Source organism: Centroberyx affinis, unplaced genomic scaffold, assembly GCF_046629955.1.
Source record: "Centroberyx affinis isolate AG114_WGS23_722 - 3 ecotype Tasmania unplaced genomic scaffold, CSIRO-AGI_Caff_v1 ptg000780l_1, whole genome shotgun sequence".
In the NCBI taxonomy this organism is placed as follows: domain Eukaryota; kingdom Metazoa; phylum Chordata; class Actinopteri; order Beryciformes; family Berycidae; genus Centroberyx; species Centroberyx affinis.
This window is the reverse complement of record NW_027279388.1, coordinates 96,246-168,334: the sequence shown is the minus strand read 5'-3', so window position 1 is coordinate 168,334 and position 72,089 is coordinate 96,246. Positions and strand designations below refer to the sequence as shown.

At 40.5% G+C, this 72,089-nt stretch overlaps 1 protein-coding gene across 2 annotated transcripts; it reads left to right on the top strand.

Annotated features, from left to right (window-relative positions):
- Window positions 1-38,300: 38,300 nt before the first annotated feature.
- Window positions 38,301-56,687, top strand: thbs2a (thrombospondin 2a). 2 transcript variants are annotated; one of them, XM_071520218.1, is made up of 23 exons: window positions 38,301-38,455; window positions 38,726-38,797; window positions 39,168-39,721; window positions 40,053-40,137; window positions 42,910-43,109; window positions 44,251-44,391; window positions 44,475-44,568; window positions 44,975-45,145; window positions 45,984-46,160; window positions 46,535-46,708; window positions 46,911-47,038; window positions 47,159-47,311; window positions 48,527-48,745; window positions 48,891-48,998; window positions 49,101-49,260; window positions 49,534-49,652; window positions 49,804-50,038; window positions 51,608-51,835; window positions 51,981-52,252; window positions 52,337-52,434; window positions 52,984-53,123; window positions 54,477-54,507; window positions 54,865-56,687. In XM_071520218.1, exons 2-23 carry the CDS (start codon window positions 38,731-38,733, stop codon window positions 54,866-54,868), a joined length of 3,558 nt encoding a protein of 1,185 aa, XP_071376319.1. In that variant the 5' UTR covers window positions 38,301-38,455; window positions 38,726-38,730; the 3' UTR covers window positions 54,869-56,687. The 2 variants fall into 2 exon arrangements, with proteins under 2 accessions (XP_071376319.1, XP_071376321.1); XM_071520220.1 differs by lacking the exon at window positions 38,301-38,455 and having other exon boundaries at window positions 38,719-38,797.
- The last annotated feature ends 15,402 nt before the right edge of the window (window positions 56,688-72,089 follow it).

The window sequence follows — 72,089 nt, the reverse complement described above, 5'->3', positions numbered from 1 at the left end:
ATCTCAGACAGTCAGGGTTTTTTTTTACATTATTTGACAAGATTACTTATGCATATGATAGTCAGTCAAGCTTTTAGGTAACAAGTAATAGGTAGTAAGTCTCTCATACCTTTTCTTAAAGCTGTTTAATGGTGAAGTGACATTCACCAGAATGCCCTGCCCATCATTTCTATCTCAGAGAATGTGATATGAAAGGAAAACTGGGATGGACCTCGTACGTTAATGTCATGTTCTTTTACAGTGTAGTGTAAGGCCCAGTAAGGCCCAGCAGTTTGATTCACACCTTTTCATAAGATATCCCACTGAGGGCACAGACAGAATACTGAAAATTCTCTGCAGACAGTGTTATAGACATACAATAGTGGAAAAATATATCCGTGTATCATTTATTCACTGGCATGCTGGCATCAATTTCAAGTCATGGCTCAGTTGAGTTATGGCATCTGTATCCTCGGTAACTTCTGAAAGCAACCTTAGTTTTGTAGCCTGTGTGGTGCGCCCGTGCCCGGTCACTGTAGTGTAGTGTCAGTGGAAGTCCAGCTACAGACTTACAAAGTTGTGGTGAGAAGGTCAGTACAAAGCTTGGTCTGAGTTTCACTTCTGCATGGCTGCACCTGCTCTGCGTGGCTCCTGTATACAATGTTAGGTGCTTTTCACACCAGTCCATTTGAAGCGGACCCCGGAGCGTTTACCCCCTTGGTTCGGATCATTTGGGGTGGTGGAACCCTGGTGTGGACCAAACAACCGCTCTCTGGTCCGCCTCGAAGAGCTGGTCTCAGGCTGCTTCCAAGTGAACTGTGGAGTGGTTCATTTCTGGTGAGAACAGCATTCGAACCAATCGCAGGAAGTGTACCATTTACTGTGCATTTTATTGGTTAAAAACAACATCTTAATATCCTGTTTTGGTGCATGATTGCAATCGCCAGCTCTATAGTTTGGACCAACTTACCTCACTGGTCCCGTATGGCAAATGCAAACAAGTCGTGGTAGGATCTCATCAGAGCCAGCCTTCTTCTGTGATAAGATTGTCTGATTGCAGAGCGTCTTCCTGGAAATGCCTGTATTATGAAATTATTTAATACCCGCATTCTTGACAGGCGTTCATATGTGTAATCCTCTAGAGTGTGCTGATCTGCCTCCAAATCAAGACCAACATGAACAGAACATATGATTTGCTCCATATGATGTAAGATTATAGTATAGGCAGAAGTTGCAAGGGTTTTGCTGTATTTTTATCTGCAAACTGACCAATAATCAAACAGCATTTTCAACCACATGGCTTTGTTTACAAGCTCTGGACCGTTTTATTTTTGGCTTTGTGAAAGTGAACCAGACCAACTGAAAAACGAAACAATGTATCATTCTCGCATCAGGTCCGAACCAAGGAAGCGGACTGTCAGGTGTGAAAGCACCCTTACTCTCTCTCTCTCTCTCTCTCTCTCTCACACACACACACACCAAGTCACACCAAAACAATTATATATTGGCACGCCAGTGAGCTTAAATTGAATTTCCAAGTTACAGCTCAATTTTGGTCACATTTGCATCTGCCCGCACATGAAGATTGAATTGGCAACATGCCCTTGGACATTCATTGGATAAAAACGTAATATACTTAACAAAATCTGAATGATTCTGAATGAAAGGCTATTCCACATTTTTACCCATAAGAAATCACAGAGAGACTTTTTTAAAATCCAAAATAAGTTTTATATGATGGATCCTGGATATTGTTGGGGTGGTTGTCTTTTCAGTATCTTGCGTATTTCGGGCACTTCTCATCTTTCAAAAAAGGGAGGGGACAGCAGCACGTGTTCCAACTGTCAGGGGATAATATTCGATCCCAAGGAACTGGAAAGGTTGATCCACTCCAGTTGATGGTCGAGCCTCAGATTCAGAAGGAACAATGTGGATTCTGTCCTAGTGGACCAGCTTTTTCCGTCTCACAGATAATCAAGGCATCATGGGAGTTTGTTGGTCCTGTCTACATGTGTTTTATGGCTTTGGAAAAGGTTTATGATTGTGTTGCCCAAGGTATCATGTGGGAGGTGCTGCGGGAGTATGTGATGCCGGGGCCACTGCAAAGCTATTCAATACTTATACACTTGGAGTGTTTGCATTCTTGGCATTAAGTCAAGCTCATTCATGGTTGATGTCGGACACGAACAAGGATGCACCTTGTCCCCTTTCCTGTTCATGGAGAGTGTCCAGTTTGGTGACATTATGGTGGCATCAGTGCTGTTTGCAGATGATGTCTTCCTTTTGGCCTCGTGCATTGGACTGGCTTGAGTGTGATGCAGTCAGAATGAGGGTCAGCATCTCCAAAGCTGAGGCCATGGTTCTCTCCAAGAAAAAGGTGGCCTGTCCCATTCAGTTGGGTAGTGAGCAGCTGACCCAACTGACCCTAATTGCATTGCTCATTGAATTGAAACCTTGTGTAAACTGTTGTAATAGCCACGTCTGCATCACATACCAGTTGAATGTTCGTGGAACATTTCTGTATCTTTGGTCTTGTGAGCTCAGTGCGCTGATGGTCACATGCGAGAAGTCGATGGCACCTATGTCATTTGGAAAGTCTGCAACATAACAGAATCTGTCCTTGATCATGCATCTTTGCGTGTCAGTGTCTGGCCAATATATTTATTCTTTGGTGAGTCTCCCTATTAAGAACTGCATCAGGCAGCACAACATAGAGGTCTACGATATTTCCACAGTATTCTCACAATTAAATCAAAGTCTCAGGCCCATAATGCATTTTGTGTGGTTTCTTTATATTCCACTTTTGTACTTCCAGGATGCAGTGGACAGTGAAATGAGATATATTCCACAAGGGAATAGTATGCTTTTCATTGCACTTTAAGGTGTTGCTCCTGATCCGAAGCAATAAATTGATATGTGGGTCATGCACGCTCATCTTTTCCTCAAATGGTGGTTTCATAGAAAGTGTATATTAACCCTGTTGCACATCTTAACCCGAGACACTCCATTAACTGAACTTTGATGGCTGTTGAGCTGAGAGAATGTGACCGTTTGTACCGTTATATGAAACCCAGTATCAATGTCTCAAACCTCATTCTCTGTTTGTAAATCTGAATTGTGGGTTAGTGCACAAGATTTCTCTCCTCATTTTTTTTATTCACAATATTTTTGTCTACTGTAACCATGCCTTTTGGTCAGCCAAATCATGGTGCAGATGAGTCCTGGATGAAATGGTGCATCTTAATGTTGCTTGTATCTGCTACCATTTATGTTACCTTGTAGTTCTTGTTTAACCTGAAGCATCTAAAGCAAGATTCTGACTTACTAGACCTAAATCTTTGTAAGGATGGAGGAAAGCAGGAAAACAGCAGTATAGCGCCATCACTTTCGCCTTCCATTTAAGGGGAAGACAGCGTTCGTGCTTGACTCAGAGTTTTTATTTGGACTCAAGCCTTTTTCCATAGAAGTCAAATTCAACATTCATGTTGAAGCAGAACTGTTTAATTGCTTTTCCAGACTGTGCCTTATACTTGCTTTCAAGAAGAAGAAGTTTTCAGAAGACTGCCTCCCTTTTCCCTATCCATCTCTCTCTTCTTCTGGTGTATGTGTTTGGTGAAAGCAGTGGAATAATATATGATTGCTGCTGGTTATTATTAATTGCGGGGACTCGGCAAAGTGCAGACATTTGAGAGCATCTCTGTCGAGATTGGACATTTCCAGCGTTTCTTGGAAGCTGACAGAGTGTACGGTAGTGAGCTACGCCGTACTTATTTGTAGCTGCCCTGAGACTTCCATAAGCCAGAGACATTTGTACTTGTCTCAATATTTCACAAAGCAATCATGGAAAAAAGAACCTGCATACTCTAAAAAGACTCCCTAGATCATATTACACATTTCCCACCAAAAATAAGGCCCAAAACAATCTAAGTGCAATATAATTGCAATGTGGTACATGCTTCAATATTACAATATTAGCTTATTGTACTATGTAATTTAAATAGAGTGATCTTGCACTGTGTGTGTGTGTGTGTGTGTGTGTGTGTGTGTGTGTGTGTGTGTGTGTGTGTATGTTGGTGGGTGCATTCAATCTGTTACAGTTGAATATGTAATGAACTTATCACCCTGAATTGCTTCCCCTCATATCTTGTAACATTAATTAATTATTTAGAGGGCTGCAGCTTTCTAATAAGAATTGTTAATGCAAGCTGTGTGCCTATTCATGAGTTGTCACACTTCAAGCTCTATTGCCCTTGCCCCCTGCTTCACTCGTTAATATAAATTGGTGCCTCTGGAGATCCATGTGATATTTAGGCACCCCAACTATCTAATGCCCTGTTAGGCACCACACACCTCAGATGCTTTAGACAGGAGACTCTCTACCCAAAGACCTTTCGAGGGAGCTCACATGAAGCCTTTTTTCGGTGAAGCATAATAAAAAACAGCTGCAGGAATCTGATGAGTCGCCGTCTGGTAACAAACATCCCCACATCTGGTTTTATCTGTGCTCATGGCACTACAGACAGAGAATGGTTTAAAATCCACTGATTGTGTTTAGAAAACCAAGAAAAGCAGTGTACCAAGCTGATAACTTGTTGGTTCACATATTTATTCTAAGGTTTCTAGACCAGCAATATATGTGGCGTGATTGGCTACGGTGCGGCATGTAACTGCGACATCCTGGGTTCGAATCCAGCCTGGGACCATTGTCGCATGTCATTCCCCTCTTTCTTTCCCAATCTATCCTGTTTATCCTGATAAATATTAAAAAATACCCCAAATATAGCCTTTCAAAACTCACTTTCTGCTTTGTACTGAAAAAAATATTCCCCACCCACTGGAATTTCAAGACACCCTTCTCATCTGTACTCCTCCCCACTACCGCTTTCAACTGCTCAACGATGGAAGATGGTCCTATGGGCGACCAGCTTCGCAAGACATTTCATTCTCAAGCCAAAAAAGCAAATGACAAAGCTGTATTATTATTACAGTATTTTGCATCATTGTATATTACCTCTTCGCTAGACGTTTCTGTTGATTTTCTGCTCTAACTAGCTAGCATACACATCTCTGTTGTGAAATGTTACTTTATTATTTGTGTCAATTACAGGCCACCCTAGGCCAGAGACAATTGCAATTCCTTGGTCACCGTAAGAGTATGATAAAAGTTATAGATTACATAATGCCCCTTTAGCCATAAATGAGACATTGGCATTTAATTGCTCATTCTGCTCATTCATACATTTTGCTTAGAAAATAGAATATAAAGAAGACAATAGAAAAGAAAAGCACATAATACTGCAGCTCTGCTGGATGTGAAGTTTCTCATTGTGGAAGTTCAAATATGTGCTTCTCATCCCGTTCTTTGAACTTGTGTCACACTTCAAGTCTAAGTGAATATTTACTGTTCGCTGATCACCTCAAAAGCTTGCTTCATATCTTGCTTAAGTCACTGAGTCACTGTGTTTGGGAAGTGCTTTCTAAGAATGTGAATTGCGAAACGTCTTACAAAATAGTGCAGACTGTAATATATTAGTGATTAGTAATTATCAAGAACTTGGTAACAATCAATTTCGTTATTGACCTGTGGTGACTAAACTATAAACTCTGTGGCAAGCGGGGAAGGAGTTGAGCATTGCTCCGGAGGCCAAGAGAGCCAGGAGCCGTCCATCCGAACAATGAGGCGCTCCTGTGCCTAATTAACCTCTGTCTATATCTGTGAAGTATATTTATGAATAAATTCTGGGGTTCGTGCGGAGCAACGCTGTTAAGACGTCCATCTTGTTTAGCGGTCCCACGTGACTCCTGTCTATATCTGTGTGTTTTATAGTAGGTGCTTGGAGATGAACTAGTAGACAGCGTGAAGAATTTGCCACGACAGCAGTGCGGCTGAATACTGCCTAAAAGCCTATTTCTTTACTGAGACTGTTGGACTTACCCAAAGTCATTTGGGGATCAGTCCAACAGTCGGGGATAAGTGATTCTGGCACAGGCAATACCTAATTTGTTGTGCTTGGTTTTATTGTTCATGCTGAATTAAAATACCAGCAAGAACCAATCCTCCCTCTCCAGTGGCCTTCACATCAAAATCTGAACATGGTCACAAACCTCTTGTGATCACCATGAAACAAACTTACAGTGTGATAATACTTACTGAAATGTAAACTATGAATTTAAGTCATGTGCATATATATATATATATATATATATATATATATACATATATATATTAGCTTCAAAAGAAAACTATTTCACACAAAATATGAATTTTGTGTGAAATAGTTACCTAAACCTGAGTTTAGGTAAGATTACCCTCTACCACATCCCAGCATCCAATGTAAAATCATGTTGTTTTTCTCATTTAGTTCATCTCATTCATTGCAGGCCTATGTGTATGACATCCGCAGCAGCAGCTACCTCCACAAGCTTCAAAAACACTCCGACACAGTGCTCAGCGTGACTTTCAACCCTGCCACACCTGAGGTGAGCATCAGTCTTTCTCTACCATTCTTCTTTGTAGACCTGTCAGTTCTGATGTCTACACATACACAAATACTCCCAGTGCTCCATCTCACAGAACTGGAAGTTCTCACTGTCATGTTAAAAGAAGCATCAATCTTTTTGCTCAACATCATGATAATGCATTGAGCAGAGTAATTATAAAGGCTCAGTGGATATTTTACCTTCCCCTGGGATATCTACTTGGATATCAGGAGGCCTCTAAGTATAAAAGCACACAATGCCACATTGATTCCTTGTATTCCTTGGACTCCATGATTTGCAAAGTGGTATTTCTAGAACTGAGAGAGTTCTAGTTCTCTCTCAGTTCTAGGAATATCCTCTGTGCCAGAGGGTGGCTGGATGTAAGAGTCTTCCCTGGAATCTGTTGTTTAAGGGGATCTGCTGATTTTCCACAAATTATATGCCAAATAGCATGGTAAGCTTTCTTGTCTGTCACTGAGCAACAGAGTCTACAGATGCTGTGATACACTTTGAGTCGTACTACTGTATACTCATGTCTTTGTTTGGGTATTCAGAAAGCTCTGCATTATCAGTCTTTCGTGTTTTAGTTTTTAGCTTAATCCAGTCAGTATCAGAAACTTCAGTGCTGCAACATAAGGCATCCAGTACTTATTTTTGCCCAACGTTGGACTAAGTTAGCAGGAGCCTGAGTGGTGAAGAAACAGGAACAATTGCTCCGCTGCTGTTCAATAAGCAAAAGCAAACCTGGGCTTTTGCACTGTGAAGTTTAATACTGCAAAAGCAAATAGAGAAAATGTTTGGAACCATTATCAAATAGTTCCAGTGACCTCTTTCATCATTACCCATGAATGTAAGTTGGCTACTGGGAAAGAGTTTCATATACTAGCCATGCTGAGTAATACATTTAAATGGTTTAATTATTTGAGTGGACAGTTTTTAAAGCTATAAACAGCAGAGTAGTCTAAATTTCACCATGTGAAGGGTTTTCCCAGGCGGGAAACTACGAGAAAATTTGGGGAGCTCAGTGATAGATTGAGAGAGAAAATTTACCCTAAAGTTGCAATCCGTGGTGTATAACTCTCAATCACCGTGAGCTTTAAAGTGAAAATGGAAAAGCTAACAAGGGGGTGCCTCTATCGTCTTTGTTTTGTGACCTGACAACCTTGGTTTGACCTAGTTTTATATGAGAGAAAGTGGAAGTGGATTTACTTATTTGGAAGTGGATTTACTTATTTTTTTACAGAATGGACTACTAATGATTTAGTAACACACTACATAGATAAAAGTAATAATTAAAAAAAAAATATATTTTTTATGTGTGTATGTCTATAAATATATATATTTATGTATATATTTATATATATATATACATGTGTATATATATATATTTTTTTCAATCCGATGTTAACTCCTTGTGGAAGAAACAATGTTGGAATCCCACTTTCTTTTGTTAGTCAATAAACATTAGATGTTCCTTATCATCCTTAGCATAAAAAAAGAAAAAAAAAAGAAGTAAAAACACCAGTTTCAGTCATGACAACAAAGTAGTGTTTTCTAGTTAGTGTTTTAGTAATAGAAATGTGACCCCACCCACACCAACCCCAACCCATTTCAGTTTTGTCCTAAATAGTCATCTATTCATCACGTAAATGTGTTCTTCTACTGAAGATATTTCGGCCCGTCCATATGACAAACTGTATAAGCCTTATTCTCATATTAAAGCCAAAACAGGGATTGCATTGTGGTTTCTGAACTGCTGAGTAAGCTTAAGTGCAGACACATGTAGGTTGCTGCTGAGAAAGGGTATAGAGAGCAGTGATTTGGAGATGCCATGTTTTGCTGCTGCGCCTTCTTTAAGTGTTGTGGGCCTAATTCAACAACATATGTGATAACTCCAATGTCATGTCTTTATCCCATTTACCCTTCTGTCCTCGAATATCCAAGCCAGGGTTCTACCAAGGTGCTCAGTCTAGTTCGACAGCACAAGGTAGAGTTACATCATGTGTTGTGAAGTGTGGTTTGTTTGTCATTTGGCCATTTAATAGTTAAGTTCTCTCTCCATCATTGCTTGGCGCTGTGATGTGGCCTGAGCACTCTACCTGGCCTGTGAAACAGCTGCAGAAACGATGCCTCACTCCTTAAAGACAGGACACTCAGATAGAAAGCCCCTGGATCCCTACAGAATTTGACATGCCAAGACCGTTTCACTGTAACTCATCTATCTGCGCAAAAGATTGCCTGTCCCACATTTTTTATCAGGACAAAAAATAACCCAATAATGCTACCCCCTACACCACCCACCACCGGTGCAGCTCTCTCTCTCTCTTTTTTCACCAGTGTGTTTGATGTAAGTGACTACAGTTGGAGACTAATTGTTTAAACCTGATCAAAACTATCTGAATATATTGGAGAGGGCTAACTGTTTTTCGACTGAGTGCATGCAGTGGAGTTTTTGTGGACGCATTTATTGCTGAATGCATTTAGTGGTCTAAATTGAATATACCCTCATGAAGGGCACTGAAGTGCAAACACTTAGGAGGCAAATGTGACCCAAACTGAAATTGGAAGCTGACTAACAGAAAATTAAATTTGGGTACACTGGTACCCACTGGTAATTGTCTTGGTCCAACTTTTTAAAATTTTTTAAGTGACTTCTTTAGCGCAATCATGGCAACCCCTCTCCTGTTATCTGTTCTTTTCTAGCCAAAAGTCAGCTTGACTTTGTTTACCTGAAAACTATTTTTTTTAGTTGGCTGAAATCAAATCCCCCCGTTCTTCTATTGGTTTCATTTCTGCCTGTGGGATGGGCCCCAAAGTGTGTCAGATAGTTATGTTCCATGGCACTGCCGTCAGGCCAACACTTTTTATTTATCACTCCTGCAAAGTTGACTCAATCTCCACCATTTAAAACACAGCGTATTTCAACTGTCTATATCATGGCTATTCCAGAGAATTTTTATACACGTAACCATTTGGTCAAGATACACAAATGAAGTCAACAGCGAAGATGCACAAACCTACATTTAACCAACATTTAATGCTAGAGCAATCCAACTTCACACACAGATTTGCAAAGGGGTCCCAAAATGTGCTAGATCATATTTGGTAGTGCTCCATAATGTGTCTGTGAGGACACATTATTGTGTGTGTATTTGGCCCATGGGTTGCTTGTGGCTATATTCAAAGATAATTGTTGTCTTTAATATGGGTAATGCCCCTAAATTCAATCAGCAGTATTAATGTTAAGAGATTTTTTTTTAGATTCACTGTGATTGAGTTGTATAACATTCTGAGACATCCAGCACATGGTTGCAGAGGCAGTTTTATAGCGTGTCAAGGCTATTTGGATTTTCGGGTTTTATTGGGCGATATAACTGGGTATCGTCGGTGTAGCAGTGAAATGAAACATTTTGCTTTCATTATGTTGCCTATACAGACTAGTAGGATTGGCAGTTTGTGTACTGTAATGCAACAGTTACTTTACATCCCGATAAAATCATGAGCAGAACATTATAATATCATTCCTCATACTGTTTTTCATTTCTCGCCAGACACCTAGCTCATAAACTGTGGATTTCATTCCTTTTCCAGGCATTGTTATTAATCTCAAGCATCCCAGACAGACATGATGGATGAAAGTAGAGATAAGAGGTCACAGTGAAGAGCAGTGTCATTCAGAGGTCATGTTGCCTTGTCAGGCCAGGAGATTGCTTCATCCTGAAGGCATATTTTAGGAGTTCTCATCAAGGTTGCGTAATTTGCTTAAATATCACTTTAGAAATAAGACACACTTAATTTATTGGATTTATTTTGTGTTGCTGTTCAGACAAGGTGAATGGAAGTATTCAGGATGCAGTAAAAAGGAATAACTCTTGTGATGTAATATGTACTAAGCAGGATTTAAAAATCATACATCACTCTCAAGTGTATTAAACATTAAATTAGAACATGTTAGGATTCATTTGCAAATAAAAAATAGTAATAGAAACTCTGGAAACTATTTAAGTGAGGAACTGTAGCTCTCTCATCTCAACATTCAGTCTCTCTTCCGTAGCTTCTTCCTCTTGGCAGCTGCACAGAGACACTACCTACAGTCAGTCAGTTGGTTACTCAGGTCTGCACAATCTCTGATTGCTCTGTACGACATGTGTTAGTAAAGCAGGAATGATATCCTCAGGCTGAGGTCATCAACCTCTTGTTGAAAACCCACCTTACCCTTAAGGTGGGTTTTCAACATTGGTTGCATGTCTTCAGATTGAAAGCTGTGTCATAGGGAACCATAAATTCTTCTGTGTGCCATAACAGATCCATTTTCTGTTTTCTCAGCCACTGTAAAATATTTTGGCTCATTGGAACTGATCAGACAATATATATTTCTGGGTTATGACAGGATGTAAAAACATTGCCTCTTTAGTGAATTTCACTGTTGTGGATTGTTGCTGATCATATAGATAAACCACATTTGACAATTTACTTTGCTGATCTGTTAAGAAAAGTAACCTTGTCAATGTCTGGATGATTGACTCAATCACAGTGACCACACAGGATTTGTGCCATAAGCCATAAAATAATTCCAGATATGACGATTTATAAGTGAAATATAAGCTATAACCAAGACTACTTGAAATCCCATTTTCCAACTGTTCTCTCAAAGTCTTTCTGACATTCCATGTGTGAAGGATGGGTGTGCTTATGTATGTGTGTTTGAGTGTGGGGGTGCATACCTTTGTGCTTCTGTGTGTCGACATGTATACCAAAATTGCTAACCAAACAATTAATGCAAAAATTCAAAACCTCAATTTGCCTAGCATTTCAGTCTGCCTATAAACCTACACCCTGCAAAAATGTTGCTTGTACCTACAAAACATACAGAGTTAGCATTTTACACCACTTTTTGGTTACATACATGATTGTATTGTGCTGTCTGATCAGCTAAATATATCTGGATTTACCTGAAAGGTGATGCAAACTGTTGCTCAGTTTTTTGCAGAGGTTTGCATTTATTTTATTATTTGGGCTAGCATTTGGGCTAGCATAAGTGCTAATACCCTGGATCAATACAATTTTCAATAAAAAAAAAAAAATCCCCAAAACCACTCTGGGATATATCTTATTGATGGATGTCTGTTATTATCAATGTCTCTGTTTTAATACATCCTGTGCATTTGTTTGAGCTTTTACTCCACAATGAGCTTTATTTTATAATAGTTCTAACAGTTCTGGCCCAGAAAATATACTCAATCCTCAGACATATTTCAAAATATAATGTATGTTAATTAGATTAAAAGCGCAAAAGGTCTGGCCCCAGTTCTCTGCATATTCTAGATGCACAAAATGCCTGTGTGCATGGGTGCTAAATCAGAATCTTCCATTTTGACAAGCGCAAAAGCATTAGCACCCTTATAAACATGTAGTAGATTTGGGCCTTCTTTCCCCTCCTGAAGCGGCTTCATTCATTACAGCCAGAGAGATCAGGCCCTTTGGAGAGGGATGCAATGCAGATGAAATTGCTCAATTTTGTGTTCACATCACACCTCAAATATGCTTCAAAGGCTTCAGATTGTTAAAGTGGTCACAGAATTTCTCTTGGCCCTAGCAGCTCATCTGTGACTGACATCTCCATGACAAACAAGTACAAAAATCTTACACTGGGAGGCAACCCTGCAAAACTGCTTTCTTTGCCAGGCTTACTACCTTTCTCTTAAACTGAATGGAGGTGGATATTTAGAAATACAATCATTCTGAAGGGTGTAGCCAAAAACATGAAAAACCTGAAATAAAGCTTAAAACTGGACAAGTACTTTTGTCTGTCTTGAATTGCCATTACAGGGCAGTGAAAGTTAAAATCTACAGTGCTATACCAGCATCCTTTCAATGTCTTATCCAGCAAATCCCTCATAGGGCTTCTTACTGAGGAACAATTCCTATGGGAAAGATTTTATTGTCTAGTTAAGATTCCCCTTAGAAGTGATCGAAGCGTCGCATATCTGAAAACAATTCCTTTAAAACAGTAACATCACAACCTCTGCTGGGTGTCTCATGGGACTTCTTGTTGACTGCCTTTTGGATTTGTGGCACATGTTTTGAATCTGCATGGACGACTGCGTTACTCCATTCAGTTAAACCTCACAGCCCTCCACAATGATACATTCAAATTTCCAAGGTTGAAAGTGGAAACTTTGATCCATGGCCATTTGCTGGCTCGATTACAGTGATCTGCAGAGTTTGAAGACACACTTCATCAGTCAGAGCAGGCTTTCTCCGCATCAGAACCTCTGCACACACTGTGTTGTTAGATAGGACATGTGGTCAAACATGACTTCTACAAACTCAAGAAAACTAGGCACTATAGATCGACAATCTATTGTATTTTTTTTAGTTTAAATTTCTAAAACTAATGTGATGCGTCATCTAAGATTATTTTTCATCAACAGCATGGAGGTATACATGGCTGCACCTAAGCAAAATCACACTTTTGATATAAGAAGCCAAAACTTTTGGCTGTGTTGTTTTCAGAAAGGAATCCCCCCTTGTCTAAAACATGTTAGCATATGCTGCTGCATAAAGTTTTAGTAATATCTTGAAATTGACTGGAACTATATTGAACCAACAGATGTAGCTGTGTCTATTGGCTGGCTTTCTCATTGAGTTGTTTGACAAAATCAGCAGAAAAGTCAGCCATGATGGGATGTTACAGGGATCTCAAATATGAGGTCTTCATTTCTGCTCTAAAATCTGATCGGGTGATTAAGATCAACTGTTGGCTTGTTTATATTTTGAGTTATTGGATTGGATTGAAGACACATTGATTAACTGAGCTCTTGATACAATGACTGATACAATGTGACAGCTAAACATGAGATTATTTTTTGTTGACATTTTGACTGTCATGACTGATGATACCAGGAGTTTGCATTATATGCCCATGTTGACATGTAAGTTATACATGAGATCGGCATTATTAGAGTTCAGGCTTATTTGGTGACGATTTTGTTTTTTGCTCAGCATCCCTGGTACCTGTAATCATTCCCAGCATTACCACTTTAATTTTATTTTATTTTATACTGATTTTGAAGTTGATAAAATGTTTTTGGTGTTGATGTTGAAGGTATTATTGACATTACAGCTATTGTTTGCCGTGGTGTTGAGGTTTGTGACTGTTTAGAATCCAGTCAGTGCTGAGAGTGTGTATGGGAGGGTCTGGCATGCTGGGCTCTAACACTGAGCCTTCTGGAGGTTTGGGGGCCTAATTTAATGAAACATCTGTCATGGGAGAGGTCAATTTGATAATACCATTGACATGTCTGCACTCACCCTTTCCCTTTGTGAGCAGCACCATTCTCCCATCATTTGATGTTTTGAAAATGGTTTCGGAAAACACTGTATCACTTCAGAATCTTGCAAATGTTTTTTTTTTTTTATTTACATAAGCCTCAGCATATGGCGTACTTCAACCTTCTGTCTTACAGAGTTCCTGAAAAAGGGGTAGGCAAAGAGGAAGAAAAAGTAAAAGAAAGAAAACAATCAACAGATCTTTTCAAAATTGTCTTTCTATCGTCAGAAAAGTGCAAACACTAGGCAATGAGGGAAAGTTATGGTATCAGATACTAAACAGTTCAAATCTGAGGAGATCCCTGACAGCCTCAAAACACGCAAAATGCCATTATCATGAGACAGTCAAAAACAGTGTATTAGGCTAATAATGACCTACATGAATATTTTCATAAACCAATCTATGTCTGCTTGTTGTGAATGCTACAGTAGTCTACACACCACTGTTATTATCATTCATCAAGTTTTATGCATTCTTTTTTCATGAACTCGACTCTCATTGGCTATTACTGGTCTCTATTCTCAGATTTGTGTCACTGGCCATCTCATACTACAGGAGCCTGTCAAGATTTGTCCAGATTGAAGTCGTAAAATTCACAAACGTGTGAAAGAATTGGTGGGCTCCAGTGGGTCTGCAGCTAAATCAGAGGCATGACAACTGGCGCGGACTGAGTCCAACCTTGAAAATCAGTTAGGATGGCCAAATCCTGATTCAAATCAGGCTAAAAGTTGTGTAGAATGTTCCCAGCATAAGTCATTTGTGTTGGCATGTAACATAGTTGTAGTAAGACCAATTCTTCAGTGCCTTCACAAAAAAACACACAACTACCCTACAGTCAGCAGTCTACAATTAAATTGAAAATAACACAAGTCAAATAGCCAATAGTCTTAACTAGATGTTAACTAAACCTAGGCTGGCTTACCTTTTTGCTGTTACTCTACCGCCATGAATTTGGACACATTTACAGTTGTACAAACTCAACACCTTGGCCAAATAGGATTTGTCAGATTCAGCCACCATTGCTAACTTGCTATCATGTCCATTCAGTTGTCTCATGTAAAAACTGGAAACAGGCTAAACGCTCACTGACCGATACACAGAATAGATTCATCAAGTGAACCGCTAACCCACTGAAGGAACAGATCACTCACATTTGTACTGTGTCTTTTGAGCAAAAGGTGGCGCTGCCTCTGGGGCAGTTTGTTCAGTCCGATACAGCATGTGAACTACTAACTCATAAACTAGCAACTTAACCGATGAACCAACTGAACGAGTCGATCACTCACATCTGTACTGTTTCTGTCACTCAGTCCGATAAAGCAACTGAACGGTGCCGTGGCATCAAACTGTTTAGTCACTACAGTACTTGGGCCTTGTGGGTGAAGGCATTTGTTTTTACCTTTTCTCTCAGTGGACTTAATGTCAGGAATATTCACCTTACCTGCTTTCATTATACTCGCTTCTCATTTTATCAGGCTTTATCTTTACTTTGGCAGTTATCTGTAAAACATAGTTGTCACTAAATTGAATTGAACTTCATAGTGTACATAGAAATGTATAATGCATAATTTCATCTTGAGCACAGAAATAGTTGCCGATGTAAGAAAGTTGCCTTTTCATACCAACCACTTGTCGGATTACGGCTACTTATTAGACAAGCAAGCCTGTAGTGGCAAACTGTCTGCTCCAGTGTTTGTCCAGCAATTTTCTGGATGCAATTAGCAGACAGCTGGGCCTGTTCCGTGCATTCCACCGCTGCACAACTACCTTTTTGTTAGAATGTCTGCCCACCCAGAGGGACAGACCTGTTCTTCATCAGTAACTGAAATCAACATTGGCCGTAGCCTATTTTTTCTTTCTCAGAACCTCTCAGAGGGAAGAAGACCTGGAACGTTCTTATCAAAATGAGAAAAAGCTGTATGAAATTTAAAGCTCCACTAGGCAATGTCTATGTAAAAATACACCCGTGTTATCAGTCTAAATCACAAATTGGGGCTGCAGCAGAAAAGAGCGTCCCATCCCGACTAATTGAGATCCTGTAGATTCGCCCGATTTCCCCAAATGAATTCCAGGTGTTTGGTATGGTCATTGTCTCACTCAACAGGAAATGACAAATCGAAACCTAAGAGTGAAATACAAAAATGCCTCCTAAATAGCAGCGAGTGGGTGCACCATCTAGAGAAAAGACTCACAAAAAAGAAATTATTCACCATCTCTACTCCTCCCTGTCCACTAAGAAGAAATTTTGGCTTGAGGAGTGTGCAGTTTATTGATGTCACATTATATGACTTCTGGGTAATGAAGTCATTCAAACACCTCCTGCTGCCACTTGGGGCCACCAAAGTGCAAAGTTGATAGTTAATAGTTAGTTAGTTAATTAATAGTTATACAATGGCTAGCTTCAAGTCCCACTGAAACAGAAGGTAGAGCGTCTTTAGCTTCTGTACTGTGACATATTTCCCAGTGAAACGGAATATTTGAGTGGTGTACAGTTACAAGAGGGATTTAAATCAAATCCTTCGCATTTGATTGGGCCGCTAACCAGTGGGCGAGGCTTAGAGTTTAGCGCGATACGGAGCTACAGAGAGAAACAGAGCTACAGAGGACTGTTGGCTCCACACACAGCAGGTTGAAGAATGATTGATGGGTGGATGTCATGATATTATTGGTTGAAATTGGTTGGTTCGTGCTTACGTAAGCACACGGCATATTTTGTTTTACAGGAAGAAAACATGATTGGATTTTGATATAAGAATACAAAGAAATGGATTTTTTGTATTTTTTTTGGCATATATTGTTAAATAGGTGCACAATATGACCGGGGATGTGATCTAAAAGGGTTAAAAATGCATTTTTCATTTCATCTCGACTTTCAATCAAGCAACCTAATTGGTCAAAGATGCATCAAACGTGCTGATTATTCTAATAAGGCACAGATAGCAACACTTTATTGGTTTCTGTGCAAACTGTTGCAGTAACCAGGGAGCTAGCTAGTGATCTTTCAGGTTTATCTCCTTTTTTATTCTTATGCATGTTATACTAATTTGAAGATGTCTTTTTTATGTATTTTTTTTCAGCTGGTCCAGGTTTCAACTGGTGGTAGTTTACTATTAATGATTTGGTTTCTCATGAAAGGGCAGATGTGCTTTTTGGTTCTCTCCTTTGGTTTATCTTCTGCCGTTAAGTAGAACACATGATTTAAGCCATGTGGCTTAAAGAACGGTTGGATGGGAATCTGGCAATTAAAAAGAACCGAGGAGAAGCTGCTGATTCATCCTCCTTGGCCCCATGTTTGCTTTACCACTGATAAGACCATGGCAGGGCCCTACTGTACATCCCTCATCTGTAGTACATTGATGGCTTGAAATACCTGTGGCCTCCATATGTAACACTTCGGTCTTACGGAAGAGGGTGGGTAGCCAGGGGAGACGAAGACAGTTCAATCTTTGCATCTGGGAAAACTTGGGGATTTGTAATTATTTCAAGACGTATAGGGATGGAGCTCTATAGAATCTAGGATCTTACTCCTTCAACTCTGACATCTGCCTCCTCATCATTAATATTAGCACCCTTCTTAATCTCGCTGATGGTGTAAAGGATACTCCAGTCATTTCAGTAATGTCAGAGACTTTTATGCTTCACTTTAGTCTCACATGTCAAATATAGATAGTTACAGCGAGCTGTAATTCTGTCTTCCCATTAGCTGAAAAGTGTTTTTCACTAATCTTCAGACCATTGATCTTGTGCTGATGTACTGAGTGTCTGGCTCAGCCGGGGGAGCCTGGTTCTGATTAACTTTGATTCTGTTGATCTAATGTCTGGCTGGAGTGGATACATATCCTTCTTCATTTCTCTCTTGTATGAGGCCAACAAACAGACGTGTAAATAAGAAAGAGATTACAAGATCAAGAAGCAGTCCTGGGGAATGGCTGTACAATCCTACAGTAACTGAGACCAAGGTCATGGGATATCATAATTGTAATATTGTTGTATGTAGTTCCTGACTCTGTGCTATCTCCTTACCAAGACATTTGAAAAAATATTGTCAAACAGTGTCCCCAACCGTGTGCTCACCTTCCTTTATTAACCCACATTTCAGCGGCAGATGCTTTCCATATTTACTGCTGTGAGAACTTTTAGATGCAAGGCACAGACAGATAATCCAGTGCATATTTTCCACTTATTTTTGACTCAAGTTTTCCACTCTAACACTTAAAAGACTATCAAGGCAGCCGATATACCTCCAAGGTTTATTCCCTCAGCCATCCTGTACTTTACTCAGTAATGAGAGATCCCAACTTTTACTGTCACTTCACTTTGCCATCTTGTAAAATCTTGTGGGATTTCACATGGCATACCTCTGTAAACTTTTGCAAGCTCCCGTCTGCCGGATCTAAACCTGCACTTGTAAAAGTGGACTTGCAAATTGCTGTGAAAGTGCTTTCACACTTGTAACGGGGGTGATGCCATGCAAACTTGCTTTGTCTCCCATGGTTTGACACATAAAAACATTATCTTTTTATTTCTTTTTAGATTTAGACTTACAGAAAGCAAACCTGTGCTCAATTTGAGTAGGCCCTGAAAACAAGGCCTGGTGTTGATACTGTAGCTGTCATTGCCTGCCCCTGCATTGCTTCTTAGCCTCTTAGGGCTATTAAATCAAATTGTAACTCCTTTATTTACATAGGTACAAGTAAAGAAACATGCTGTAGCCAGGGGCAAGTTAACATTTAGTTCAGGGAAACAGGTTACTGGGTCAGACTTGAGGAATAGACTCCAGGAGGCTGTGCTCTATTTGGGTTACTCAGATTACTGTACTGTGTGTCACCCCAAGGTGTTGATAGCTCCTATTGCGTTGCTTTACATCACAACAGCAAAAAGTCTTTGTAGTGTTTGCCAAAGATGAGCTCATTAGTGAATCTCAGGAAGACATTGCAAGAAGTGTGTTATGTGTTTCAAAATGAATACCATGGATTTCTATTAAACCAATTTAAACAGTCTCCTGTCGTGAGCAGTTTTTTTTTCTTTGGCATTCTCCCTCAATATTGTTCTTGTTTCCAAAATTGCTAAACACTTGATGAGTCTTATCAAATAATGAGTTAAAATGAGTATGCTTTGAAGTCCCAAAGTACTATATTGAGAACAGATTGGCTGATGTGAACGCATCCAGAATGAACAAGATGCATTACCATATGTCTGGGTGGTTCATATTTGTTTCCACAGCACACACCGCACAGTGGTCAACAAGAGGCAATTTTTGTTTGGTCAGCCAGGGGTAAGACATTTCAACTCTATACCTGTGCGCTAGAAATCTTCATGGCAGTTTTATGGCAAAATACAAAAATATGTAACAGAAAACAAGAAAAAGATGCATCTATTATTAGAATACAGGACAGTTTATCACAGCTTCAATAGTAATAGAGCAAATTTTTAGTATTGGTTTTAATGGGGAGTCTCCTTATGTGGTGTCTGCCTTCTCCTCCTTTCCCATCGTATCCTTCCCCACCCTTTCCATCTATGCACCATGCGACTGTACAGAATCTGTACTCTGTATTTCTTTTGACCCACTGAATCGTACATGAATCATACCCCAGGAGGTAGGAAGAAAAGTAAAAGGAGTAATCTTTATCTGCGGAGGACTTACCAGATGTGAATGGCTTATACAGGATGGTACAGTGTGTCTGTTTTCCAGGAGACTTTACAAGCCACAGCCATCAAATGAAACATAGGATATTGCCTGGAATAATCCTAAACCAGGTGTGCTTGTTTCGGGCTGCGTTTTAAACATGACATGAGACATGAGATTTTAAAGTTCAACAAAGCAAACACAGCTCATGGCCTACAGTTGTCATCACCTTTCTCTATTCTGTCTGTCCTGTCAGTCTCCATTATATACTTGTAAATAAAACAGAAATGGACAAGAATGATTGATTTTAAAAAAGGAAACTGCTCCGATGTTCTGTGTGAATAACTCAGTGGAACCTTGTTGCTTCTTTGAAAGGGAAGATGATGTACAGCACGGTATGTATATCCTTTTCAAAAAAGTGCATGACGGACTCAGACCACCTAAAGAACAAGGTCATTAGCTAAAATCAAAGTAAGAGACTAAAACTAGGTTTGAAAAATAATGTATCATACAAATCACACAAACTCAAACCATAATCAGCAGGGTGGCGTGGTGTTTAGCCAATGTGTCCATCTCTGTCAGAGTATCCTTGAGCAAGACACTCAACCCCTTTCTGCTCCAGGGACACCGCTGCGCTCTGACCTGTCTGCTGAATTGTAAATGCGTACATGTGTGTCTCTCAGAGGGATATGAAAAGAAACAAATCCCTAATTACATTGTGTCCAACATAGTGATTGAAGTGCTATAAAATTCCTAAAGGAAAAATAGTAATCCGTGCTTCCAAAATGAAATAAAAACCTGAAACACTGTATTCAGTTTCAAACTTTTGGCCAAAGACAAAGTGAGGGTGGAGTAGAGCCATTTGGAAATGAACAGGACTTACATATTCTATTAATATGTTAGTACAAATTATGAACATCATAAGATAATTTATGAAGTGTTTTTTTTTGTTTTTTTACAATAAATTATATACTTTGATTTCAGACATGGTATGCTGTGGCGTGACCAACAAAATGCCCAATCCTAAACCTTATAATAAGCTTTAGTGAGAAAGTTCCAAACACTTTCCCTCAAGTGCATTTGCGATTGATATGCTGAAGTTAGTGCAGGAGTGTGACCGCTCCCTGACACCAGCAGCTGTCTCTAGAAGTTAAAGCGCCCTGACTATCATCCCAAGCAGGCAGATGAACGGTGAATGAATCATCCAAAATGGCTTTCAATCTCAGCACTACTCTAGTCTCCATATGTCTGCATGTATCATCAAATCCAAGCTATTTGCAGGCAGGCGAAAAAATGCAGCTGGTGTCCCACTAGACCTATTTGCTGCATCATTTCATTTGTGGCCATTTGGCATTCGACAAGCTATTCACACAGCTCAGTCCTTGTCATTTTATTTTATCTCTTCTTTTTCTTCTTCGCCTGGCCCCAGAGAGCAAGAGGCTGTCTTCTTGGTGGCCAGACAGCAAATACAGAGGTGGACTCTGCCGTCCGTTCCAGAATGTCACATCCGAGTGAGACGCAGACTGAGCTGAGACAGCCGCTCTGAAATCAACTGGCCTGTCTTCAGCACAGCTGGACTGGCAATGAGCAGGAAGTGAGGGAGTAAAGACAGAGTTTTTGGGCCCAATTGCAGACTCACAGGGGCCATTTTCAAGTATCGAGACCTTTCACACGGTGTAGACAGCATTTCCTCAGTTGGCTTTGTGGTTTGTGACAGTAACTGTGGTGACCTATCTTTTTCCTGAATATCCAAAGCATGAAAGACATAGCCTGCAAACTGGGATCAACTGCAGCATTTTGTCTGGTCTTCAAATTTGGCACTGACAAGAGTTATGCAGCTGTGTGTGTGCAGCTGTCATGTGATTCATTTAGTATACACATTTACAGTATGTGGGAACACAATAAGTACAGTGCTTAACACATATGATGTCTAATAATAACATGCATGATACACTACTAGGGGTCTTTTCATGATTAAACACATACAGTATCAGTATTAATAGCACAAAACCCAATGCACTAAGTAAGCATTGGTCAAAAGTCTCTATAAAGCCAAATTCACTTGATCAGCCCAAAGTCAGCTGCTTCAGCACAATGCTTTAGCAGCTGCTACAATCCTGTATGTTTATGTGTCCTCAACGCTATACAGATTCCTATAGATTCAAACCTTCTCTCAAACAGTCTCATTTCTACTTTGTAAGTTGATGCCTTCACCAGTGGCTTGTAGACATGTAGTTTTCTTTTTGTTCCCCATGATGAAATCTCAGGGAGAACTATGGATTGGTCTCCTTCCACTTGTTTGTTTGTTTGTTCATTCATATGTTCATTTGTTAATTTGTCCATCTGCCCGTCCAACACACACGATCTCTCAGACACTTGACAGTTTTCAGGGAAGTATTCAGTTATTTACACACGTGATTCATTGCTTTACTAAAAATAAATATACAATTTATTGGGTCAACTGTTGGTAAATTATTTTCATTGTCTGATTGTTTCAGACCATATGTTATGTAGTTGTGCAGTGAATATTGTGTAGTGTTTTGTCTGCATTTTCAATGTAGAAAATCAAAAACTGTAAAAGCTACAGAAAAGTAAACCCCCAAAGTCTCAACATTTTGTCTGCCTGTCATAATGTTAGCCATGTCAACTTTTATATATTTGGCGTTGATTAGGCATTCAGTGTGGCGCTGAAGGAAGTTACGAAATTGGGTTTTGGTGAGCAAGTGGGCATAAATATTTTTTTTAAATGGCATGAAAATTGCTTTTGCAATGGCTGAGATACAGAGGTCTGAATTGTCTGAGTAAAAACCAGTGCTAAGATTCCAATACTATGACGTTGCAATAAGGCAGAGGTGTTATCCACAACCCATTAAATCTACATAAGTCATACTATTAATCTGGACGGTCATTGTGTCAACCTTAATGAACACTCCCTATTCTTTTTATTTTTGGGTGTGCCCCGCATTTTTTTTTCCAAGAAGCATTCCAAGCACAACCGCTGGAGCAAGCACATGGAATGCTGTGAGCCTGATCGTATCTGTATTCCTCTGTCTTTTGTTCCATTCACCCAGATGGGCCTGTCCAGGTCCTTATTAATGGGATCTACCTACGCAGACTGTCAGAGAGACTGGCTAGAGGGCAAATGGATGAACAGACAGGGAGTCTGAAGTGGACAGATACAAATATAGTGTTACATTTTCCAGTTTTAAATTGCTTAAATTGCCATCAATAATAATAAATGCTGTAAGATGTTAGCAAAAATTCTAACTTAATGCAAAATATAAAGCCCCTACATGTAGAATATTTACCTCAATACATCATTCTCAAATTAATTTTGATAGCATATTATAATGGCTGTAGAAAACTGAGACCATCGCAGTGAAAATTGGTTTATTCTGTGTGTTGCTTTCTATGTTTATTCGGCCTGCACCTGGGTCCAGGACGATTTGGGAGAAATGTGCAGGACTGACTTTTAGCACAAAGGAGGCTTCATCCAAAACAGGAAGAGGACTGCCTCACTCTATTTGTTTGTAGCATGGAAGTAGCCTGTTATATTATATTATATTATATTATATTATATTATAGGTGAACATATACACAGACAAGCAATGTTTGTCACTAGATTCAGCAACTTTTCAGACCCATCTCCAGCGATTTTATTTCTCAAAAGCAACTAGCAACAAATTTAAAACTTTTTCTTACCATGGGGAACAATATTTGTGTTGAATCCTTAAGTATGGTGACAAATTGATATGACAGGTGCCGATTTGCACTATTTGTTTGTCTAAACCAAAGATGTCTAATGATCATAGCACATACACAGGGCAGCCCCCTCCCTCTGCTAAGAATGGGGACTGTAGGTTATATATTGATATGCAAATTAGTGTACTTTCCTTGGAAAAGAGTCGGAAACACTGCAGACAAGTACAGATCCAGTTCCATTAATTTGTTGTATACCAACGGAAATTGATGTCAATTCCATAACTGCTACTTATGAAATCATTGCAATTTCCATCGAATAAGAGGGAACAAAGCTTAAAAGAATAGGGAAACAAATCTTTCTGTGACGTTAGTGGAATGTAGGTTTACCTACACTTACGTACATTCACATTATGAATGAATTATGAAGATTATGAAAATATTAGGAGGTTAACTAGATCCCCATGGGGTCATATGTATCAATCACCGCTAGCAGCACACAATACATTACTGTTTCATTGCCCCTTCATTTACTTAGTAAATCCTTCTCCTAGATGACCCAGGTGTCTTATTCAGACAGAGGTTTGCCACTGAGCTGAGGTTTGACCTTGGATTCGTTCCCTTCTGCTCCTTTTCCCATCTCTCGTGTAGATCTTCCTCCCCCTCTCGGCTTGTACAGTATGGAACATGGTATGGTATGTTGGCATTGTGAAGGGTCTGCTCTCTGCAGCTGATGAATGATGTCCTTTGGGAGGACAAGAGATTGCTCCTCATATCTTCAAAGCCTCAACTTTTGTTCATACCAGTTTTCACAGTCGGACATTTTCTATCATCCAGAATGTCAATATCTCACACAGTGTTCAGCGCTGAAAATCAAACCCACATTGCAACCTTAATCATCGTTTCTGTTCCCGCTTTGAACTATTGATTTGTGGTCCTTTTTCCATGGTATTGAGCCAGCAAGACTGACAATAACTTAGATTATGCAACGTCTGTGACACACCATGCAAATTCTAATTCTGACTTACGATTCCAGAGTTCGCAAATTTTTGAATGAGACATTAATTTACAAACATCAAAAACAAACATAAATAAGATCAGAAAAGAAAAGATCATTCAGCCCAGATTTTATAAATTTCCTCTGTTCATTGACTGAGTCTTTGAGAAGACAAACAAATGTCAAACAAATCATGCCAAAAGTGAATATCATTTGCTTATGAATAAACATAGCCTGGACAAACTATATATCAGTATTTAGTTGATTGCAAAATGAATGTCTGACATTACAAATCAAATGCTGAAACAGTGATCAAACCTCAGAAGAGCGTGTTTCTTAGAAGTGGGATTTTGAGGAAAGCCAAATAACTCAGTTGTGACGGCCCAGCATGACTCCATATATGCTATATGTCTACAGTGTATCAGCTCACAGCAAGCTGACTCCTGACCCCAAAAGGTCACCCAAAAACCTCCAGTCATCATCAGCTCACCTGTTGCTGTAGCCTCTGCAAACAAAGGTTGAAGGTTGAAGAGATGGAATGTGAAGGATTAGATTATATGTTTGCTGCAAGTATAGAATTTCAAAATCTTACAAAATGAGGTTAGAGATCTGCGACTTAGCTCCAACTCCGCATGTTAATGTGGCAGAGGGGCTGAGTATAATGTTTCTGGATGATTGAATCAATGGCTTTGGATGGCAGTAGATGAAGAGAGCTGTGGTTGCTAATGGAGCTGCTCTCTGACCCTCTTAAGTTTTTAAGGGGCTATTCCAGCAGCCCAGGGGCTCGACCCAGACAGCTTGGCTATAGTTGATTAAGTTCAGTGAGCAGGGGGTCATAGTGAAAGACAACTCACTGAAGAAGATAGCAGACCTAGTAAAAATGAGCTGTCAAATACTTTGGTGTGTGGGAGATTTTAAAACATTTTTATACGTAAAACAATCCCTCTCTACCTACATTTAAGCACAAAAGGGAAGACAAACGTGTTCACACATGCTTCTGTGGGTGTATGTGTTTGTGCTTTCCTGGCTGCCTGTCTGGTTAACTCCTGTTGCGTTCCGCACACACATGGAAATCCTCTCTGTGACTAGGAGAGGAGCTGCTACAAGGATCACCATCGAAGGAAGATTAAATCCACCCCAGTTTAGACAGTGCACGTTTGAGTCATCCTCCGACCTCGGCAGTTGCGACTCCCTTTCCCAGCACAGGCATTTGTTTGCTGATACTAGATGAGTTTTGTTGCATGAATTGGCTTTGGTGCATGGAAAAAGATGTTGGACTATTATTGTAGTAAAGAAATGTTTTTTTTTACCATTGCTTGATATATTATTCACTTGTTTGCCAAGATTCCTACTGTTTGTATATTTTGGGAAGATGGAGACATTCTGGCTTTACAACCACTTGAAATGTAGAAGTTAATAACCGAAAATCACCATCAGTGACGATGGTGATCGAGTTCGCGCCAGATCTGGATGGTCACTCACGCATTCTTATTCAGTTTATGCTGTGTATTTTGTTTATGTTCCATTACATTTTGTTATCAATATTTATTTTTTGTTTACCTCTCAACATCCGTTGCACGCCTGACTGTCCAGGATCTGTGAGATCCTTCCCAAGGTTTCTTACATTTTTCTTTATTTAGGGTCTAAGGTTGGGAGGTTGGTCATTTTTTTCATTTATTGTTTCATAATGTTGGCATTGTGAAGCCCTTTGAGGCTAACTGTGATGAAGGGCTATGCAAGTAATCTTGACTTGTAATGATGTGTTTCAGTGGTATGGGGTGGTCTGACATGCACGCTTGAAAATGAAGTGAAAATGTAGCCCTTTCTCCTGTCATTAATCTGGGGTAATAACATAGTCTTGACTTATGCCACAGCCATCCATTTCATATACTTTCAGCTACAGTTATTGAATGTGTATCATGAGCCTCACTCTGAACCCCAAATGGAAGGTTTCCCATTGCTATTGCTGCTGATTGGCTGCCAGAGTGTTGAGGTAATGCTCCCTCACCCTGATCTGCTCAACTGGCTGATGGGAAGAGATGAGATAATGCTCCCTCCTCACTAAGAAATATAGAGGAGAGGTGATTGTGATTGTGCCTGTGTGTGTGTGTCTATGTGCAGCATCCACACACATTCATTAGTGTGTGTGTGTGTGTGTTTGTGTTTGCAAACGTGCATAAATGAGTGTGTGGGAGGTGGGTTGATGTTATTTTATTGTTGGGTGGTTGCCTTATTAATCTGTAAACAGTTGACTCACCATGACTAGCACCGGCAAAACCCCCAAGCCACACTGCTGATTAAACAAAGTTATATAACCAAGTTCAGGCCAGGCGTCTTCAAGATTTTGTGATAAATGACAGGTATGGAAAATCAAGAATTTCTACGGGAAACACGTTATGGATCTCGACCGCTGTGATGCTACTCATTTCGCTTCTTTGGGGGATAACAGCAGGTGTGCTGTTATGCAACTTGGTCTTCCTATTAGAATCAAGTTGTGCAGAAAAGGAGAGCAACAGGTGATACAGTTCCTGGACATTATCGTCCACATTCCGATAGTAAAAACTGAACATGACGTAATCTTTTTTTGTTTCTGTCTCTCCTAGCTGCTGACTGGGACCCTGGATGGGAAGCTGAGACTGTTTCAGCCCAGTGGTGGGGCCTGTCTGTCTCATGACACCAGCGCTGCTGTGCACAGCGTCCCCAGCATGGCTGTGTAATTACAGCAGGCTGTAGCAGAGACCATTCAGGTTTCATTAAACCAGCTCCAACCCCCTGGCTAAGATTTCGCTGTGAATGGAGATTTTAAGGGTTTTTTGGTTTGGGCCGTATTACGTGTACAAGATTGAGTTCCAGTTATTCCAGCAATAGCAGTGCAAAATTAATGCAACTTTATAGAAATCGATATAATGAAAATGAAATTAAAAATGAATACAACTCCTAATAGTTTTTGTTTTACAAATCTAGTAAAATGTTTTCTTGTCATTTGTGCTTCAAATTATTTAAAGGAGCCGCCCATTTTACCCTTTGTTTAGTATAACCATCCTCAGTTATTTTGATCTCTCAGTTCTTTTCATGAGGATGTAAGCTATAAAAATCACATTTTCTTCGTTGTATTCCACTGGAGGGTCTACTCTCAACATTTTACCATACTGCTTAGTACGTGGAACAGATGTAATTCTATAACTCCGACTGTGACCACCACATGTTGGCCGTAGCAGCACAACACACAGGGCCTATGACATCAACTGGGCGCAACCTCTGTGGCTGCCAGATACACAGATGCTACTACTGTTCATACTGACACACCCGTCCACATTTACTGAGCTGCACAATTGTTTTTCTCTCTCCCAGTGACAACAAAATGTCAGTTTAATTGTACTACAATAGAACAGTACAATTAAAGTAGAACTCTGACACTGTAAAGTTGAACTTTGTAAACTGACTCGCATCATCTTTAATGTATTCATGAGATATAAATAAATTCTGCAATCCTGGTTACATCAAATTTTTACCTATTATTGTTATGTCTATGTCTGGTTGCATTGAAAGTATTGAATACAATATGACAATTGCTTGTTTAAGATAACAGTGATCTATCTATCTATCTTATCTATCTATCTATCTATCTATCTATCTATCTATCTATCTATCTATCTACCTACCTACCTACCTACCTACCTATCTATCTATCTATCTATCTATCTATTTATCTATCTATCTATCTATCTATCTATCTATCTATCTATCTATCGCCACTCTGTGTATAATCCAGAATGGAACTTTAAGCGTCATTGATATACTGTACATTAGGAACGGATATTGTATTTGGAAGCATTATCTGATGCTGACGCTAGAATAATAAATCCACTGATAGGGCGCCAGGTCTCAACTCCCTTAGAGGAAATTTTCAGACGAGTGCTCATCTCTCCCTTGTCCCCTCTCCAATATTCTGCATTTGATCTATCCAATCTTTTTGGACCGTGTGGTTTAATTGATACCAAGGCAGACTGTTTGCGAAGGCTTTCCTCTGTGCACCATCAGCTACATATAGGTCAGATGAAACACAGCTGTGAATTTGCATGATATATGTTGCCAGACATGCCTTCCCAACTAATACAGGAACTAATCTTATACATTAAAGAGGGGATCAAGGGCTGAACGAGTGGTGGGAGGTATGGGCCGGTGCGTATTCTTATGTCATATGCCACGTGTTTGTGTGCGTGCGCAATACTTCTTGCGCCACAAAGATAGGTATGTACTGGCGAGGTTGACTCTGCCTTGTCTCGGTGAGCTTTAGTGTTCCTGTGAGCAGAGACTTTACTGGAACAAAACATAATAAATTGTCTTTGGAGTAAATTTATGAAGCCATGTTCTTTCTCCATTTTGATGTGGTGGAATCCTTGATGTAGCTCAAGTAATCTAAGTATATGAGGGTTGGGGGGGCGGATTCACACCAGTAGGACTGAGGAATTGAGTAGATTTCCTTGAGTGAATTAATCCGCTACACTATGGACAGTGAGCAAAACTAAACATGTTTAGAAACTCAAAGACTTAACTTGTTATGAGTGATCTATTGGTGTGTAGGCATTCCTTGTCTGTGTGAGGTCATTTGGCAGCACTCCCCACATTGATCTCACCAGTGAAGAATGACGTGTTTATACTTGCAAATAAAACTATTTCAAGGACAGCCACACCCGCCCATCATACGCAATCTGGTACAAAGCTTGGGCCTTTACAATACTTTGTCATTCAAGTTGACAGAGGGAAGAACAGAGGATAATTTAGTCTGCCTCCAAGTTCGTAGAGTACTAGGACGAAGGAGATGACAGCGCTGAACAGAGCGGTGTGTCATGTCAGGAGAAGTTACAGTGCAGAACTGTCATTTCAATGTCAGATTGTTCTTAGTGTTCTTCTGTGGATGAATTTCTCTGACAATGTAGATATTAATCTTCCATCTCACCATAATAAATATACTCCATGTGTGCCTGCGACGTTGCATGAGAAGTTGTAGGTCGATCGCAGGACCTCCGTCTTCGCTCAAGTCGACTGTGGTCTGACCTGAGCGCCCTGAGTGCAGGCCTTTCCTCTGGATCCCCGTCTTCTGTAGGTAATCCAAGGCTTTCTGTTGAGTGCATCCCAGAGGAAGCTCAGTGAGGGGCTCAGAATGATGAAGGTTCGCTCCCCCACATGAGCAAACGGTACACGGTGAGCCAAGATATACATCATGTGGCACGTGCATTTTTATGATCCCCCGAAGACCTCTAAGGATCTCTGCTCTTTTGTTTTCATGAACTCAGTGGAACACAAAGTGAAGGGAGGGGAGTATTTGCTCACATGTCAAACATTGCTGTCATATTGCTTTGACTAAAGCAAGTCTCACAAAGCTTTTTCAAATATGATGTGGTCTTCTATGGATTGTGTAAGAGAAATATGCCATTGGACAAACTTTGATGGATAATTCATTAAAGTAATTATCTGTGACATTTTCATATATATAAATGTCTGTTTTGCTACTCTCTATTGCTGATTGATATAACACAACAGTGTGTTGTGGATCATGAAAGCTCTTACATCTGCTATTTTAAACAATGTCTGCTAGGTCTTTCCCAGGAAACATTCTCCAGCACACAGGAAGTGACGCATTTTACGGTTACACAAATTCAAACTTCATCAACAGAAAATCCAAGGAAAAAGACGTCACAGCACTGGCCACACTGTTTGATTGACAGATGATCTGTGGGAAGTGCAGTGCAGAAACACCACAGCAATGAGCGCTTAGAACCAACAATGTCGCCAAAATAAACAAGCGATCGCACAGAGATAAACAGTCGCCTCCAATATGGTGTAACACTCATCCTACATTTATGTTGGGGAAATAAACCTAGCGTTGAATGTGAAAACATCGTCTCCATAAGAATCTGCAAGAGAAACATTTACTGGAACTCTCATCCTAAACATACAGAAGAGGATTAGGGCCACGTGAGAAATTTATTTGAGTTCTGAGATTAATCTCTCAACTCTGAGAATAAACACATTCTGAGATTGAAGTCAGAACTCTGTGAATAAATCAGAATTCTGAGGTTATAGTCAGAATTCTGAGATTAAAAATTCTGACTTTAATCTCAGATTTTTGACTCATAATTCTGACTTTATTCTCAGAATTCTGAGATTAATCTCAGAACTCAAATAAATTTTTCACCTGTGGTCCTAATGCTATTCCATATTAAACATGTTTATGTTATTATTCACATATTTCACATTTCTTAATGAATGGAAGGTGTGTAAAAAATTGACCTGTACCTATTACATTAAAGTTTTCATGTGCTGAAGAAAGGACACAGGGGTTAGTCAGCTCTTATTTCTCCTCATTTACGTGTGCTATACCAGTTTAACAGAATGTTATTTTGGGCTTGAGCGGTGCAGTGTATGTGAAGTGTTTACTCTCAGGGACGTGCCGATCTATATCAAAACCTTTTAAAATCTAAGATGATTGTCCCAGTCGACTGTAACTCTTCATTAACTCTTCAATGACCAAATTAAAGGTATGTTGTAGAGTGAATAGTAAACAATGGTGTAACAGAGGTGAATCTTAGTGAAAGTATCCAGAAGGAGCCACACAGCGACAGCCAGACAGTGAAAGTGACAGTCCTGAGCTGTTCTGTGCTCGCTGCTCTGTGCAGACAACGGCGGAAATAAATATTAGGAGCAGATGGTGTCATCCAGGGTACAAGGCATAAACATTTGAGTGCTTAACACTCAGATAAATCAACACAAGACCCTCACAGTGTTAGTGGGAAAAATGGGGAAAACAGGAGCGCGTAACACTGGGTGCCAGATCACTGGATGCAACTGGGGCCACCTAGAAACCCTGTCAAGTTTGGATTTGAAGTCCCTTCAAATAGCAATTCTGTTTGAATAGTACTTTTTCTAACAAAGTTGCATATAGCCAGAAAATAGAAGCAGCAAACCAACAGCAGAAAACCAACGATAATAAAGGGAAAGCTTGGACTGCTTGCTCCATTAATTCCCAAAGCTCATTTAGTCAGCAAAATCGTATCAGAAACCATACTTGAGTCCAAACAAACAAAACTAGCAATTCTATTACAGCATAATGAGAGTAATAACAAGTTATGGGTAAATTGCAAGTTTTCAAAGAAGAATCAGTTTGCTAAATGTATTTCTTCAGGCAGGTCTTTATAAGGTAAGACACTTCTGCAGCTCCATTAAGTCAAGGTGCAAGGGAGAGTTGCGATGATAGTTTGGCATCTATGTGTAAACCATCAAGTCTCTGTACGTTTTGCCAGTTCATTAACTCATCCCATCAACCTAAATTCCAACCTTACGCTGACACAAAGACAGCATTCGAGCATCAACCTCAAACCATTAGTAAATTCCAATGTTTTTATGACTGAGTTTATTCCCTCACAGAGGCAATTTTATGTTTTCCTCTCTAATCATGTTTAACCAAGCTGGAGAATCAACAGCATCTGTGTGGTGGAGCTCCACTTCGCTATTGATGTGATTGGTATGCCTGTGTGTGCGTGTAGCTTGTTGATCTTGTTGCCGTTGGTTTTTGTTATTACCGTTGTTACCAAAGTTACTTTTTGTTCTACATTTGCTGTAAAATGAACAAACCAAAAGTTCTAAAGAGAATGATGTAGCTGGTATTGCTGCTCAGACGCAGTGCGCTGGCAAGTGATCGAGAACTCATCAAAGCGAGTAACACAAGACCCAAATATATCATCTGTCATCCTGTGCTGGAACTTACTTTTCAGGTTGTGTGGTTGCCAACTGACCATGGCTATCACCTGCCTGACTCATTTAAATTCAAGGAATACACTCAAGCCATGGCATTACTCGCTTTCATACTGCGCCAGGTTTTCGTACCCTCAAATGAACTCCAACTCTGCAGTAAGGAAAATACCCCATGTGTGATTTCTTTAAAGTCAATGCAAAGCCGCTGTAGCATCAAGTTAGAGACACAGACAAATCATGTTTTTCCCCTAACTACGCCTGCATCCATCAACTAATTTACCTCGAATGCCCCGAACATACAGAAGACTTTGAGTGTACAGACAGAAGCAGCATGCCAGCTCCAAAACCTGGATTCAATAATGAGCAGGAAATTCCCTTCTGGAGCATTTGGTATTCTTCAACATATCATTCCTGCTAAGTGCACCTATCCTCAGTGTGTTTTCAATGAATGAGCTCTTGTATCAAAGTGCAAGGGCCAATACATTCTCTTTTCTCCTTGACCATATGTGCAACTCAGACAATTCACTGGGAAGATGCTTGTTATCATAACTGGGCCAATACCAATATATTATCCCAGGGTGCTGTTAAGAGGTGTAAATATGATCGAGGGCTGACTGAATGATAATTAAACATTCCGATGTAGGATAATTCTTTGGTTAGGTCAGATTACTCATACTAATTGGTAGACTAACTTGTTCATCTCTATGAGGAAATACCCTCTACCTATCTACCTGACAAGCCGGTTAGTCTTCCTAAATCTTAAAGCTTAAAGGATGTTTTTACTCAATTGGATGCAGACAACTGGATTGTGTGATGTTCTGAGGTCAGGCAGCTCACATATTTCTCACGCATCATATACATCCACTTGAGAGAAACTGGATCAAATGGATGTGTCATTGTTGGAAATGGTAATGAGGTCAAAAGTAAAGAAAAACATCTAATGATTGGAGCAGGAATGGGCCCCACAAAATAGTCAAACTTGGGGCATTTTTCAAACAAACTATAACATCTACTTTGAGAAATCCTGAGATTTGTAGAAGATCTGTTTGAGAATTTTTAAGGTGAGAAGAGAGCATCGGATATTTTACTGCTCAGTATTAAATATAATATTGTTTAGATCAAATATATAAGCCATAACATTACAGAATGGGTTTGTATAGGCAGTGGAGCTTCAGCTATGCTGCAGCACCTTCTGTGCCCAGGGACCCAAGGCCAGAGCTCCTCCTCCTCTCAGCTACACTGAATAGTTCTCGCTCTCTCCTCTCTCTCTTTGTCTCTCTCTCTCTCTCTCTCTCTCTCTCTCTCTCTCTCCTCTCTCTCAACACTCTTCATGGTTCTTACTTTAAGTAGTTAAGTTGTCCATACACATCTATCTCTTTCTGCATTGTTCCCTCTAGATTCCTTAGTCATACTTGTATATTTGAGCATTACTTAAAATGAGCGCAACATTCTCCAATTCTTAAGCCCTTGTGAACTTGCTCAATATATCTTACTGTTTTGCCATAACTCTACACAACCCTTCAGCACAAGGAGGAAAATGGGAATCTGGAAGTCATTACCAAAATGATTGCATCTCAAAAATGAAAATGCAATTGCAGTTGCGAGAAAAGAGAGTGGAAGGGATCTGGTGATTGTTCTTATGTAATCCCCCCGCCCATTAACTTAAATTTAGGTATGTACTCGTCAACGTAAACTTAGAGAGTCACTTCCTGGTGTATTCTGATTGATTGATTTTTATATCTTGCATATTAGGAAGCAGAGAACTGCGCCTGGTTTCATTTCAGACCTCCAATATAGGATTATGTTCCATGGGCTTTTGCTTGCGTTCAAGTCCAACAGTCCAAATCCACATCTGGGAATAAGCCTTGCCCACTGAATTGTCTGAGGCCACGATTACATCAGTATGACAAGCGATGTTGCGTAACGCTGGCAGTCTTTTGCCCCTCATCAAACATGACCCACCTCTTCCAGCAGGCATTTAGTGGGGTCCTCACAGCCTGGCATCCTCTGGTACTGCTACAGAGAATGGAAGAAGTAAACAGGTTTATTGCATCCATGATTCTCTCTGTTCTCCTCTCTGCTTAGTATACTGGCGAAGAAGACCTGGGAAACTACACTGCAATAAAAAGGTTTGGCTGGTCTATATTTTGAACAACATCCTTCTGATTTTGTACTCAGTGAGACAGAAAAATTTCAAAGTTGCCCTTATGCAGTTAACCAATATTGCTATGATCTCAAGCATAGTATCACCCAGGAAATATTCCATCATATCGCATCAACAAATCATGTGTCAACAAATCCCACTCTCATAGGTCACATATAAACCTTCACAGGAGGAAAAGTCAAACATTGGTTATCTCACTTTTATGCAACGTGTGGTCGAAGCCAAGATATGCGAGCCATTTTTATATGAAAAAAAAAATGGAATTAGTTGCTTTGAAGGCAAACATGTGGTATCCTGGGAGCTGGTGATCCATTTTCTTGCTGATTTTTCTTCTTTTTGACTGTTACATATGTATGCTATTATAACAAAAACCTTTTTGAGAGTAATTGTTAATACTTGAGAGACCATAATACCTGTGAGGTAGTCCTTTACTGTGATTTTTTGTACTTTGGTGATGCTGGTACTACCTTCATCACTGTTACACCCGGTCACAGTGAAGATCACACTAGGATATCAGGCCCACTGCTGTGGAGTGTGGAGTGAACAGTGGATGGCTTCGTGTGTCAGTATTCACAGTCAGAATGTCATTCCAAGCCAAAAAAACAACTGCAAGTCCTGTGGTGTTGTGTTTTCATGATTAATGGTGTGTACAGATCAGCTTTTATGTTTTCCACAGTTTTCTTGCTCCCCTGTTGACTTCTCAATAGCCTCACAAAACCTATGAGAACAATTCATGGAGCACTGCTCTGTAAAAAGAGCCTGTCGAATGACTCAAACCTTGTTGTAAATTACTACCCATAACAATCCATCTCAATAAGAAGGGAAATATGACCATGTCGCAAGGACGTTATTCTAAATAAACACTGGCCAGTTTTTAACAAGGAAGTTCAGATGAAACTAGAAGGCTAACTCATCGGCTGTTCAGTAAATGTTATCATGTTGTCATTTCTAAACATAATGCACGAACATGAGAAAACTGAAGCATTCAAAAATGATATGACTGAGAAGATGCTATTCATGAAATGTGTCAAAACTGGTATTGGCGCATACAGTCACTCTGCTAATTCTGCCAGTCACTTTTGTGATGAGGTTCTGTGATCTAGTTTCTATACACACAGCTTCTACAATACGGAAGCTTTGATTGGTGGGTGCTGTGATGTGGCTCCAACATCAACTGTAAACAGCAAGCTGTGTCATCAGGTCAAATGAAGGGGCAAGCTGGAAAGATAACTTATAACTAACATTTGCAAAACAAAAATAAGCTGGAATATGCCCCAACATTGTTGGCACAAAAATAACAACAATACAGGAAACTGAGACAGAAACAGTAGTGTTGAAAGGGAGGGAGGAGACAAAACAACTGAAGCGGTCAGTGGCAGTGAGGAGGATGGGGGGGGGGGGGGGGGGGGTTGAGGGTCTGTCCAGACTACCAGTTATACGCTGTGGAGAAATCTAAAACATTACTGTGCTTCTGGGATGAGCAGTGCCAAATTGGAGGCTATTAAATATTACAATGCTGCTAACATCCACCTCCAGTATGGCTAGATACACACACACACACAGTTTATTTCCCACTCTTGTTGTATATTCACTCCATTAATCACATGCTTGGTTATAAAATTTCTGATTTGAATAATACAAGTAACACATCCAAATAAATCCATTGTTATCCATGTTGTGTAATCAGTGCTATAATTACTAATAAAGATGATGAAATGCATTCATTCTGCAATCCTTTGAGCGTATTTTCAGAAAAAATGTTCTGGCTAGTGAAAATTCTTAATGGTACTTCTGAAATCCACTAGCCACATTGGCTAGTGGGCTATTAAAATTCATTTCAAGCTCTGGTAATAACCATGACCAAAGTAATACCATTCACTACTGTAGAGTGTACAGTAAATGCATATTGAATGTGGTAATCAGAAGGATATTTTACAATGCCAGCCATTCTAGCCAAATTTGTTTCATTGGCATTACTCAGCTGTTGGCATGGTCAGCATAAAGGGGCAATTTGAAGAAAATCTTTACAAAAAAGACAATTCTACTCTTCTAACCTCATTTGTTTTCATTGTTTAGGCCTCATAAGACTTTTATAATATGGAGGGCACACGATTTGCATGTTACATGTGTCACTCTCTCCAGTTCACTGTAGTTTAAACATTTCAGGTGCCAGCTTTCCTTTTAGAATTGTGCTCTTGAGTCACACTGGCTCATTTTTTTGTTAAAAACACATAAACCTCCACGATGAAGTCACAGTTTGGAGAAGAGAACTGGAAAGTAAGTTGTTTATCAACCTAACTGACATCCATCACCCCTCATTTCATGGCTCCTCCAGATCGCTGCTGTTTTCAAAAATGAGCAGGGGAGTCCACGTGTATGTGTGGCTCTCTGCTCCATTCTAGGTAAGCAGTGGGCTCATGGTGTGGTCCACATTATCCAAAGAGGTTTTTTTCTCTTCTTCTCCAAAATAAATAACGTAAGAAAAAAGATGGAAACCTAAACTCAGCACATTCTCTGTCTTGATCAGGCCACTAGCAGTAGACCAATTTGTCCTCAACTCTTTATTTATGGCACAATTTGGTCTTCATTCATGCATGGTGTTCATGGTGTTGACCTCTATTTTCTGTTCTTTGGGTGACTACCGCCTCTTTGCTATTTTTTACCTTTGTCTAAGTAGATAAAATAAGATATATATTTTAGAGGTAGCATTACAACTTTTTAGAATGTATTTAAAAGTATTTTACTTGAGCAATTTTTAAGTTTACCTGAGTTTAATTCTTATATAAACAGCTAGTGGGTATACAATCAGATCCGGCATTTACAGTAAAACAGCCACTGTGGACTTTATCTCCTACAAGTGACATTACAGCTTTGAGCTTTTGTATGAGTTTAAAAGGAACATACCCAAACCTTGGGCTGATTACAACCCATCTGATTCTGGTAGTGCAAGTGGTACCACTTTTTCTGTGTGTGTGAGTCAGTGGAGCATTTCAAAACTCTTTCCACCCCTGACAGTTTTAATCTGATGATCTCTGGTCACCGCAGAATGCTTTTATCGTCCCTCAGCACCGTTATATGTGTGTGTGTCTAACTAGCCACTCATGTCTCTCTCCAGTTTCTGTCAGGAAGGTGCATCTTTGTTGTTGAGAAGCTATTGCCACATTTGGTAAGAAACTGTCTGTCCTTCACCCTCTTTTTTTCCCCCTTCCAAATGGGATGCACATTTCCTAATGACGCAAACCATCTCTAAGAAGAATGCTATTGGTACACAACGGCCTGCCCATGTCCATTCCTACAATCCCTCAACCAGCCTCCAAGAATGAGGCATTGTATCAGCTTTTCTTTTTTGACACCATAGAGGGAAGCCTTGGCAAAATCTGATGCTCTCCAGACACAAGACCCTGCCTGCCAGCAAGGCGGAAGCATCCAAACTATCTATTGTATTAGAGGTCATTTTCATGTCCTTTTTTTTCTCACATAGCAGACATAGCTGGGATTCTCATTTTGAGATATTCCTGTCTTTTTTGTTCTTATTGCTGGCTTTTGTTATTTCATAACCTTGGGATTATAAGGCTCTATCTGACTTTTTTTTTAATCAAAATGTAGTTATCCACATTAATGATCTTCGAATGGGTGCTTTATGCTTCTGTGATGTTGTTTTTTTTAAAAAGTCTTTTGGGGTTAAATATTTAAAAAGATAGAAGCACAACATTTTTTCCATGTTAAATCTTTGATACTTAATATTTAAAAACAGTTAGAAGCTTATAATTCCAAGCTGACATTTTGTTAAATATTATGTTAGACTGTTATAAACTGTATGGCAACAGCCTTATTGTTATTTTTACTTGGACAAATTATGGCAGTGCATCTAAGGACTGACTGTAGATTATTTCAGCCACGTTATTTTCTGTGGTTTTGGTTTCATTAGCACCAGTTTTGTCACTCCACAGTAAACTCCATCTATGACCCTTCCCCACTGAAACTGACCAGAGAAGTGGTTTGATAGGGAGGTTTAGGTAGGAATGAGTGGGCATCAGAGTGAGGGAGGGGTCACGAATCACCGATAGCAGCCTCGGAGTGAGACGGGATAAGAAAATTACGCCATCGGAAGGTAATTATGTAACTCGGTCTCTAACAACTGACCCCAAACAGCTCATACCTAAAATCTTGATTGACAGGCTCTCTGCAGCCTCTATATAAGAGGAGGGAGCTCGGCGCCTCAGCCACTGTTGAGCCTCAAGTCCCTCAGTCTGTGGATGTAGTGAACCAAAGTGGACTTTACTTTTTTTACGCACCGGGTTCCAGGAGATACCACTTCTCATTCACTTGATCTTTGTTGAAATCATTTGTATTTTTTTTTCCGTTCCGCTTATTTTCTTTGTTGTCGGATATCTGACTGAATAGAAACTGCATTATTGTCAGGTAAGTTGGATGGATGACTTCCGCACATTTTAAATGTCTAAGCAATTCATCTGCCTGTAACGCACTGAAACTTTCCCTAACAAAAAATCAGTGTAGTGTTCTAATGTGGAGTGTGTCTATGGTCAACAGTGACTGCGCTTCATCCGTTGGGTGACTGAGAAGCTCAAGTGCAAAGTTAACATTTGAAATGGTCCAATGATGTCGAAAACAGGCAATAATGACACAAAGCTGCAGCCGCTGCATAACAACCATCTCTATTGTGTTTTCAAGGAGATATGATACTCAGGAGAAGTCTCTACTTGCTGCCCTTATTATTTAACTTCCTCCACGCATTACCTCAAGGTAAGTAAACTAACCTGTTAATGACTATGATGATGAATATTAATTATTATTAATAATTATAATATCAACACTGCTAATATTATTAATACTTATTAATAATATATAATAATGTACTATAATCTAATAATGTTATGTATATAATTAATATGTATTTATTTTTTTATTTATTCATTATTATTATTATTATTAGCTACTATTCATTGGCATCCAGTCAATTTTGTCCAATATCAACCTTTTCCAATGAAGTGAATTATTTACAAGTTCATCGATTATAAGCATCGTCGAAATGGCTCATGAACTCATATTCTTTTTGCATAAAGTAATTTCCTGCCTTTGTTTTCCTCTTTGCTTCCTCCTGTCTGTCTTAAAGATGGTGAGCAGGAGGACGAGACATCATTTGACTTGTTTGAAATCAGCCACATCACACGCAAGACTCTGGGAGCCAAGCAGTTCCGGGGCCCAAACTCTGATGCCCCTGCTTACCGCTTCATCCGCTTTGACCAGCTGCCCTCAGTGAGCGCCCCCATACTAAAACAAATACTGCGACAGATCCAGAACAATGAGGGCTTTGTGTTTGTGGCCAGCATGCGTCAGGACCGCGCCTCACGGGGCACCCTGATTGGTTTGGAGGGCCCTGATGGCCGGCGGCAGTTTGAGATTGTGTCTGACGGACGTGCCAACACTCTGGACCTGGTATACTGGGTGGACGGCTCCCAGAATGTGGTTTCGTTTGAGGATGTGGACTTGTCTGACTCGCAGTGGAAGAATATCACACTTCACATTCACGGGGAAAATGCAAACCTGTTTGTGGGCTGCAGCCTGATCGACAGCTTCATCCTGGACGAGCCTTTCTATGAGCACCTGCAGTCCGTGGGAAGCCGCATGTTCGTTGCAAAGGGATCCATCCGGGAAAACCACTTCAGGGTAAGAGAGAGCCTGTGCCTTTTTGATAGGGGGAGTCTTATTCTGCATGGCTATTTCCGTAGAACAGAATTTCACAAGATCCGTGAATTTTAGTGGCCAATCATCCTTTGTGTGGTCTTTTTCAGTTGTGCTGGGTCAAACATGTCTGTCACCTCTCATAAGTTGCAGGAAACGTCTGTGGTTTTACCTAAGCCTATAATAAAAGCATATTTTAAACCACAGGCTTCCAGCTATAGAGACTAACATGTGCTCTCTCCGAGGTGCCAAAGTAGCCAAAACATAATAGAAACAGTTACACAGTCCCATACACAAGTCTCTTATCACCAAACAGGGTCTGCTGCAGAATGTGCATTTCATCTTCGACACCCCAGTGGAAGACGTCCTCCAGAGCAGAGACTGCGAGGTCACCAAGCCAGGTAAGACTTTTTTTGGATCATCGATGAGGTGTCTGCATCAGCATTCTTCCATTATGGGTTGGTAGAAAGTCCTCAAAGTTGCAGAAAGGAGGAGAGCCTGCCATATTGCTACTCTATCAGTGGTTACCATTTGCGTATTTGTGTGATTTGCACAGCCTAGAAAATGATCCAAGATAGTTTAACTTTGCAATCTCCTTTGACTCCATTTCAAGCCCTTACCATGCCGATGTGATTGGGAAACAGCTTCACATGCAAGGTTTTTAAGCATGGTGTCTGTGTTTTGTTAAATATAAACCGCAGCAAGTTTCCAGACCAAACTGCTTCGCATACTCAGTTGTCTTCCATTGTATGAATATGGCACTTTGGTCTTTCTTTAAGTGGGTCAAAAAGCTTGCAGATTTGATATGTGGCAGGATCTCGCAGCATTACATCATGTTTACGGAAACAGCAGTGTCGATGCAGTGGCTTGAGGTCAACCAGTGTGCGTGGTGAACAAAAGGAGATACAGATGCTTACATTTATTTCCATTGGCAGTGGACTCAGGGTAATGCCCTGGGAAAGAAAATAGAAAAGAGAGAGTAAATGCTATGGTGCAGAGCAGGGAGCTTCCACTTCCAGCTGCACACACACACACACACACACACACACAGTGAAGTCATGAATTGGCAGATTGGGTTGCTTTTCTCAGCTGAAGTTTTGTTTGCATGGGGAATAGTACCTTGTGGCCCTCAGCAGGCTCACACGCAGAGGCGCTGTGGCTGAGAAGATACAGATATCTGAGTAAAGATCTAGACTATCATCCTTTACAACCCAGCTAGAAGTTACCAGATCTGGAACCAGTGTTCCTGGTCGCTGGAACCATGGTTTCGGTGGACTGTGACAAAGCAAATCCATATGAGGTCTGTGTTTGTGTGTGTGTGTGTGTGTGTGTGTGTGTGTGCGTGAGAGAGAGCAGTTGTTGTATTTCTGTTGCCACAAGCAGGTTTGAATTCCAGCTGAATGAGTTTATATGTTTAACAAATGTCACCAAGGCCTGGAAATTGTCTACATGCTGGTACCAGCCAAGGTTCTGCACTGGTAGCAATTCTAATGCCAAAAGTCACTCATAAACTCACACAAGCCACACTCATAAAAGCTGTCATGTTGGACATTAATGAGTCACATTAAAAGTACCCTAGATTTTGCTCTTCTATTTTTTCCCCCTATCTGCTTTGAAAAATAGAGAATGCCTATCAAGGAGAAAAGAATGTGTAAATACTTTTAACAGACAAGTACGCACGCATCCACATGCACACAGCGTGAGGCCGTCTTGAGATTTGAATGAGTCCACCAGACTGGAAAGGAAAGAAAACACAGCCTTGGCTACAGTGGGACATCATTGGGCAATGCTGCGTTAGAATGACTTCTTGATTTAGAGTCCCTGGTCACCTATTAATCTACACCAATTTGCATAGGTAACTCAAAACCAGTTGCAGATATGTGCCTGGTCTTGGCTGAATGATCATTCCCTTCCTTTGTAAACATCCCCCCTATTGTGAGCTCTGGACTCTGGGCCCTCAAATCAGTATGGAAATATAGTTGTGTGTATCTTTGCTCCATCATATAATCATGCAAGTTCATAACTGCAGTTCAGTGGTTTGAGACAGAATGGGGTAAAATGAGGGAATATAGTGGAAAGCATACGTGGAAGTTATGAACTTGGCCCAAATGTGCAGTCAGTCCTACATGGGATGCCCTATCCTGTTTTATGGGTGGGATGTTTGCCCATATTGTTCAAAGAGCACAGCTGGCAGACACATTACACCGGGCTAGTTTGTTCGACTGGACTTCCTACTCTACATTTGCAGATTGTGAACAGAAGATTCAGGGAACTTTTAGCCTGACAAAGTCCTTCAAACAACCCTATAGGGGGAGATGACCTGATAAGACTGACATTTTCCTCTCCAATTCTGCACCGCAGGGTGATACTAAAGGATAAATGTATGTAGAGTAAAACCCTCATAGTTAATGAGGAGTGATAAGTACTGTGACCATTAACCCAGCTGGATACCCAAGGGCTTTTTAAACCCTTTGGGATTCTACTGTGTTGACGTCTAGAAAATGCTATCTCAGTGCGTATCCCTGCCCTTGTGCTTGGCATCGGATTTGACAATAAACCTTCTCTGAACAAAGGAGTCCACTGGTGAGAAGCTGATGCAGCGTGCCGGAGTCTGCCAGCCTGCTGTGTTTATATGACAAACATCACACGCTAGATCCACCAGAGAACCATAGTATGATCTGCTGAAAGGACAAGGCCATGAATCAGCTTCACTGGCTCCTTGTAAATCCATCTGTGTGGTCACCCTAGCCTGTTAAGTACATATTAGAAGTGTCCACTCATCTCAAAGGTCATGGAGATTTATGACAATGGTGTGGTTTTCTCATCACGTCAAGGAGCACCCAGATTTCCACGTTGAGCTCCCTAATGTCACCCCCCTATATCATTCCCAGTGGAAAGATTTACCGTCCCCATCTCAAACAGATACACTTTTCAAATCAAATACTGCTGACTGAACATCTGTTTTTGGGAACATAATAAACATGGTAATCACCACATCGTTGTGATCTTTTAGCAACACAGGAAAACAGGAAATCACTCAGTTCCACGATCAGAGTCCTTGTGTTTCAATCACCATACCTCTCAAATGTGTTTTCCATCACCAGTCGTCTATGTTGCTCATTCATTTGCTCGCTCGCTCATTCACCCTGATGTCTCCTTTGTTGCCCTTCCAGACGATGCTAATACCGTGAGCGAGAGCACAGAAATAGTGGATGTGAGTCCCTCCATCACTACGAACTTCATAGGTCAGAAGACGGATGAGACGGGGGCAGATATGTGTGAACGCTCATGCGAGGAACTCAGCACCATGTTTCAGGAGCTCAATGGCCTGCGTGTTGTCGTCAGTAACCTTATTGATGGCTTGCAAAAAGTGGTAAGTAGCAAATGTAATACATGTCTTAACCTCTTTCACTGATTCTCTCATACATAAATTAAGCTAATCATTACTTGTGTTTGCTTTAGACAAGCTACTGCCTGTTTCCCTTTATGTTACAGGGCAATTTAAATCAATATTGAATCCCCAAAATATCTTTGAAGGAGGGAAAATGAGGGAAAATATACTAGAAAAATATACTGGTTTGTGTTCTTGAGAAGTAATATGATACAATCCTCAGTGCAGCAGCCAGTGGGTAAGAAGCCTGAATGAGGTTACTAGGTAACCTACATTGGTTTAAAAGCAAACAGTAAGTAGCTGCAGGGCTGTTTATAGAGTCGCCGGCAATGCCTGAACCCGTTTAACTCATGCTAGATCTGTGGCAGCACAAGGCAGACAGATTTTATGACATGTTACATGTGGATATAGGAAGTGTTCCCCTGGCTGCGATTGGGTCCAGTCTAATGTCTGGCTGTGTTTAAACAGCCCATGTGCTTCCTCTGGGAGCCTCCCAGCAATAAGAGAGTCTGGGCATGAACCTTGGGAAAAAACGGCTGGGATGAGAAGGGTCCCTGAGGCTCTTCCAGACCAAGTGGTGTCTCAGATTCTACTGCTGCACACTGTTGCCTGCCTCCTCCAACTGAAAGACGCATGCAGAGACACACACACACACACACACACACACGCGTGCGCACACACATGCACACGCACACACATACACATGCACACACACACACACACACGCACACACACCAAAACTTTGGCAGTAATTTATCGACTGACAGTTCCCAAATGTTCAGAAGCCTATCCAGAGATCCCCTAGTCTCCAATCGGGTCGGAGGTTGCAATCTGCAAACTGAGCAACACTTTTGAATGGGCTGTTTTTCCAGAAACATTAGCGATATAAAAAACACAACACAAACTTGGGAATAGGACTTCAGTATTTGCCATTTGCAGTGATGAGCAATAGCCTCACGTGTGCCTTCCCCAAAGGATTCAGGGTGTTGGCAGGTGTAAGTTACTGAACCTGAAGCTTTCCCCCCTGATGGAATGCACTGTACCTTTATCATAAGTCTAGGTCTTCCTACTTTTTGACTAATTTCCTTTTTGACTGCAAATCTATCTGTTGCCGTATCTTCAGACAGAGGAGAACACAGCCATGAAGGAGGCCCTTGGGAGGATGAAGAACTCTAAGGAGAAAAACATGTGCTGGCAGGATGGCCGTCTGTTTGAGGATAAGGAAGACTGGGTTGTAGACAGCTGCACCAAATGTACCTGCCAGGTAATGCCAAGCAATATGGACATATGTAAAGAACTAGTACAGATATTTTTGACACTGATACAATTGCTATTTATCGATGGCAGGAGTCCAAGATTGTGTGTCACCAAATTACGTGCCCCCCAGTGGCCTGTGCCAGCCCCTCCTTTATCGATGGCGAGTGTTGCCCCGTGTGTTTGCGTAAGTAGTTAAAAGACGTTACCTTTTTCTAGCCACTGAACACAGTATATAAACACACACACACACACATCCATCTCAGTTTCATGCACGGATGACGTTTTAAATTCATGGTGCATTATGCCGGAAAAACAATATTCCATGCATATTAAGTTTTAATAATACAGCACTGTTGTAGCCTGTTTGTCTTTGTGAGGCAACCACATATTTATTGGTCAAAATGAACCACACTCAAAATGGCTACCTTGGGCTTCTAAGATTATGTCATGTGAAAAACAGTCTGAAATAAGAAACAGTGTGGTCATTGCCTTTTTCCGTCAACCTTTTTTTTTTCTATTTGAACAATGAGGGGAGCGTAGAGTGTTTCTAATGCACAAAAAGCAACAAAATCTCTGGTGTTTTTCCCCAGCTATAGACAGTGAGGATGGCTGGTCCCCCTGGTCAGAGTGGACAGAGTGCACAGTCACCTGTGGGACAGGTACTCAACAGAGGGGCAGGTCATGTGACGCCACCAGTAACCCCTGCACCGGACCCTCCATCCAGACCCGCAAGTGCAGCCTGGGCAAATGCGACAGCCGTGGTGAGAACATTTTCAAATAGTTGGCCTCCAGTCACTCACTGTTCCTTTAAATATATAACATACAGAAGTCTCCACCCAGGGTTCTTGGTGTCACCACTGTGATAAATCAGTATCACAGAGTATGTATGCCATTACCACAGCTGCACAATAATGGTGATATAAGACAAGTACTGTTACGCTGACATATGGGATGGAGGAACTTGGCAGAAATGTTGAAAAGTACAGTTGTGTAGGGTGGAGTTCAATGAAAAATTGTATCTTCCAAAGTGCCTCAGACTGAGTTCTCCCCCTCGTAAATCTGCTGAAAATGGATCCATCTGAGTGAGGCTGGATCAGAGGCGGGTTGGACTGTATGGTTGGGTTGCAGGGCGTGCCCAGTCCAAGTTAATTCCCAATAAATCATTGGCTGAAAGGGTGTTCCACTGTGCAATGACTCACACTTTGATTATTAGATTTATTCGACGTGGTGTGTCTTTTTGCTAGATTTCTACTTAATGCTGAAATTAATTAATTGGTGTTTGATTAATTGCTGGCTTAACGTGTGTTAGTGCCTGCACCTAGCATTACTCTGTATTAGTGTGACGGGCTGAAACAGTTTAACCACTGGGGGATAGTTTACCCATGGTGACATAAACACTGGAGCGAGCATCTTAGAACATCTTTGAAATTGAGCCATTCCTCTCCAATATCACACAATGTTTACTCAGAGAGAATGTGGTGGCACATTTGCAGAATATACATGCCTTTTACTATTTGTTTGAACGAAAATCTAGAGGATAATATGTAACAGCTGTGTTTTGGTGATCTCTGGCTGACGTGTTTGATGTTTGATGCCCAGTTCGCCAGGACGGAGGGTGGAGCTTGTGGTCACCGTGGTCGTCCTGCTCGGTGACCTGCGGAGAGGGCCAGATCACCAGGATACGCCACTGCAACGCCCCTGTGCCGCAGCTGGGAGGCAAAGACTGCGACGGTAGCGGCAGAGAGACGCAGCGCTGTGACGCCAAGCCCTGTCCCAGTGAGTACGGCAGCCCGGAGGGAACACTCAGAAGCAAAATCCATTACAGCAGTGTCCGTCTTGAACAGCCAGATTTACTAGTGCCTCATGGCTCACCTGAGGCAACATTCCCATGTGTTTTGCACTGGCCTACTGTCTGGCTCTCAGGAAATGTTGACCCAAATCAGCTCAGTATGTTTTCCCTTGTTGTATTAGGTTCCAGGCTTCTGATTCTCTGGATGCTTCAGAATTGGGACTTTGAGTTCACATACTGTAGTTTAGATAAAAAAAGCTGGAATATCAATGGAATAGAAAGCTTGATGTAAAAAATTTACTAACTTATTTGAATTCAGATCTAATAAACTAATATCTCCCTCCTTGATGTACCTTTGCAGTTGATGGTGGTTGGGGTCCTTGGTCTCCATGGGCAACCTGTTCAGCAACCTGCGGAGGGGGCGTCAAAAGTCGAACTCGTGTGTGCAACAGCCCTCAACCACAGCATGGTGGCAACAAGTGTCTCGGGGAGGCTAACGACAGTGACAGCTGTAGCAAAAACGACTGTCCTATTGGTGAGCACCAATCACTCCACATCTACTTTTTTACTTAAAAAAACAGATTTTTGCTGGATTGTTTGGCAATATATGTGCAGTATATTCCAGCTGGTGGGAATTTACCCTTGAAGTGAAGATGAAAAACTATAGATATTTCCTGGCAATGTGTAAATCCATTTCCTTTTGTTTTACTCATTAATGGTGTCTAAATTCTGTACAGATGGCTGTCTGTCTAATCCATGCTTTGGTGGAGTGGACTGCAACAGTTCTCCAGATGGATCCTGGGAATGTGGACCGTGCCCTGCTGGTTTCCGTGGAAACGGCACCCACTGTGAAGATATCAATGAGGTAAATAGATGAAAAAAAAACATTCCTGCTTTTCTCGTGTGCATAAACCAGACATTTAATTAATACCTCATTTATATTATTACTCATTTACATGTGCTGATGCTTTTCTTTCCACCCTAGTGTGACATGGTGTCTGATGTTTGCTACAAAGTGAGTGGAGCGCAGCGCTGTGTCAACACCGATCCAGGTTTCCACTGTCTGCCCTGTCCAAAGCGTTACAAGGGCACCCAGCCATTTGGTATGGGGGTGGAGGCTGCCAAGAAGAACAAGCAGGTGAGCTACCGTTACTCTCAATCAATACCAGTATTGGGCGATTGATCGGCAGCCATTCAAACAGAGTAGTAGACTGTTAATAGAAACATAAAGAAGGAAAATGAAGTGTGGTAAATGAAAGCATACAATGTGAGCCTTTAGCTCCAGGCATATTTGAAAAAGCAGTTAAAAATAAGTGTGGATTTTTGCATGTCAGATCCAAATTTATGAATGATGGAAGCTACAGCCCAAGTGATTTACTGACCTAATTTTTGGAGCGTGAGTGTTTGCACAGTGCTAGAGGGAAGGCCCTGGGCCACCATATATGAATGTGACCCACCTTGACCCAGTATCACAGAGGGGAGGGAGAGGAAGGAGAGTTGGGCAACTCTTAACAACAAACACATGTGACATATCTCTCTGCTATTTTCATAGTAAGATCAGAGGCAAGACAGTTTCTTGTTATTTTTTACTGTAGATATGTTGAATAGATCAGTGCTATCCTGTGTGTTTCAATACAGAGATGCAAATAGAAACTTTTTAAACTTTAGCTCTACCCAGTAGACCTTTAAAACAGCTCAGTGTTTCCACTCCTGTCACGACTACTGAATGTTAAGCGTATCACTTGTTAATACGATGTGTCAGGATATTAACCACTTGATTGGGGCACACGGCTCTCTGCTCTCTTGCAATCGCTGAATTCACAGAGTACTTGGAAAGTTGAATCGTTTGCCATGCCACTCTGACCAGCACTTGCATAACATCCCTTGTGGACCACTTTGCCACTCTTTGGCCTCTGCAGCTGCTTGGCTTTGGTTCGATGCCCCAGTTTTACAAATTGATTTGGGAAAAGGGGAATTGTCTCATAGCTGGCACTAATGGGCTCCATTTCACAGTTTCGATCAAAGGCCTCTTCATGCTGTCACTTTGTTCTCCATGAGCTCATGGAGTGGCATCCAAACTGGAGTTAAGTTCATCCTTTTTTAATGCGTGGCAGCTGTGAATACCCTATGCTACAATATAAAGGGCAATGGAGGGTCATAGTGGGGTGTATGATGCATTAAGCAGAGATTTCATAAAATCAACTGTGGCTCACACTTACACCAATAGGTACTTATATTTCCATTATACTTTATGCCAAGTAAGACTTACCGTACTTTGAAGAGACGTGTTCATGCCTTTCGTGATTTTACTGTTATATGCTCAGCCTAATTCCACCTGCCCTCCTTTCTCCAGGTGTGCGAGCCAGAGAACCCATGCAAGGACAAGACCCATAACTGTCACAAATACGCAGAATGTATCTACCTCAGTCACTTCAGTGACCCAATGTACAAGTGTGAGTGTAGAATTGGTTACGCTGGAGATGGCTTCATCTGTGGAGAAGACTCAGACTTGGATGGCTGGCCCAATCAGAACCTTGTGTGTGGCGCCAATGCCACCTATCACTGCAAGAAGGTATCTAGTTTCACCTCTCATGTCACTTCCCTTCCTTCACCCAAGCAGTAAAGTGCATTAACCTGTCTGCAGAAAGTATTTGATATGGCCTACATTGCAGTATAGAAGCTATGTAAAACTGTTGAATTTCTCACTAATATTTCAGGACAACTGCCCCAGCCTGCCTAACTCTGGACAAGAAGACTTTGACAAAGACGGTCAAGGAGATGCTTGTGACAAGGATGATGACAATGATGGAATCGTAGATGAGAGGGTATGAGAGTTTTTATCACATTCACACATTTCATTTCATCATCAGACTTGTGATGTACTTCATGTTACTGGATTCTCTAACAAACATTCGCTCTCCCCTCAGGACAACTGTCCCCTTCTGTACAATCCTCGCCAGTTTGACTTTGACAAGGATGAAGTTGGTGACCGCTGTGATAACTGCCCCTATGAGCACAACCCTGCTCAGATAGACACTGACAACAATGGAGAAGGGGATGCCTGTGCAGTGGACATTGATGGAGATGGTAAAATAATCTTGTCAAATTAGTAACAATTTATTAATTTTTGATATATATTGATGCTGATCGATTCGTATCGGACACGTAATTGTATTTGACTGCTATAGAACAGCCATAATGAGCAATGTAATTCTGCAAATCTTATCCAGGAAAAAAATAGTTGGCACAGAACTGAAATATCGGGATTAGAGATTAGATCAGTTTAGGACAGTTTATTTTTTGTTATTGTTTGTTGACAGTTTATTGCAAATGTGATAAACTGTCCTCTCTGTTTCTCAGAAATTCTGAATGAGAATGACAACTGCCCCTATGTGTACAACACCGACCAGAAGGACACTGACATGGATGGAGTAGGTGACCAGTGTGACAACTGTCCAATGCTGCACAACCCTGACCAGGTACTGTAACACGGTATATATCTTGAAATGCTAGAGAATCAATAGTGGGTACAGGGTACAAAAGACTAACTGGAACATCAGTAGTATCACATATGGCAATAGAGTCTGTTATTTTTTACCGTGATTGTTAACCACTGTATGTATCCAACAGACTGACTTAGACAATGACCTGGTTGGAGATCAGTGTGATAATAACCAGGACATCGATGAAGACGGCCATCAGAACAACCTGGACAACTGTCCCTATGTGGCAAACGCCAATCAGGCTGACCATGACAAGGACGGCAAAGGAGACGCTTGTGACTATGATGATGATAATGATGGTATACCTGATGACAAGGACAACTGCAGACTAACACCCAACAAAGACCAGCTGGACTCTGATGGTGAGGATGGAAGGTTGAAAGGAAATCATAGATACATTTGGGGAGCAGGCTTGGGTGCATCCCATGTGCTTTTGACCTGACTCGCAGGTGTGAATCTGGAACTTGATGTTTCACATATCTGTCCTCTGCTTTTTCCTGTTGGGCTATCTAGTAGAAAAGTAAAAAAAAAAAAACCCAAAAAACATTTGACCTACATAAACAAAGAATAAACCGATACAAAGAGTAACAAAATATCCTAATCAAGTACAAGTGCTGTTACTTTGCTGAAATTTTACTTAAGCTGAAGTAAAATTACTGGTGTTAAAATGTATTTAAGTAAAAGTAAAAAGCACTAAAACCACTATCAGGGATAGATTTGAGCATTTAATAATACAGTTAACGTTACCTACACATGCTTGAACAGGTTTGATGCAGATGTAATTTACGATGCAAACATTAACCTAGTAAGTATGATATGCCACTTGTATATAAAACAACTCACAAATTACAGTATGCCCTGACACACATGCCTGCACACTCCATGCATCAGCATGTTGGAAATCTTTCCCCCAAGATCTGTTGGCCTGGTAAGAGGAATGTTGAGACTGTAGCTCCCTGTCAGTCTAGCAATTAATAACCTTTAGCTGTAGTTTGATTTATAGCTTGTATAATGGCCCAGTATTCTAGATATTTACTATCCTGGATGGTTTCTTCTAAGAAACCAGAGAGTTCGAGAGTCTCTCTCATGGCCTCCCGGCACTTAGCCCTTGCACTCGTCAGTCAATGATGTTCACATTTTGCTTGTACATTGTTGTTCAGTATGCCATCTACCAGCTGCTTTCTCAGTTCACAATTAGCAGTGCTACAGCAGGTGTGAAATATGGCGGCTGTGGAAAGAGTTAAGGACTGGGTCAGCCTCGGTGATGTCATTATGCATGACTTCACTGTGGAGCCCAGGAGGGCACACGCCAGGCTGTGAAGTTTTTATTTCCAACAGACTTGCTCTTGATTAATCCACAGTGCCCAATTTAAGCAGGGTTACCTGGAGTTTGTTTAGCTGTCTGTAACTGGAAACAGGCTGTGAAGGGAGAAGGCCCTGGACACAGATGCTTTCACACTCTTCACAGCTCGTCAGATAGTGTTTATTTGATAGAATCAGTTTAGTCCCCTGTGCAATAACAAAGAGCTGACAAAAAGCAGCTAGCTACTTCCACGCAGTGGGCTTTATTAGCCACTGGCGTCCTCTCCTCTGAGCGCTCATGGCCTGCAGTCTGGGTCTAATAGACTTCAGACCTCAGATAGTTACAAGTATCAGTGGAAGTTGTCACAGCATAAAAAGATGGCTGATTTGGCTTGCTAGACTTGGCAAAGGCGTTGAAGCTAGTTTCCATTCACTTTTAATATAAACTTGGAGGAGCAACTCAACTCTCACTGCAGTGGGAATATTATGACAGTAATATTAGCCACCATAGAGATTTTCACAAAGGCTTATGGAAACTAGAACAAAAGCAGAAACAATGGTGTATATAATGCATGTCTCATTCAGATAAGATACAAACCTATACATTTTGATGATGTTGTAATTAACAGGTGATGGAAGAGGTGATGCCTGCAAAGATGACTTTGACAACGACAGCATCCCAGACATCTTTGACGTTTGCCCGGAGAACAACGCTATCAGTGTCACTGACTTCAGGAAGTTCCAGATGGTCCACTTGGATCCTAAGGGAACCACTCAGATTGATCCCAACTGGGTCGTAAGGCATCAGGGCAAAGAGCTTGTTCAGACTGCCAACTCTGACCCAGGCATTGCAGTAGGTGAGTAGCACACATTTGAATGTTTTCTCTACAGCATTTGAAAATTATTTCCTCTGAACATGCAGCCCTGAATAAGATACCAAGCACCATCCTGGCTGAACAGTGTCATGACATTTAGCATCACACTTCTCTCGTACCACCACAGGTTTTGATGAGTTCAGTGCTGTGGACTTCAGCGGCACAATGTACGTGAACACGGATAGAGATGATGACTATGCGGGCTTTGTGTTCGGCTACCAGTCAAGCGGGCGCTTTTATGTAGTGATGTGGAAGCAGATCACACAGACCTACTGGGAGGACAAGCCCTCCAAGGCCTTTGGCATCTCTGGCGTTTCACTCAAAGTAGTCAACTCTACCACCGGCACTGGAGAGAACCTCAGAAATGCTTTGTGGCACACGGGCAACACTCCTGGACAGGTAGGCTGCAGTCTAAATGCTGTTTGGTCCATTTAAAAGGCTGCGGTAGTATTTATGTTACGTGTTTTTGATTATTTTACATAGGTGCGTACTCTGTGGCATGACCCCAAAAACATTGGGTGGAAGGATTACACAGCCTACAGGTGGCACCTTATCCACAGACCAAAGACTGGTTTCATCAGGTAGGAAAAAAACAAGCACAGCATAACTATGGAAATCACTTTGATCTTCTATTTCAGTGATGCGCAACTTAAATGGTGGGGCCCAAAGAACTACAACATGGAATCACTATGAAGGCTGCATGTGTATGAACAGATGCTAAGGTGCTAATCGCAGATGAAACCCACACAGATGCTGCAATAACCTAAACAGAATTATAGCTACCTAACTAGGTTCCATAATAACATCAATATCATCTGTATTACTGTTTTTTCTGTCACATAGCCTTCAGTTCATTGAGAATAGACAAAAACTAACACAGGCAAGATCACCAGTGACCAGTGTTCATCTTAGAGACTTAAATTCATTTGAAACAAAAGAAATTTATAAAACCACTCAAGGGTTGATGAAATTGGCTTAGGTTCAGGCACCTACTACTGCACATAACGGTGAGAAACTGATATGGGGGGTCAGAGTGTACGGCTTGGCAGTTGCCTATCGCTGATCTACAATATAATAAGTAGCACCATGAGCACACAGTAAGGACTTAACCTTTGTCATGTGTCTTCCAGGGTCGTGGTCTATGAAGGGAAACAGATCATGGCCGACTCAGGACCAGTTTATGACAAGACGTTTGCCGGGGGAAGGTTAGGCTTGTTTGTCTTCTCACAAGAACTGGTCTTCTTCTCCGACCTCAAGTATGAGTGCAGAGGTTAGTAGTAACACTTTGATCACTTACATTTTCTAATAAGAAATAAAAGTATGTGTGTGTGTGGGAGGGGGCTGAGTGAGGTGGTGAGCAGCCTATTGAGCCACCAAGACAAATGAACTGGCATATGATTTTGTGTGTGAGGTGTATGTAAGAGAGAGAGCGAGTGAAAGAGTATGTCTGTGTGTCTTGGAACACTATAGTGTGTGTGTGTGTATGTGTGTGTGTGTATAAAGGTAAAATTCCACCGAAATCCTAGAGAACCACTACCTGCAATGCCTAGACAGGACCTTCTGTGCTACACTTAAAGGTGCATTCATGCACCTACATTTATGTTAGAGGACAAGAATTTTGTGGATGTCCTAGTTTGATCCCAGTTTTGAAATATGAAAGCAACTGGCACATGACGGCTGTAGCAGCCTATCCAGGAGTGTGCTCATTATCTTTAAACCAAATATACAACCATTTTTGTTTTGATTGATCACCGTGGCAACTATGAAAACAAATTCATTCATCTGTCAGGGTGTTTTGTTCCCAATTTGACATAAACTAGGCTCATCTCATTTGTAACTGTAGGATATTTTACCCAAGCCAAAGGCAATTGCATTGAAAAATGTTGTTATGATTCAAGGATGATAGAAGTTGTTATTTGTAGTTGCAGTGAAAAGCCCAGAAGTATCCACTTTATAATTCCCACTGCTCTCCATTTGGGGGATCTGTTCACCACACATTGCATAGCATTAGAATTGGCTAATAACTTACCCATGAATAAATTATAAATTAGGACATCAGAAACTTTCCTTAGGGTCTTGGCAGGCTAGGTGACACATTCTTGAGTGTATCTTATTATTCTGTTCTTGAGCCTGGGTTTGGCTATTTTTCCAAGGCAAGCATTTCTGCATGCAGACAATTTCGAAGGAGATAAATATCAAAGTGGCGACATCCTCTAGCGCGTAAACACACAAACGTGCACAGAATAAATGTAGTGTGGTGCAGCCAGCATTTACACATGACCGCCACATTGCGCCAACGTTACACCTACGCTACATGTGTCTAATGCATGTGACTATGTAAGACTATGTAGGCTACATATGTAAGTCTATGTCAGTTATTGGCATAATGTTAGAGGTTTGGTCAGATCTTGTTGGTCTTGGTCTGACAATAGGTAGGCATTGTGGGTACTGGTTCTGTAGGATGTTGGTCTCGGAACACTATAGTGTGTGTGTGTGTGTGTGTATGTGTAAATGGCATTAGCGCACATATGCGAAGATCAGAAAGCGAGGGAGAGAACCCTTTCCCTTTTCTGGGTAATGCAGAGCAGGTCTTTAAACCTTCAACATCTTTTTCAATACTCAGATAAACCGGAGTTTCCAACAGTGTTCACAAGGTAATGATGATAAGGGTTGTCTGTTGTTTGTTGGCTGAAGCAAGAGAAAAAGTCACGCTATGTTTCTGCTTGTCAGCTTGCCTAGTTACAATGCCCCAGATGCATTGTGAAAGGCCTTGTGTATTCCTCCAAGGACCTCAGGTCTTCTGTTGAATGCTAAACAGTGGAAAATAAGATTGCTGCTTTTTCACCACTGCAGTCATGTTACTGAAGACACGCTTTTTGATGCACACAACGCAAATCTTTTTTGTTGCTTCACTTTGGCACTTGACTAAGTGAATCTCCTGGAGTGTCCTAGCTTTTTTTATTCTATAAATGTGCCAGTAATGGTAAGCTTTTTTCCCAATCTTTCCACAGATAACTGAATCACGTTGGATAGAAAAACATCAGAGGGCAAAAGACAACAATCTCTCAGACTGAACATCATGTCATTAAATCCATTTCAACGGGAATGCGGCTTTCCATGTTTTGCCTTGATCCATCCATTGAAGAGGAAACCATGGCCATTTTCAATTTTCCTGAGTGCCTTACCGTACATGAAATATATTTCCCTTGGAAATAAAAACAGATGAGAGTGGACAAATAAAAAGAGCCTCAGCAAAATATCTAATTATAACTAGTGTACCAATGTCTACATTTTAAAGGGATTCATTGTACAACCACTTACATGTGTGCTTTTCTACAGTTTCTTATTTTCTACAGCTTGTAATTGATTTTTTCTTGATATTCTATAACGTTGATAAGTTTGTGTTTATTTGGGAATAGAAGCTTGAGGCTCAGTGCCAAGTCCAGGACATTTCATGGCTCCTGCTCAGAGCCTACAGAGTCTGAATTTACCTGACAGAAAGTAAACTGTAACCAAAGCATTATAATTTAGCTGTCTCAAGTCCATTACCTTTTCTACTCATTCTTATCATCCTGAATGTGTTTTTTATAGAGATCTTGAGTGAATGATTTAAATAGGCCATTTTAGTAAAGTACCAAAGATGTTTATACTAAGTCTGTATTATAATTTCTTTTGTAAATTATTTATGCTCTGCTTTTTTAATTGTTTGTTTGCATTTTTTGCTAGAGATTGTAAATAATTATTTATTTGTTTACACTGACAAAATTCACAATTGAATATTACAAACATTAAGATAACATATAGTATTGCAAGATGTGTAGTGTTGTCATGCACTTACTTGATTTGTTGGTTTACCAAATGAGAAACTGTCCGAGACATCTGGCCTCCTCTTTCAGATAAACTATAGTATAATGCTCTGGAAGGATAAACATAGGCTGCGTCGAGATGCACATGCTGTGTTTATGTATGTGATAGTTACTGTCAGAGTTATTATGGTAGTATGTGTATGTGAAAATGCCACTGTGTTTATTTTGTTAGCTGTCTAGACAGGGCATCATCATCCCTAAAGCCATATTTCACTTTGGTACAACATGTACAAGATTGTTTTAGTGCACAAACTGAACAGCTCATCACCAAAAATCACCACTTTCTTAATGTGTGTATAAATTGCACCTGTAGAGTAGTACAGTAGATCAAGGTGATAATATTAAGGGTGTAATCTTGCCTGTATGCAGTTGTTGACATTGAGAGCTAGTGAAAAAACCTAACATCTGACTCCCAGGACAGATAATGTTGGTGCTTTCACTTCTCTGAATTTCTCTGGAGCTTGAAGTGTGTGTGCTAATTAGTGAACACAGACTACCAAGTGACATATCACATCAACAACTGACAGTCTGAGGTTTAACAGGCAGTGATTGAGTGTGAGGGAGTCATTAAGATGGGATACATACAAACATTTTAGTACATTTTTCATTCATATGCTCGTCATGTGTATCATTTACGGACGTTGTAAACTATCTCTTAATACTGCTCATTGAAAATGAATCCAGATGAAGGCCTTTCGGAAAAAAAAAAAAAAACTCCAAGTGTGACTGTGTATGGGTTTGGTTGTATAGTGTGGATCAAGGAATTGTCAGTGTACAACTTTATTGTTGTTAGTCTGTATAGCATTCATGTTCTTCCATGTTGGGTTTCCAGCTTGTTCATTTTGTTGAGGGTTTGCAATGCACAAAATGTAAATTGTTTTTGTATACATGTGTTGTTAGATATACATTTCCTATAAACATTATTGTAAGAGATTGTCCTGTTTCATAAATAAATCATTTGTACACCATATTGTTGATGATGTCCATGAGGTTTGCCTTAAATTAGATTTTCACCCAGATTCCAAACAATGGGATTCTCAATAAATCCTCATCTGAAGGATAGACTATTCACTTTGTTGTAACACACAAATCATTGTCACATACTTTATTACCATTTACAACTGAGTCATGAAGCCACAAAACAAAATGTCCACATGCACTAGCAAATACCAAGTATTTGTTTTCCTTCAGAATATAAAATCAAAATGACATTCACTCAATGGTGAGGTCGAACTCAGTACTGATGTCAGTGAGAACAAAACCTTTGACTTTTCATTTTGTTGTGCACAAACATTTACACACCTCTTGTTTCATTTGCGATAAACTGAATCATTGGCAAGTACTGAACTATTCATGTCAGAATTCACATTTAGGTTGTAGATATAGGATTTAAATAACATTTCCTCTCTAATTTTGTTCAATGTTGCCCTTTGAAAGGTATATCAAGTATATCAAGTTATTCCAATACATTTCTAGGATGGACTCCAGTCCAGAACACATAAGCATGTGAGAATATATGAGAAAATATACACAGTGGAATCCAGTTCCACTGTGTTTAAAAAAAAAACGTTTCCCGTTTTAAAGAAAATCAACCTCAACCTCAATGTGAAAGTACCTAAGGTCTCCTGCCCAATATCACTATTATCTCTCATAGTCAGATAAGATTAGAGAAACTGCCTCATCATGGCCGAGGTCTTTGCCATACTGGTGACAACTGCAGCACAGAATTTGCAGAATCTCATTGTTTATCTGAGCAGGAAGAGAAAAGCCCCAGAGGCGGATGGAGGGGGATGAAGTCTGTGGTTTTAACCGCTGCATCAGACCAGCTGTCCTCTGGGTGCAGGGCAGCAGGGAGAGAGGGGGTTAACTAAATGATGGGAAGGCCAGGAAAAATGTGCTATTAGGGAATATGGGGAAGTCAAATCGGTGCATGCAGCTCTGTGGCAGGGATATTTGGGTTGAGGCCTTTGGAATAGTCAACGTGGCATACACCGAAGACTGGCTATGGGTCTGGCACTAACGGCTGGTTTTGAGCCCGCAGCACGTTCCAGGGTGGTTCTCAAGGCTGTGTGCCAGCGGATGTCAACGTGTGACACAGTAAACCAACGTTTTCTGCTGAGGTGGGTCTTTAGCAACCACCAAACATCTCAAAAAGCATGAACTCTCTCAAGTAAACTGGCTGCAATTAATTAAAATACTATTTAACTGATGAAACAAACATTCAGTTAACCAGTTGCTTTTCATAAGAAAAACTGTGATGAGGTGATAGATTTGGATCGACACCAAGGATGAGTTCATCATTGCTGAACTGAATTATCAAAAGACTTTAAAGATCCGATAGTCTGGTGTCAGTTATGTATCTAGCATGGAGTCACGGATGTGGAGCTTGGCACTAGATTGTCAGTTTAAACAGCGTGGAGAGACAGACATGCAGCTAGAGAGCTGAGGACGGACAGGGAAGCCTCTTATACAAACACAGGTCTAAAAGGAGAACTGTTCAGTGTGATGTTCCACTTCAGTCACAGTGGTGTGAAATACCGGCTTGTCTCTGCTGCCCCCCCACTCTACCCACCGCTGATTTTCTCCAGTCCATACCAATTCCACTTCCTCTCCTCTCTCTTTTCTCAAAATCCATTTTTCATATCGTCCGCAAAGTGACTGCATGAACCCATAACAGTCTGGGTGATGCTGAGCGATCTAAAAGCACTGAAGAATGGAGCGTTCCAAATGGAGAGAATACAAACTGCAGTCATTCACTGAAGCCAGCATGCAAATATTATGTCTGAATCAATGGCTTTAAGGAGGTATGAATGACTACCCAGGTCACTGTTGATACACTGCAAATAGTATTCATCTTAACAAGTCATTTAATAAAGTATTGAGTCCTAAAATCTTCTGCCAGTGGGGTGAAGTAACTTCACTTGCTTCCAGCACAAATCAACTTCTTTCAAGAACTTGGATTGAAATGTCATTTTCTTCATTCTAGTGGAGAGATCTGCCTTATTCTGCCTTATTTCAACATATTGACGCTTGTTTGTAGAAAATGAAACAGGTGAAAAAGATGTAATTACATCACATTTGAGGCAGAATGTTTAATTGGTTTCAAGCAAATTAAGATTTTATGACTGAATATGTGACTAAATGACTTAACGTGCATATTTTTGCAGTGCATAACACAGTACACTCTTATGATTACCGTCATTGGAGTGAAATTTCTTTCTGAATTTATGGCACTATTTCTCCGTCATCTGAATTACTAGAGAGTGCTTTAGTGTCAAGAAATCAAATCTCACCAAAAATTCTACTCTTTTTAGCACCAATACAAAATCTCAACCAAGGCTCAAAACCCAGCTCACCCATTGCCACAACAGCATCAGCAGCAGAAACGTACTCTCAATCAAAGAGGGATGATAGGTTTGACCCTCGAGAAGCACATGTATTTTGCTTCGGCTTCCCGGAATCCCAGTGAAATCAACATTTAGTGTTTCCCACTGGATACTTTAATGAGCAAACCTCTGTTGTTGCTGAACGACGCGACTGAGGGCCTGCCAAAGGCAAGTGTGTTAGGAAAGAAGTGGGTCTGTCATTTGAAATAAAATAAGTCATTTATTTCAAGACATAAGTTCCTCTAGTCATTGGGAAAATATCCATAGCCCTGTCTTACTGCCAACCTTGGGGGCGCACATTCATTGCTCCCAGAGACGAGGGGTGCCAAGAGTTTTGGGCTGCAGGCTGAAGTGCTGCATTACATGGACTCTAAGCTGTTTGCATGCAGCTCTTTCATATTCTTTGATATTCTGATGCTTCAAATGACTGACAGCAAAAGGTGGTCCAGTAGTTAAATAGCAAGAACACAAAAGAAGTAAAGGGAATTTTCAACTGGAAAAGGACTTCTGTCTTCTTTGACAGCAGTAATTACATGTTTGGACATATTTCAAATACAGACTGAATAAGACACCCATCATCACAGATGTCCAAATTCAAGAAAAGTAAATGGAACTGCAGTTTTCAATGAAAAATTGTATGATCTTCAAAAACAAAGTCCAGGGTGTTAGAGTGAAGCTTGTTTCCACTTAGGCCTTGATGGCACTGGTGTGAAACCGGGAACAGATGCACTGGGTCTCATTAAATCAGGTTGTGAAGTCTTGGCCTGGCAGTAACCTTGCACAAAACAAAGCCAGACAGTCCAGATAGCTGCATGTGCTATAAAGTGTGATTTACGTATCTGTCCTACAACAATGAACTCAGATCAAATACGAACGATGCGCCCTCATATCTGTTGGCAAGCCAAGGCAATCATGATACGCCTTGTTTTCCTCTGTTTTGATATAAAGCATTCTTCCTTTAATCTTTGAGGTATTAACCAAGAATGCAAACCTCCATGAAATTGTTTGATACTTGGAAAGCATGTGCTGGCTGCAGGTACCAGAGTGTGTCTGTGATATTGAAGCCACAGTCACAAAACAGAAGGTCCTGTATCACAGTGGAATCTCACTGCAGGAGGCCGTGCATCAAAAATCTAGGCTCTTGGCTGGATGACTTATAACTTGACTAACAACTTGACTTATAACTTGACTTATACCCGCTGTCAGGTAAAAAAAAAGAAGCTGAACCAGTCCAGTGACCCATTGCATTGAGAAGTAATACATTTTGACATTACTAGCGTGGCTCAACGGAGAACACAGAATTTTCTGAATGTACAGCCTACCTAAACACTTAAACTAAATGAATGTTGAAATGGTGGGACATGTGACAGACTCATAAGTTCCAGCTGTAAATCAGACATGCGAGAGGCTCTGCCATACTCAGTGATGGGTGCAGCAGTTTTTTGCTGTCCATTGGTGGCATGTGGAGAAGTGTCAAAGCCTTTGGCACACATAAACACCTTTACACAGTCCAGACTCCACATTACGCACCACCTGCACCTGAAACAACAGTCAAGTTAAATCCGCAAGCTGCTCATGAATTGTCACAAGCCGTAAACTGAAAAAAAAAAAAAAAATGGAACAAAATAATGGAATGTAACCTTCACAGGGATTTTGTGAAGTTTCTTTATGATTTGCGGAAAAAAAAAACTCAAAACGGAAAAGAGTGGCAGCAACAGTGTCACATGTTCCACTCTGCTCTGCTCAGCATATGGAGGCCTGTATTAGTTTCAAAGCTGACTGAAGAGGGAACCCAACTCTGCAGGTATTTTTTCACGCCGCAACAAAGGCATTCTGGGCCGGGCTGATGGAGCTCAGTGTGACACAACAGGAGAGGAAGGCAATGCCGTGTCTGCTTTTTATGAGCAGGACTACAATGCTACAAGCTCCCCTCCCTGCTTCACCAGTGGAAACAAGTGATCACACCATATCCTTTTACATCTCTGATGGATTTTTCAGCCATGTTGCGCTCTGCTGTAATGGAACATCCACTCGTGAAAATACACATGGCAAGCTGTTTAAAGATATCAGCCATTCTCCCCTCTCTTTCCTTGTTTTTTTTTGGTCATTTTCCCAGTACGGAATTGCTGGAAAATCTGTCACAGTTTTCCACAGCCTGTGCCAAAGTATTTGATATTTATTTAGAAAAATGCTTAAAGCTATGCAAATTAAAATATATTTTGCATACTCTAAATTATTTCACAATTGTGTCAACAATTGAATCATTAGATTATCAAAATTATTTTATGTCCTTTGACTTTAACTGACATGCGCTGTATGGTATTTTAAACATAAAGGCAACATTTAAAAGACAATATAAAGAAGCCTGGATTGTTCATACATTAAGTAAAGCTTTTTGATGAAGCTTTAATGATGCCCTTGGAGAAATTGGGCAACAATTGCAGCAGAAATGGCTACAATATCAGAAAGCAATATTATGAGGGAGGGTAAGACAACTGTTCTTCATAAAAGTTTTGTTTTCTTTTTAAGTGAACTTAATCTTAGTTCTTAAGGGAATACACAAATTCTTTGGGAAATTGCCCTGTTGGTCAACTTACAAGTTAACTGATGAAAACACAGACACCAAAATCATCCATGTGTCCCTGGTAGATTGGTCGCTCCGGTGCTCTTTAGCATAGATTATGTTGACTGATAGTAAATGACTAGCATCTCAAAAGTGACAAAATGAGAACTTTTATCAGCTCTAAAGCTAAATGGTAAGTAATCTTAAATGATATGCGGTGAAGGCTGAAGTCTGTGCTTGCTGCTGTGCTAGCGTGCTTCACCCCCAAAACTTCTGCTAGGCTGGTGAGTTGGAAGAAACTGTTGGCACACTCAAGCAAAGTATTGTGAGTGAGGAAAATATTTCAAGGCAATCGTTTGGCTACTAAACACTTGGATTATGCAGCACAAGCTGTTTGGAGAAATGTGATAAACATTTTATGCTTTTATTGGAGCTGTAGAAAGACAGCCCCGTTAACTTGAATAGTTTGGTAGAAAGCTGAGATGGAACTACAGGGGCTAATTCGCTGTGTGTTTGGTGGTGTTACGAACTTTAATGGAGTTTCGACTGACATGGGAGTGAGAAGATTTTGGAGTGAACTAGAACTTTCAACACATAAACCATTCATAGATGGGCATTAAAGGGCTAAAGTGAAGCAAAGCGCAGTAAAGTACATAAAATGCATTAACACACTCGTAGCGTTTCTCTCTATATAGATTAAACAAAAGACAATTTCCTAAAAAAGATTCAAGTTCCTTAAAATACATCTGTATCACAAACTAAATAGATTCTCATGGAAAATAAAATAATATTCCATAGGAACAATTTTAGAATACAGACTGACTCACTAATTCACTAATTGACACTCGAATGTGTCTGCACTGTCATCATTTTGACAGAAAATGACAAACGATCAAATCATCAAACGCTGAAACAAACCAAATCAGGCTACACTGAAATCACTAGATAAACAAAACTCATGCTAAAGCTCTCTTGGTTTGCTACTGAGCTCAGCTGGATCAAGCTAGCTCAGATCGACACGTGTTGCCAATCTGGGAAATCCAGCAACTCACAAATTTGTCATTCAACTGTAAATATCCTCGGTTATCATCCAGTGGTTTCTATCCAGTCACATCCTGCACAGACAATAACTGGATTTTTAAACATTAAATTATTCCCATTTAGCTACATTACAATAACCCACCAGCTGCTGCTCCTGCACATGTGCTGGGACCAACATCCTGAACACTGAATATCTGACTCCTTGTTGAATTGCTTTCTAATTCCTGAGTATCCGACACCCACTTCTGACATCAAGGGAGCCAGTGCTTAAAGTTGAAAAAGAGGACATCTAATTACATAACCATACTGTATTTTTATCTCCTTCACCTTGGTGATGGCATTGCATCAAATAACATCAGTCAGACCAGTACATTTTGGCACTGGAGTCAGGCCTCATGCGTGGCCCCAGAGGAGAGTGAAGCAGGTGTCTCCTGAATACCTCCCACTGTTTTACAGTCGGATGTTTCAGTGGGGCCCATGGTTACCGGGTCTGATGGACAAGGCTGCAGTGCAGAGTCCCAGGAGAAACACACGGTCCATACAGCAGGTTCTCATTACTGGCTTGCTGCACATTAGACTGTGTCACATACAGTTTAGGCCTCAGGCGATGTTGTCACGTTTTCTGATTTGCTCTTTTTTCCTATGATGTGCGAGAGCCGATACATGCGTTCAGAGTACATTACCCCGGATTCTTTCATGACATCCAAACATATGGCCATCCTTTTAAACTGAATTTTTACTAAGACGTGCGCTAAAACGTAAGGAGCACAGCTTTCTCCATTTTAGCGCTGATGCAAACAGTAAAAATGCTGTCCACCACAAAAGGATGCAGAGTTGTGGTGGGGCAATAAGTAAAAAATATGTTATCTCATGTTTCTTTATTGACATACAGACAATTAAACAAACGCTTTGGCACCCCTCTTAGGCCAGTCAGTGCAATTTTTAAAATGCCTAAATGGAGCAATGAGGCACATTATTCCCGAGAGTTTCAGAGTTTCATAAAATCCAATCAGTGGCATCTGATATATTGTGCGTGACAGATGGACAGGGGCCGATCCATAGTCAAGTCAGTTGCAATTTATATAGACCTGAGCTGCAATATCAGTAGGCTACAGAGTGCACATCTACCAAAATGGAACATCCTCTCTCTTATTTGTCGTCCTCTCTGCCTGCTGTGCCTTTGAACAAATAACACAGCAGCCGTGGCTTTCTCAGGGCGAGACGTTAGGACATACTTTGTCTGGGTGTTAAATACCACACCGGGCATTAAATACCGCAACTACAAGCTAGGCCAAAAATTGTTAAAAAACGCTACATCAATGATAATACTGCTGCAGCTTTTATGAACGCAATGTCTATGTCACAAATGCCCACTGCGCATTGTATTAATGACCTTGTTGAAAATGTTAATTGTCAAATTAGGAATGCCATTGATGACATTGCACCATTTAAGGTGAAAATCTCTGGTAAGCAAAAAGCACCCTGGAGAAATGCTGTCTGTGGAACAACGGAAAAGAGAATGCCGAAAGGCTGAACGTAAATGGCGAAGAACAAAACTCCAGGTTCACTATGAATCTATCTACAAAGAGGAGCTCCAAAACTACAACATAGAATTGAGAAATGCCAGACAATCCTTTTTTGCCAAGATCATGAATGAAAATACAAACAATGCACGTACACTTTTTACTACTGTTGATAGACTGATAAATCTTCCAGCATCAATTGCCCCAGAGCTTCTTTCTACTGCTAAATGTAATGAATTTGCCGCCTTTTTCAGTGATAGGATTGTGAGTATCAGACAAACTATCAGTGCTTCCATGTCTAACAGGAAGGTGCCTCCATTTCCTTCACGCATAAATAATGTAAGTAATATGGCAAATTTTACTGCTATTGACTACACAACACTTGAGGACACTATACAACAACTTAAGTCGTCCACCTGCTGCCTTGACCCTCTGCCCACAAGCTTTTTAAAAAATGTCTTTAGCTGTTTGGCGAATGAGCTATTGCAAATTGTTAACAGCTCTCTTTTGTCTGGTGTTTTCCCAAATGTTTTGAAAACTGCTGTTATTAAGCCTCTGTTAAAGAAGAGTTGCCTGGATGCCTCTGTGATAAGTAATTACAGACCTATTTCCAATATCCCTTTTATTAGTAAGATCCTGGAAAAAATTGTCTTCAACCAGCTTAACAACTATTTAATTTCAAATGCCCACTTTGACCATTTCCAATCCGGATTTAGACCCCATCATAGTACTGAGACGGCCCTTATTAGAGTTGTGAATGATCTTCGTATAAACACAGACTCAGGCAAGCTTTCTATCCTTGTACTTCTGGATCTTAGTGCTGCATTTGACAATGTTGATCACACAATATTATTACATAGACTTGACAATTGGGTTGGACTCTCTGGCCCGGTCTTAAATTGGTTCAAGTCCTACCTGCAAGGCAGGAACTACTTTGTGTCTATCGGTGACTTTGTCTCTGAAAGGGTCAGTATGACGTGGAGTTCAATCCTTGGCCCTCTTTTATTCAACCTCTACATGCTTCCACTAGGACATATCATACAGAAAAATAGCATTCACTACCACAATTATGCAGATGACACTCAGCTCTATATATCTCTTTCTTCAAGCGACTTTGGTCCAGTAGATTCTCTTATTCAGTGTATTGAGGAAATGAATGACTGGATGTGCCAAAACTTTCTTCAGCTAAATAAAGACAAAACTGAGGTAATTATCTTTGGTACCAAGGAAAAGAGACAGACAATTAGGGCTCACCTTGACTCCCTGTCTCTCAAGAGTAAAGACCAAGCTAGGAATCTTGGTGTTATTATGGATGCTGATCTCAATTTTAACAAACATATCAATAGCATTACAAGATCAGCCTTTTATCATCTTAAAAATATAACCAAAGTACAGGGTCTTATGTCAAAACCTGATTTAGAAAAGCTGATACACGCTTTCATTACCAGCAGGTTAGACTACTGCAATGGTCTTCTCTCCGGTCTCCCCAAAAAAACGCGTTTACAGCTGATTCAGAATGCTGCTGCCAGAGTTCTGACTAAGACTAAGAAAACAGAACACATTACACCAGTTCTTAGGTCACTGCATTGGCTTCCACTGTGCCATAGAATTGATTTTAAAATCCTTCTGCTTGTCTATAAAGTGCTAAATGGCTTAGCTCCAAAATACATTTCTGACCTGCTCTTAGGATATGAGCCACCCAGACCTCTGAGGTCATCTGGGACCGGTCTCTTAGTTGTTCCCAGGGTGAAAACTAAATCAGGTGAAGCTGCTTTTAGTAATTATGCTCCCAATTACTGGAATAAACTTCCAGAAGCACTGAGATGTGCTCCCACTGTCAGCTCTTTTAAAAGTTGGCTCAAAACATTCCTTTTCTCTGTGGCCTTCTGCTAAATTATCTGTATGTAGATGTAACAGGTGTTATCTTTATTTATTTATTTTATTTCTTTTATTCATGTTTTACCTATTTTATGCAAAATTATTCATAAATTGGCGTCACGAACAGGATCCCAACAGGAGTCTAGATGAACTCTGGTGAGTAGTTTATCCGCTCTGAAGGGATCCTCAAAACTGTATTGAGAATTGAAGGATTTCTTGAAGTTTATAATTGGAATTGTTTAGATGATCTATGTATTGTTCTACAGGAACATTTACAAGTCCTATAGGGGCTGTGGGGCCTGCCTATAGGGTGGGGTAAGACCACTGGAAAGACTCTAGGCTCCTTCGAAGAATCCTTCGAGATCTCATATAAATTGATTTCCTTTTTGAGAGGAAAAATTGAGGGAGTCACTCTCAGGGAAGTTATACTGGCTGACCAGAGATGTCACTAGTGTGAGAGTGACTGCTCAACATCTTTCTTGCTTTTCGTTTTTAATGTCATTTTATGTATTTTTTCTGTTTTATGTGAAGCACATTGTATTTGCCTTGTGTATGAAAGGTGCTATATAAATAAAGTTTGCCTTGCCTTGCAATAATGCTTGTTTTGGTTTAAAAAATTAATGTGAGTCAATAATCTCCTCCTCCTTTTTGAGCCCTACCACTGCCACTTCTCAAAATACATATTAATTGAGTCAGACGCGCTAAAGGTCTCCTACAAAGTGGTTAGGATTAGGGTTAGCTAGATTTCCACGTGCAAAATGCTTGTACGCAAAGATTAGTAGATCAGAATTACCACTTTTTGTTATACACTTAGGCTACATTAGCGCCACCGCAAATGCTTAGTAAACACAGTCGTGTTTAGCTTTGGTCACGTTGTTTTGTCAGATGAAGATAATCATGTCATCTCACACTCGCATCCAGTGGATCGAAATGTGCTTGCAGGTTGACTCATGCAGTTGACTCAGACAGCGCTGTCTGATCAAATCACTTGCATCAGACTAGAAACCTGATTTATTCGTCTAAATACTTTCATGTTTCCACAGACGGCTACACTTTGAATTTTATCTGGGGATCTCAGTAAGGAGTGAGAACCCCTTTTCCTCACACCTACAAATCAATATGTGCTATTACCTGCATCTCTATCGCTGAATCTGCTATGAAACTATACATTGTACCAGAATATACAAATTAGTATAACATGCACGCTTGTTTTGCTCATAAGGAGAGCCAGAACTTGTGAGTTAAGCAGTGACGGCAGAGAAACCTTGGACATTAGACCTGTTATAAAGAATTATACATAGCAGAGTTGAATGAGTCTTAATTTGTTTGGGGTAGAAGGAGTGGAAGCCAATCACAGCCTGTTGACGCAGAATGGTTCATAAATCACACTTATGCAGCGATTTCACTTAATCCTCGGTGCATTCTTTATGCAGCATGCTCATCCAAATCAACTCTGTGTTGCTGAGCCAAGAGTTCAGTTCTTTCTGGCGGAGGCTTGTTGGCTTTGGCCTGCCGCATCGACTCGATTCAATCTTGACCGAAAAATGTCAGCTGCCGCCACCGTTTTTTTTATAACAAGAATAACAAATTAATCTCACTAAATAAATAAATAAAGCAACAACCTCAGCAAGTGAAAATTCATTCTGTGCTCCTAATAGGGTGAGAACCGAGAGGTTTCAAGATAACGGAGGATATTTTGGTGCTGAGTCGGCCAACTTTCTCTCATGTCAAAGAAGCATGTAGCCCAGCTTCATTACATCTGCTCTTTAGTTTGATCTAGCAACGAAGCTTTTTTCGGTTATTTTTATGGCCTCTCTGCTTGATTTAATGATGTATAGTAAATAAGAGCAGGGGGATGTCATGCAACAAATGTCAAGAGCTGGACTCAAACGCACGACATTGCGATTATATGGTATCCAATAGCGCGCTGTACCAGAGAGGGGCAACTTTAACTGTTACACATAACTCACTTAATGAAAGCTGACGTTTCCTGGAACAGGGTAAGTTCTTGTGGTGAGGTGCCCCCGCAACACATCTTCAGATCCAGTAACCTCATATCAACTGCACTTTTCCACCAAAGAGTCAGTGAATCAGACGCTATCCCTCTCAGCTGCCCAGTCTGAGCAGGAGACACTGATGGTTGCTCTTTTCACCGAGTTTTCAGTTTAACAACCAGTTTTAAAAATGTATGTTTTCACAGTGCGTTTACATGCTGCATTTAACATCCTTTCTAGTGTACTTGCCATTTTCACAGTTGGCCTTTGACACTGTCCTACACTGTTCCAGCTTTGGTCCTGCAACATTATATAAGACCATTAGAGATTGGATGGGTTCTGTTTCTGTCTGGGAGCTGTTCTGTTTGAGTGAACAGTAGTTAATTGATGTTATTCAGTAACAATTACGCCCGTGGCTCTAGGCTACATTGTTGGTTTTGCCTGCAGCATATTAAAAGTCAGGAAATCATTAAAAACATCTGTAAGGAAAATGTAATTGCTCAAGTCATATTTTGTTGATAGAATATGTGACTTCTTGGCTTTTTCATTCTCTCTACTTCTCGCTATTCTGAAAATGCTACGTTCCTCTCACACACACACACACACTCACACACTAACACACATCAAAAAACGTGAAGAATCTTTGATTTACCTCAGCGGTTCATGGTTGAGGTACGCTACTAATTGATACTGAACACAAAACCGTTGAAGTTCTTTTCAGCCTTGCACATAATGTAGCAGGCATTTTCTCTCTCTCCTCTTGATTTTCCATGTCCTTCAACCCTTTATCATCCTTTCTTGTTTGCTTCTTATCTGTTGCATTGGGTGAAAGCCAGACTGAAGGCATTTTATTCCTATGCTAGTGTTGCTCAAATAGAGACTGCACCATGGTGATGAATCAGAGAATACGCTCTGGATGAACAAAACGTAAACGATTCCTTTGAAAGAAAGTGTCAAAAACCCTACATCTTCATTCAACATATTTTCCACTTGACTGAAAGAAGGATTTCGACTAATTTGATTCAAGTATTTGTCAACTTGTTGCCTGAAAGTGATTCAGAGACATCAGTGTTGACTTTGGCTACTTTGTAAAGGGGTGATGGGAATTGAAATAGCTAACACATGTATCGCAGTGTGCTCAGTTTAGCTAAACGCCTAAAATGTAAAACGTGCCGTGTTTTCACATACATCACTCCTGTACTTGACTTCAAGTGACTTCAACTTACTTAATGAGCGTTATGTTAGTGTTCCCTTGAGTCCCTTCACACCCTTTGTCTCCGGCATCTGAACACGGAGGGCCTCGTGAACTATTTTAGGGTTTGTTTTGACCGCTTCAGACATGCATGTCTCCTCTTCAAGGTTATTTGGTCGTAAAGGAAAGGGGAACTGAAGCGTTATGGGAGCTGTTAAAGGCAATCTCTGAAATAAGCCTCAGCAACATAAAAGGGGAACTATCATGGGACCCCACTTACCTACTCTGACTGGTTTCTGGGTTACGAAGAAAAATAACCAAACAACACCGGATTTGACTTATGGGTTCCATAAGGTGGCGTACCTTTACTGACAAAACAGATAATCTGCGTACACTGTATGAAGCCAACCTGACCTGCTACTTATGTACATTAAGAATGTTTATCCTGTTAGTTTTTATTATCCAGAGGGACCAGCGTACAGTGCTCCTTTATTTCCCTCTGGTGTTGGAAAGAGGAAACAGTCTGAGATGTTCTCCTTGGTCAGATTGAAGTAAGCACTGAAAGCTGACTTTGTGTGTGATGAGTATTTGTGGTAGAGCTGCTGCTTTAACGTTCATTCTTACTTTGACTCATCTGACAGAAAGGTAATGTGTGAAGCCGCTTCCTGTCCCACTTCTACTCTAAGCTGAGATATGATGTTATTTGCTGTGAGTGGAGAAAAGCATATCTAACCCAATATTTCCACTAGCCAAGTCATACACATTTTATTATTAACTGTGAAATATTTGATTCATGCCAGACTGCTCAACTCAGTTGAATGTGACTCTTATTACGCCTACTGGAGGACTTTCAGTGTTGGAAACTGGATTGTTTTAGACATTGTTATATCAAAAAGACAGTGGTCGAATTTCACTTTTATCAAACTTGACTTTGTATCCAGGAAAAGAGTTATATAATACATTCATTAGATTGGAGACTGAACCTTCTTGGTTAGTTACAACAGGATGACATCACTGGTAAAAAGCAATAGAGGCCAACCTCAAAGCCACATGATGTCAGGGTTTGTTCTGTTGTCTCATTGGGTCGATGGTGATGTCAGATCAGCTGCATTTGTCAAGTGAATTTATTAAGAAGATTACTCTTGCTCATTAATTGGATTTTATTCAACTATAGCCCAGAGGTGCACATGCACAGTGCGTCTTCATTCAGCACCTGGGATAATAAATTGCATGTATTTGGCAGCTCAGTGGTTGTGGGGCAACATGATGGTCGCTGGTTTGAATCCAACTGACAGAAATGAGCAAGGCAAAGTGAGTAAGTGAACTTTTATTCACCGGTATTGGCAACCAAACACAGTCATATTTTCACAATAGAGATGAGTAAAGTAGCTAATAGTTAAAGCAGAGATCCAACAGAAATGTCTAGTGAAACGTAATATGTCATGATGCAACTACTGTAATAATAATCCTGCTTTGTCATGTATTTATTTGTTTATTTATTTTTGACTTGACACAAAATGTCTTGTGACTAGTAGCAGAAGTTGAAAATACCAGTAGGTGTGTGTGTGTGTGTGTGTGTGTGTGTAGGGGAGATGGGCTGGCAGAATGGAGATAATGAGATAGATATTGGACCCACAGTGCAATCATTTGGCTACTAAACACTTACGCTGAACGAGTGTTTGGAGACATTTGATGGGCATTTTGTGCTTATTTCGGAGCTGTAAAAACATGGCCTCGTTAACTTTAACAGTTTGGGAGAAGGCTGAGATGAGGACCTGCGGGTGCTAACTGTGTGTTTGGTGATCCTATGAATTTCAATGGAGTTTCGACTGACAGGTTGGAGTCAAGTCAGGTTTATTTGTATAGCCCTTAAACACATGTACAGTCCTAAAGGGCTTCCCAACGATCACATTTGCATTCAATATCAAGTACTAAGGCTAGGATCGCAGATATTAATACTGATATCAGTACTTTTCATCATTAAAAGCTGCTCATGGGGGTATTTTTTCATAATTTATGCGTTAATATGATGAGTAGGCTGAATCTGGAAAACTCTGAATTACGATCAAATTATTAATTAAATATTAATATATTAATCACACTAAAATTTAAATGCAGGGCAGCTTTTAACAGTAAAAAAAATATCAGCGGCGCAGTCTTGGAGAAATTTTATGAGTTGGCAAATACAACAATACATCTATATTATATAGTTATATAGATTATATAGTAAATGATGAAATGGAAACGTGTTAATCCAAACAGAAATACACGCTTTTATGGTATCAATACTTTTGGTGCTGGTATCGATACTCAAAAGAAGACGTCAGGCTCAGTAGTATCGATACCATCCCTTGCCCACATTATGAAACAGTAAAATAAAACGACACCCTCCAACCTTAGACCTTAAGTGAGAGCAAGGAAAACTCACACAAAAACCTCACGAGTAGCCTAGATAATGACTGTACTATTCCTTTAACCGAAATAAGGTTTTCAGACGTGCACATACCATTCATCACCAGTAGAGGGCGCTGTCCACCAAGGCGCACAATACTCGACAGTAGCTAGGAGGAAGGGACAATATCACTCAAATCCAGTCTGAAATACACAAACACAGTGCCAGTCTCTGCGGTGCTCAGGAGTTCAGTGACCCTATCGTAGCCTACTTTGTGGCATTTTTTTTTTTATCTCTTATGGTATCACTGTAATGTTCATACAGGGACTGTGATATTTGTATAGTATTGTATTTGTATAGTATCTTTCTAAAATCTATTACAGGATTACTGTAGTTTTTTT

Excerpts from the sequence above, each read along its gene's own strand:
- thbs2a (XM_071520218.1), top strand. The coding sequence starts at position 38,731 with ATGATACTCAGGAGAAGTCTCTACTTGCTGCCCTTATTATTTAACTTC. Across the intron at positions 43,110-44,250 it reads TTGATGGCTTGCAAAAAGTG|ACAGAGGAGAACACAGCCAT; the intron begins GTAAGTAGCAAA and ends CCGTATCTTCAG. Across the intron at positions 46,161-46,534 it reads TGACGCCAAGCCCTGTCCCA|TTGATGGTGGTTGGGGTCCT; the intron begins GTGAGTACGGCA and ends GTACCTTTGCAG.